General features: G+C 41.1%; 1 long non-coding RNA gene and 1 pseudogene across 1 annotated transcript; both read right to left on the bottom strand.

Moving 5' to 3' along the window:
- Window positions 1–48,780: 48,780 nt before the first annotated feature.
- Window positions 48,781–49,213, bottom strand: LOC122038304 (annotated as a pseudogene).
- Window positions 49,214–61,846: 12,633 nt separating this feature from the next.
- Window positions 61,847–62,712, bottom strand: LOC122056218. The gene is made up of 3 exons (XR_006133074.1): window positions 62,623–62,712; window positions 62,036–62,144; window positions 61,847–61,936 (listed from the first exon to the last, which is right to left on the bottom strand). It is a non-coding gene; the product is annotated as an uncharacterized LOC122056218 (long non-coding RNA).
- Window positions 62,713–72,089: the final 9,377 nt, after the last annotated feature.

The following is a 72,089-nucleotide window of genomic DNA, read 5'->3' as shown; positions in this document are numbered from 1 at the left end:
AAGTTTGACCAGTTTGACTAAGCTTGAGTTGAGTCAAGCTTGAGTCGGGATTTGAGTTTTGATGTTTGACAATATATGGAGATTGCTAGAGCAATCGTCCAGTTGTGGATATGGTCAAAAGGTTGACCAGGTTGAGAAGAAGTCCTAACTGGAGGTTAGATAGTGGTGAAGTCCTAACTGGAGATTAGTCAATGGTGAAGTCCTAATTAGAGGTTAGGTAGTGGAGAAGTCCTAACTGGAGGTTAGGCAATGAGAAAGTCCTAACTGGAGGTTAGGCAGGAGAGAAGTCAAGTAGGTCAAGGTTGAAAGGAGACTTGACTAGGAAAAGTCCTAATTGGAGATTAGGCAAAGGTAAGTCCAACAGGAAGGTTGGCAAGAGTGAAAATACAAGAAGGTCAGTGTTGACCAGACTTGGTGGTGAAAGTCCTGATAAGTGAGATCAGGCAATTGGAAAGTCCTAGTATAGCTAGGCAAAGGGAAAGTCCTGGTGAGGAGGCAGGCAATTGGAAAGTCCAAGTGTGATCTTGGCAAAGCAAGTCCTAAGGTGATTTGGCTAGGAGAACCCGACAACTAGGATGAGGCCGATGGAAGCTCTAGACGGCAAGGCGTGAAGGATGGGGAGAGGGACACAAGGCTGATGGAGGAGGCTAGAAGGCTAGTTCGAGGTTGGTCAGGAGTAGCCAAATGCTAGGCGTTCAAACCCAATAGGTCACGGTTGACCGAGAGTTGGGTTTGGGAAGCTGGACTTGAGTTTGAGTCAAGTCCAGGGTGTACAATCGATCGGGCGATCGATTGAACATGCTCCAATCGATCAGCCGATCGATTGGAGTGTGCTACGATTGTTGGGATGGCCTAATCGATCGATCGATCGATTGGGGTCAGGAAATCGCGAGCACAGAAGCTTTCCCAATCGATCGGGGGATCGATTGAGAGCTGCTAATCGATCATTCGATCGATTGGGAAGCAGAAGCTCTTGCGCGGACGCGAGAGCACAGAAAGGCTCTGAATCAATCGGCCGATCGATTCAGGCAGTCCCAATCGATCGATTGGAAGTGACCGTTGTGCAGGTTGCAGGCGATGGATGGCTTGGATTGTTAGGTGTTGACATGGCAATTGATTGGGGATGGATTGGATCGATTGGGAGCATTGTTTAAAGCCTTGGTGGAGCATTTTTTTCCGCAGATCTCTTGCGATCTTTTGCATCATTTTTCAGCGATTCTTCACGAGCTTTCTCCAATCTACTCACGCCAGTTCTTGAAGGCACTTGGGGAGTTTCTCCAAGGTTCAAGAGACGACGACAAGCACAAGTAAGCAAGAAGAAGGGTGTATTACATTGTATTTTTGTTTCTTCTTCTTGTGTTCGTGTTTGTGTTTGTGTTTGTGTTTGTGTGTGAGTACTGTACGAGGCTTCTCCGCCTCTAGCTGCGACCGAGAAGGAGGTTTTCATTAGTGGAGTGAGCGTGTCGTGTGGATCCTTGGATTAGTCACCTCTTCTTGAGGTGGATATCAAGTAAATCCGTAGTGTTAACGTTGTGTGTGTCTTGTGTTTATTTCCGCTGCACATTATCAAGACGAAGCAACCGACAAGCACGACGAAATGCTATTCACCCCCCTCTAGCGGATATCACGGTCCCTACAATTGGTATCAGAGATAGGTTGCTCTTCTACGGACTAACCGCTAAGAGAGCAAGAAGCTAGAGGAATAAAGAAGATGGAGAGTGAAGGACCTCTCGGATGGGACATCCGGATTCCACCTCCATACGACAAAGAGGACTTCAATTTTTGGAGGAACCGATTGGAGACTTGGTTCCAAATGGATTGGAACCAATGGGTGGTCTTGGAGGATCCATTTGAAGCTCTAATGGACAAGAAGGGGAAGCGCCTCCGACCTCGACATTGGACCGAGGAACAACGGGAACAAGCTGAGGCTGATAAGGAGGTAACTAAAATTTTGCTAAATTTATTACCTTCTAATATCATTGTGAGTGTAGGTGAATACACAAGTGCAAGTGATCTTTGGAAAAGATCATTGCTTATCATGAGACCCCTACACAATTCCAAGGAGTGGAGGAGCCCAAGCAGAAGGGCTCATTGGTCCAAGAAGAGAAGGACCAATCCGATGTTGACACAAGGTCAACATCCGAAGAAGAGGAGGAAGAAAAGATGCAATCCGATGTTGACGAGAGGTCAACATTCGAGGAGGAAAAGGAAGAGGAGGAAGAGAAAGAGAAGGAAGAGGTGGAAGAGGAGAGATCTTCCACATCCTCAAGAGATGAAGAAGTGGAAGAGTCCACATCCTCAAGTGAAGAGGAAGAAATAGAAGATGATGCCATCTCTATATTGCAAGAAAAATCAAATAGAGGATCAACCATCAACCCTACAAGCAAAGGTATAAAGATTTCAATTATTAAAGATAAAAATCATATCATTTGCTTTGAGTGTAGGGAACATGGGCACTACAAGAGCAAATGTCCCAAATTGGCCAAGAAAAAGGTGTTAGTTAAAGGCCTAGAGACAATCATTTGATGATTGTTGTATGGACTCATTGTATCATATTATTATGTATATATAAAGGTATTTGTTTATGGTTATTATGCTTACTTGTATTGGTGCCAAATAACTAAGTATAATAGCGTCCTTGAGTAGAAGGTTCTTACCTATATCAATCGATTGGTTGAATCGATAGTGAGATGATATAGGGAACACTACTCTTAATCATTTCTAGTCAAGTATTAACATTCAGGGACAATGTTAATGTGACGAGACTAGCATGTAGGTCAACTCGATGACTTGATCTCACAAGTCATGGATATAGAGATATCAAGTTGACACATGGGTATGCATTGGAGAATGTATACTGAATGACCCGCCATGAGAAAGTATCATGGATCGTTATATGAGTGTCATATAAGGATTACCTACATAAGGATTTACGTATATGAGTGTCATATGAGTATCATGGATCTCATGTGGCTATTAGTATGAATACTAGTCCTTGGACCTGAAGTCACCATGGTTACCTACATAAGGATTTACGTACCTTGGCTTCGTCAAACATCACCCGTAACTGGGTGGACTATAAAGGCGATTACTGGGTATGTAACAAATTATACGGAGGGATGTGAGTGATGTAGATGGGATCTATCCCTCCTATATGACGGGAGTGACACCATTATTCTTGATAGAGTGAGACCACTAAGTGCATGACCATGCCCAAATGAGTCAATATGAGATGTTGAGCTCATTTGATTGAGTGAGCCTACTTGGGATTCAAGATTTAGATTGATTAGAGGATGACACGGCCTATGCCTCATATTGATCAATCTAGATGTCAAGAATAGAAGGACACTTGTCATATATTGTGAGGGGTCACAATTAGTAGTCACAAGGTGATGTTGGATCTCAACATTCTTGTAATTTGGGTAGTAATGATGTGTTGCTAGATACCGCTCATTACTTATGCTTCTAAATGGGTTTAGGAGCATTGCCAACGTTACAAGAACCTATAGGGTCACACACAAAGGGCAATTAGATGGAGATTAGGTTCATTTGATGAACCAAGAGGATTAGGTTCATGTGATGAACCAAATTGGATTAAGAGTAATCCAAAGTAAACTAATTGAGTTGGACTCAATTTGGTTCATGTGTTAAATGAGTCTAATTTGGACTTAGACTCATTGAGCCAATTTAATTCAATGAATAGAGATTCATTAAATTAAAATTGACTTGAACCAATGGTTAGATTTGATCAACCATGGGAGAGAAGTGGTCAAGTTTGACTTGACTTGAGAGGAAGATGAAAGGTCAAGTTTGACTTGACCATTGCCACCTCATTTGTGAGTTGACATTAAGTGGACTTGAGAGGAAGATGAAAGGTCAAGTTTGACTTGACCATTGCTACCTCATTTGTGAGTTGGCATTAAGTGGACTAATGATGATGTGCCACATCATCAAGGCCACTTATGTGTGTGTGCCACCTCATGAGGGAGACCAAGAGTTGTGACCCTTGGTATCCCATGGAGGTTTAAAACCCATTTGATGTGGCCGGCCACATTATTGGAGCATTTGGTGCTTTGGTAACCTCCTTCTTCTTCCTCTCTACCTTTCTTCTCTCCCTCTCCTCCACCATTGCTGATCCTCTAAGGTTTCTAGCACATATTTAGAGGTTTTCTCCATCGATTTGTTCGTGTGGATACACATAGAGGGTTGTACACTTGACAACCTTGAGATCCGACGAACCTTGGACGAGCGGGATTTGCGAAGGGAATCGCATCAAGGGTAAACTCTTTTTCTTTGTAGATCTAGTGTAGATCTAGGTTATAGAAACTCGTACACATAGAAATTTTGTTTTATAACTTCACACAGATCCGGTGGCATGAGCTTCGGGATTTTCGCAACGCAAAAAGCGGTTTTTGCGGCCCGAAAAATCCAACAGTGGTATCAGAGCCACGTGCGAAGCGTGTACGAATTTCTTTTGTATTTTTATGAAAAATATCAGTTCTATAACTTTCTGTAAATTTATGAATTTTATGTATTTTATGGGTATTTTTCTCGTAGAAGCGAAAAAATAAGTGTTTGAACACTTGTAGGCTTTGACTACTGAGAAACACCTTCCGAATCGGCAAGGTCTCGCCTAAAATGATTTGGGTCAGCGGGCTAAGGTGCTGTAGGATCACTTAGGAACACTTGCGATGGTTATATCGCAAGTAGGGGTGCTGCCCCTAACCCCGCAAGGGGCTTCGTTCCGCGATTGCGCCCGAAAATCGCTAATCGGGATCGTCGGGAAGTAGCGACTCATAAAATCTTAAAAATATTAGAAAAATTACAGAAATTTATGAAAATCACATAATTTAGAATTATGTATCATTTTGTGATGGTCATGGCCCAAAGAACCCAATTTGATTGGAAATATGTGTTGTAATTCATAATATGACCTGCGCGCCATTTTGTGTGTTTGTGCGTGTTGTACTTGATTCGCGACTTGCGCGTTGTGCCCTTCTATTTATATTCCTGTTGTAAAATAGTTTTAGACTCGAATGTAACTCAAGTTTCACTTTTTGTAATGTACAAAATGAGGCGGTGGAAGGTCCACTCGAGGAGGAGTTACGAGGAGGGTGCGAGCAACACATGGCGGTCAAAGGGAGGAGCTTGGAGAAGCTATTGACCCTAGGTTGACCAACCGATCTTCTCATTGGCTTGAGAAGATCGTAGTAGGGCCATGACTAATCACAAAATTTAATTAATTGCTTGTGTGTGTGTATGTGATGCATGCTAGAATAGTAATTAATTAGTGTCTTAACGATTAGATTAGATCTAAATCGCGTACATGATGCACCTCCACGATTAGATTAGATCTAAATCGCGTATATGATACACATCTTCGATTAAATTAGATCTCAATCGCGTCAACTCGAAATGCCTACCATGTCGTGATACCCATCACTACCTCGATCACATGTTGTTGTTGAATCTGCTAAAGTAGAGCAACACATATTATCTTGGTAGGGTGCGGAGGGACAATCTTGGTCCCGCCTATCAATGCATGGGTGAGTACAACTCAATTAGATTGAGTAACTAGTTAACTCAATTGGATCAAGTTTAACTATAGGCATTTTCCAATGGTTGGTAGATAGGTCAAAATCACATTTATATTAACTCTTGGGCGATTTAGCCAAAGCTAACTCAAGTTTTAATATACATGCGGATCTTGATCCTATAAACAAGAGTTGCATAGAGATGTAATTGGTAATTAGTTACCTATCAATCATACTAACTCTTGGGCAATTTAACCAAAGCTAACTCAAGGCATAGTATGATGTGGATCTTGTCCCGTACGAATTATAGCTAGTTAGAATCTAGTAAGTGTGGTTTGACCACGTCCATGACTTGATTCTACAAAGATCTATAATTCAATGAGAGCATCATTTAATTAAAGGCCTAATTAAATGATTAATATAATACGATATTTTTTTTTGTATTTTTCTGTTGTAGATTACCTGTTGGTGCGGGTAGCACTAACGGTCTAACCCAGGTTTTGATGAATGACAAATAGGTTAAGTTAGTTGTGTTGTTGTCTGACACTTTGATCAAGTGTGCAGGAAAAGTCCAGCTAGGTCGACAGGCTGACCGGATAGCTGGCGAGAAGTCCAAGCGGGTCGACGGGCTGACCGGACGCTTGGCAAGAAGTCCAGCTAGGTCGACGGGCTGATCGGATAGCTGGCGAGAAGTCCAAGTGGGTCGACGGGCTGACCGGACGCTTGGCAAGAAGTCCAGCTAGGTCGACGGGCTGACCGGATAGCTGGCGAGAAGTCCAAGCGGGTCGACGGGCTGACCGGACGCTTGGCGAGAAGTCCAGACGGGTCGACGGGCTGACCGGACGTCTGACAGGTAAGTGAGGTAAGTCACTGGAGGGGAGTGACTGTGAGGACGCGTTCCCGGGAAGGGGACATTAGGCGTCGATCCGGCTTAGATCCATTTCGGATGTCTAAGTCGAGATCGTGACTAGATTCCGGTCTCGGAAAGATGGAATCTAAGTCATACTCTCTTTATCTATCTGCTGAACTTTAACTGTGCTAACCATTTGTTTAACAGGATATATATTTGCCTCTGACTAACCTTGTTTTGCAGGAAAAAGGAGTCTTTCTGGAACAACGTGGTTCGGGCGCCCGGAAGGGATCCGGGCGCCCGGAAGGCGAATTTTATCCAGACAACTCGTCGCTACGTGGAGCATCTTGATTTGAGCAGTTACGTCACACTCCAGGCGCCCGGAAGGGATCCAGGCGTCCGGAACAGCATATAAAAGAAGCCCCAGACAGGAGCTTCAGAATTAACTTTGACTGAGAACTCTTCTGCTGATCTTGCTGCTCGACGTTCAAGTGCGACGTCAACAACGCTCCGACAAAAGTGCTCTTCCGGCTTTTTGCTTAATTTTCTCTTTGTCGGTATTGCTTTATTATTACTAGCATCTCTTGTACTTTTTCTGTAATCATATTTCGACTTGCTAGTGATTGCCCAACGAAAGTGGTCAAGGACCACGGGCCTTCGAGTAGGAGTCGTCACAGGCTCCGAACGAAGTAAAAATATTTGTGACTATTTTATCTTTTTCCGCTGCGTTTATACTCGTCTTTTTCGAATCGATATTCACCCCCCCCTCTATCGAATCTAACGGTCCTACATTACCATGTCGTTAAACACGAACTCCTTCTCCCTACGTTCTGTCCTCGATAAGGACAAGCTCAATGGAGCTAACTTCTTGGACTGGTACAGGAACATGAGAATAGTTCTCACACAGGAACGAAAACTGTACGTCCTGGAGTAGCCCATTCCCGAGGCACCTCCTGCCACTGCCACACGAGCTGATCGAGATGCTTACAAGAAGCATCAAGATGACGCATTAGATGTGTCATGTCTTATGCTCACGACCATGAACTCTGAGCTTCAGAAGCAACACGAGTTGATGGGCACTTATGATATGGTTGAACATCTTCGTCAACTATATCAAGGACAAGCGAGGCACGAGAGATTCGAGATCTCTAAGGCACTGTTTCAGTGCAAGATGCAAGATGGGACTCCCGTAGGCCCATATGTACTCAAAATGATTGGGTACATAGAAAACCTACAGAGGTTGGGATTCCCCCTTGGGCAAGAGCTGGCCACTGATTTGGTCTTGCAATCTTTGTCAGAGAGCTACAGTCAATTCGTCATGAACTACAACATGAATGAAATTGACAAGCCACTGCCTGAGCTTTTGAGTATGTTGAGAACTACTGAGATCAACCTTAAAAAGGTTAAGCCCAACTCCATTTTGATGGTGCAAAAGGGCAAAGGCAAGGGCAAGCCTAAAGGTAAGGGAAAGTCCCAAGCCAAGGGCAAAGGCAAGGCACTGAAACCCAAAGGAGGGGTCGCCAAGGATGCTACTTGCTTCCACTGCGGTCAGACGGACACTGGAAGAGGAACTGCAAAATCTACCTGGAAGATCTTAATAAGAAGAGAAGTGAGACTTCCACTTCAGGTATATATGTTATAGAAGTCAATCTATCTATTTCTTCATCATGGGTATTAGATACCAGATGTGCTTCTCACATTTGTACTAATGTGCAGGCGCTGAGAAATAGCAGGGCATTGACGAAGGGCGAGGTGGACCTACGCGTAGGCAATGGAGCATGGGTTGCTGTTGTTGCTATAGGAACTTATTCTCTATCTCTGCCCTCTGGGCTTGTACTAGAATTGGATGATTGTTGTTATATGTCTGCTCTGACTAAGAACATTATATCAGTTTCTTGTTTAGACAAGAAAGACTTTTCATTTATAATAAAGAACAAATGTTGTTCAGTTTATTTAAATGATATGTTCTATTGTAGTGCACCTCTAATGAACGGACTCTATATTCTAGACCTTGAGAACCCTATCTATAACATAAGTACCAAGAGGTTTAAGTCAAATGACATGAACCAAACCTATATCTGATACTGTCGCTTAGGTCATATAAATGACAAACGCTTATCCCAGCTCCATAAAGATGGTTTGCTGGACTCATTTGATTTTGAATCATATGAGACATGCGAGTCATGCCTACTGGGCAAGATGACCAAGACTCCCTTTAGTGGACACAGCGAGAGAGCGACTGACTTGTTAGGACTTATACATAGTGATGTATGTGGAACTTTCAATGTCGCTGCTAGGGGTGGTTATAGGTACTTCATTACATTTACTGATAATTTCAGTAGATATGGTTATGTGTATATGATGACACATAAGTCAGAATCCTTTGAAAAGTTCAAAGAATTCAAGAATGAAGTACAAAACTAGCTTGACAAGAGTATTAAGATACTTCGATCAGATCGAGGTGGTGAATACCTTAGCCATGAGTTTCGTGACTATCTAGCTGAGTGTGGGATTCTATCTCAACTCACTCATCCTGGAACACCACAGTGGAATGGTGTATCTGAAAGGAGGAATCGTACCTTATTAGATATGGTACGGTCTATGATGAGTTATACAGATCTTCCCATGTATCTTTGGGGTTCTGATCTAGACACAGCAGCCTTCATTCTCAACCGAGTTCCATCTAAGGCTGTAATAAAGACACCATATAGGATATGGACTAGGAGAGATGCCCAAGTGTCTTTTATGAGGATTTGGGGTTGTGAGGCTTACGTTCGACGTCAAGTCTCAGACAAATTGGGACCCAAATCTGATAAGTGCTATTTTATTGGATATCCCAAGGAAACGAAGGGATATTACTTCTACATTCCCAGTCAACACAAGATAGTTGTGGCTAAGACTGGGGTATTTCTAGAAAGGGATTTTGTTTCTAGAAAGACTAGTGGGAGTACGTTCGATCTTGAAGAAGTTCAAGATGTGGACCATAGCACTGAAGCCTCGATGGAAGTTAAACTGGAACCACAAAGTGTTGTGGATGATGTTGTTCCACAAGGAGTTGAGGAACCACAACCAGTTCAAGTAGACCTACCTCTTCGCAGGTCTGATAGGGTACGTCGTCAGCCTAAGAGATACTCATTTCTCTTGTCTGACCATGATGATGTTGTGCTCATTGAGGATGAGCCTACATCCTATCAGGAAGTTGTGATGAGACCAGATTCCGAGAAATGGCTAGAGGCCATGAGATCCGAGATGGAATCCATGTACACTAACCAAGTATGGACTTTGGTTGATCCACCTAAAGGGGTCAAACCCATTGGGTGTAAGTGGGTCTTTAAGAGAAAGACTGACATGGATGGACTTATTTATAAGGGTCGCTTGGTAGCTAAGGGTTTCAAGAAAATTCATGGTATTGACTATGATGAAACCTTTTCTCCAGTAGCGATGTTTAAGTCCATTCGGATCATGCTTGTTATTGCAGCATACCACGATTATGAGATCTGGCAGATGGATGTCAAAACCACGTTTTTGAATGGAAACTTGCTCGAGGATGTATACATGATACAACTTGATGGTTTTGTAGATCCACACCATACTGGCAGAGTATGCAAGCTGCATAGGTCCATTTATGGACTAAAGCAAGCTTCTCGGAGATGGAATCTTCGATTCGATGATGCGATCAAATAGTTTGGTTTCATCAAGAATGAAGATGAACCTTGTGTCTACAAGAAGGTTGTAGGGAACACAGTTGTCTTCCTTATATTGTATGTGGATGACATACTACTCATTGGGAAAGACATCCCTTTGCTGCAGTCTATCAAGACTTGGCTAGGGACTTGTTTTTCAATGAAGGACTTAGGTGAAGCATCCCGCATTCTAGGCATACAGATCTATAGATATAGATCTAAGAGATTGCTTGACCTAAGTCAGAGTACATACATTGACAAGGTATTACTTCGGTTTGCCATGCAGAACTCCAAGAAGGGATTTCTACCGATGTCACATGGTGTGAGTCTTTTGAAGACTCAAGGTCCCTCTTCTAGAGAGCAGAGAGACCGCATGGATCAGATCCCTTATGCTTTAGCCATAGGATCTATCATGTACGTCATGCTATGTACTCGTCCTGATGTCTCGTATGCTTTGAGCATGACGAGCAGATACCAGTCAGATCCAGGTGAAAGTCACTGGATAGTGGTCAAGAATATTCTTAAGTACTTGAGACGGACTAAAGAATATTTCTTGATACATGGAGGTGATGGCGAGCTAGCTGTAAAGGGTTACAGTGATGCTAGCTTCCAAACTGACTAGGATAATTATCGATCACAGTATGGGTTCGTGTTTTGCATAAATGGTGGTGCTGTGAGTTGGAAGAGTTCGAAGCAGGACACAGTCGCTGATTCTACAACAGAGGCTGAGTATATTGCTACATCAGAAGCAGCAAAGGAGGCAGTTTGGATCCGCAAGTTCATTACTGAGCTTGGGGTGGTTCCTAGCGTAGCTGATCCCATAGAGCTCTATTGTGACAACAATGGAGTAATAGCACAGGCTAAGGAACCTCGCTCACACCAGCGGACCAAACACATACTACAACGCTTCCATCTCATTTGAGAGATCATCGATAGAGGAGATGTGAAGATTTACAGAGTACCCACTGAGGCTAACATCGCAGATCCCTTGACCAAGGCTTTGGCACAGAGAATGCATGATGGTCACACTAGGTCATCAGGCCTTAGAGCCTATACTGATTGGCACTAGTGCTAGTGGGAGATTGTTAGTTAGAGCCCTAGAGCCAATCATTTGATGATTGTTGTATGGACTCGTTGTATCATATTCTTATGTATATATAAAGGCATTTGTTTATGGTTATTATGCTTACTTGTTGATCCGGCGGTAAGAATGGGGGACCCACTTCCTGAAGGGTCCCAGCCTGAGGACGGATGAAGGGCTGACTAAGCGGGTAATGGTCGCGTCAAGCAGTTGAGCAGGTCCGAGCGGAGCCAGAGATAACCCAGTCATGGGCTTGGGTTTCCGACGCCAAGGCGGGAGGACTGAATGGCCGAGCGGGTGTCTGCCCGGCTGGGACCGAAGGGCCGAGCGGGTGGTCCATTCGGCCAGGATAAGGGCGAGGATACAAAGGTTAGACGAGCGGCCTATTCGTTCGATACAAAGGTTAGCCGAGCGGCCTATTCGTTCGGCTCGGGATATGGGATGTCAGCAAAGGCATGTCTGATGATTATGCCGTACATAAGATTGCACGATGGAGGATCTCGCCGTCACATCATGGAGAGGTTGATACAGTAGTGGTATGGCCTTATGGATGCCCTTCTGACAGACCCATACCTGGGCATGGTCGAAAGCAGGTGATTGCTTTGATTGGCGCGCCCAGGCTCCTTCGAGAGGTCTATATAAGGTCTCCATTTCTTCACCGGAGGTACGCTGGTCTGAATCTCTAAAGCCACCTCTTTGTTATTCCTCGCCTGACTTGAGCGTCGGAGGGCCGTCGCCGTGACACCCCTCCCGGCTCGGTTTTGTTGCAGGTTCGCTGGAGCACTCGAGGATCCAGCAGGGAGCGCCACGTCCCCAGCGTCCTTTGACTTCTGATTCGGACAGGATCACTTGTATTGGTGCCAAATAACTAAGTATAATAGCGTCCTTGAGTAGAAGGTTCTTACCTATGTCAATCAATTGGTTGAATCGATAGTGAGATGATATAGAGAACACTACTCTTAATCATTCCTAGTTAAGTATTAACATTCAGGGACAATGTTAATGCGACGAGACTAGCATGTAGGTCAACTCGATGACTTGATCTCATAAGTCATGGATATAGAGATATCAAGTTGACACATGGGTATGCATTGGAGAATGTATACTGAATGACCCACCATGAGAAAGTATCATGGATCGTTATATGAGTGTCATATACTTTCTCATGTGGCTATTAGTATGACTACTAGTCCTTGGACCTGAAGTCACCATGGTTCCCTACATAAGGAGTTACGTACTTTGACTTCGTCAAACATCACCCATAACTGGGTGGAATATAAAGGCGATTACTGGGTGTGTAACGAATTGTATGGAGGGATATGAGTGATGTAGATGAGATCTATCCCTCCTATATGACGGGAGTGACATCATTATTCTTGATAGAGTGAGACCACTAAGTGCATGACCATGCCCAAATGAGTCAATATGAGATGTTGAGCTCATTTGATTGAGTGAGTCTACTTGGGATTCAAGATTTAGATTGATTAGAGGATGACACGGTCTATGCCTCATATTGATCAATCTAGATGTCAAGGATAGAAGGACACTTGTCATATATTGTGAGGGGTCACAATTAGTAGTCACAAGGTGATGTTGGATCTCAACATTCTTGTAATTTGGGTAGTAATGATGTGTTGCTAGATACCGCTCATTACTTATGCTTCTAAATGGGTTTAGGAGCATTGCCAATGTTACAAGAACCTATAGGGTCACACACAAAGGGCAATTAGATGGAGATTAGGTTCATTTGATGAACCAAGAGGATTAGGTTCATGTGATGAACCAAATTGGATTAAGAGTAATCCAAAGTAAACTAATTGAGTTGGACTCAATTTGGTTCATGTGTTAAATGAGTCTAATTTGGACTTAGACTCATTGAGCCAATTTAATTCAATGAATAGAGATTCATTAAATTAAAATTGACTTGAACCAATGGTTAGATTTGATCAACTATGGGAGAGAAGTGGTCAAGTTTGACTTGACTTGAGAGGAAGATGAAAGGTCAAGTTTGACTTGACCATTGCTACCTCATTTGTGAGTTGGCATTAAGTGGACTAATGATGTTGTGCCACATCATCAAGGCCACTTATGTGTGTATGCCACCTCATGAGGGAGACCAAGAGTTGTGACCCTTGGTATCCCATGGAGGTTTAAAACCCATTTGATGTGGCTGGCCACATTATTGGAGCATTTGGTGCTTTGGTAACCTCCTTCTTCTTCCTCTCTACCTTTCTTCTCTCCCTCTCCTCCACCATTTCTGATCCTCTAAGGTTGCTAGCACATCTTTAAGGTTCTCTCCATCGATTTGTTCTTGTGGATACACATAGAGGGTTGTACACTTGACAACCTTGAGATCCGACGAACCTTGGACAAGCGGGATTTGCAAAGGGCATCGCATCAAGGGTAAACTCTTTTTCTTTGTAGATCTAGTGTAGATCTAGGTTAGAGAAACTCGTACACATAGACATTTTGTTTTATAACTTCGCAGGGATCCGGTGGCATGGGATTTGGGGTTTTCGCAACGCAAAAAGCGGTTTTTGCGGTCCGAAAAACCTAACAGAAGGGCCAAGTAGCAACAAAGGGCAAAAAAAAGCTCAAGGAGACCAACCCAACAATAAAGAGAAGCAAGGAGCACATTGTATTCTTCTCTTGCAATCAGAGAGGACATTACCGAAGTCAATGTCCTAAAGGGAAGAAGCCAACCAAGGTGATTAGAGGAAGCACAAATCTAGGGGGAGCTTGTAAGAGCCAACCCAAGGTGAATTTTATTAATGCAAATTCTCTTAGAAATGATAAAAGCATGCTAGTTCAAATTTAAATCGTTATAATGCTATCTATCATGAAAATAGAATGCATGATAAACCTAAGGATAAATATATACCTCCTCATGCTAGATCTACCATACCTAAGGTTAGGAAGGTAGATAACTACTTAGGCAACAATTCTAAGGACTTTAGATATAAGCCTAAGGCTACCAATGCTCATAGGAATCAACAAATATCCAAATCTATGGATTTAGTAAGGGAAACCCAAGTCTGACTTGATAACTTAGAGAGAACCTTAGCGAGAATGGAAAACTTGCTTAAGGGGCAAAGTGAGCACAACCTTGGAAAAACTAGACAAGAGTCATCCAATGACTATAGAGGTTTGGGATACAAACCCAAAGCCAAGAAGGATGTGACTTCCTTTCATAGGGTTCCATATAGCTATGGAACCAAACCTAGGACTAGTGGTCAAGCTAAAAGTACAAGGGAAGTTGTCCCTAAGAGTCCTTTTGTAAAGACCAATGTGACTAAGACTTCTAAGAAGTTTAATAATGTCACAAAGAAGGTCACAAGGGAGGTCATCCCTAGAGTTGACTTAGTAAAGGTGACTAAGGCCCCAAAAAGGGAAAATAAAGTCACAAAGAAGGTTACAAGGGAAATTATCCCTAGGAGTGACCTAGTAGAAGTGACCAAAGTTTCTAAGAAGCCAAGAAAGATCTTTAGGAAGGTATCTAGGGAAGTCATCCCTAGTGAGTACCTAGAGCATCCAAGGAGCGTCAATAGATTTTGGATTCCTAGGAGCATATTCTCTACACCCTAGATGGGTTTAAAGAGTGTCAACTCCAATTGAAAGGGTAGTTAACTCAACATTGTTAAAGTTGACACTTGAGAGCATTTTCAAGGTTATTGTTAACTTTTGAAAATGAAAAGAATTATAGGGTTACTCTTTGAAAGAGTAACATGTGCTAAATCTTAAGAAATTATGGTTGGATTAAATTGACACAATTGGGAAAACATAAGAAATACCGAATTGGGGTTTTGACATTTTCTTAGAAGGTTAAAGGTGAATCAAGCCTTAATTTGATTTCATTTACTCTTTGAAAGAGTAAAATGTGCCAAGTCTTGAGGAATTGAAATTAATCTAAAATTGGTACACCTAAGGAAACTATAAGAAATACCAAGTTGAGATTTTGGTATCTTTTTGGTGATTTAAGGAAAATCTAAGTGTTAACCTAAAGTGTTACTATTTGGAGGAGTAAAATGTGCCAAGTCTTGAGGAATTGGACTTAAATTTAAATTGGCACAAATGCAAAAGGAAATACCAAGTTGGAAATTTGATATTTTATTGAGGGGTTAAGGGAAAATTTAAACCTTAATCAAATGCATTTACTCCTTGGAAGAGTAAGTTGTGCCAAACTTTGAGGAATCACATTTAATGGAAGTTGGTACACTTGGTAAAAGGATAAGAAATGTCTAGTTGAGATATTAGTATGATCTTGAGGAATTAAGAGCAAACTTAAGTCTCAATCTAAACGTTTAATCCTTAAGAGGAGTAACATGTGCCAAACAAAATTTTGAGAATTTAATTCTTAATCTCAATTGGCACAAATAGGAAAGGATGAAAGACATGCCAAGTTGGGTTTTGGCATCTCTTCAAGATATAGGCAATCTAGGATTAGAATTTAAAGGTTTTAGCTAAGGTTTAAGGATACTTAGATAGATTATCTAAGTGTATTTTATTTATGCTAAAATGCCATGATTGATTGCCTATCATGTGTCATGACATCATGCGTTGCATTCATGATTATTATGAAAAATACAAAAATATCATGTCATGTCATACATACATCATGTAGTTATAGGAAATTTTCTTTTGAAAGATTGCTATATTGAAATTTTCAAGAGTTTTCAAGTTTGTGTCAATCTTTGAAAATAGGAAGTATTTTCATAGAAAACTATTTTTCCTTGATAGTATATACCATAAGAAGTGGCTACATGAATTTTCATGATTTTTCAAATTTTGTAGAATTTTTGAGGAGTTTCTGAATTTTGCTGAAATTAGATTTCAGAGAAATCAGAAACCTAATCGATCAGCCGATTGATTGGATTGGATTCAATCGATCAACCGATCGATTGGGAAGCCAATTCCTGCGTATAGAAGGGTATTGAATCGATCAGCTGATCGATTGACCCAGTTTGGATCGATCAATCGATCGATTCAGAGGGAATTTCTGCGAGCAGTAGCTTGCGGAATCGATCAATGGATCAATTGAAGTGATTTCAATCGATTGAGTCCCAACTTCAATCGATTGAGAAATCTGATTTTGACTGGAAAAGCCTGATTTCAGCACTTCAAGTCACTTCGAGTCCCGTTAACCATTTCAAACCTCTTGAAATACATTTGTATACATTTAGGGAGAGTTTTCTTGATGAAAACAGGTATGGATTGGTTAAGATAAATCAAAATGAAGTTTAGGATAGGGTTAGTTTTAATTTCGAATTTTGGAACCTCAAAACTTCAAGTTTTGGTTTTCAATGGTCATTAACCATTCCTAACCCTTTGGATTATACTTGTATACACCTAGGGGGAGTTTTCATGGTGAAAACAAGCATGGTTTGATTAATGTCGACTTAGGTGAAGTTTAGGTTGAGGTTAGTTTCATTATTGAATTTTGAACCTCAAAACTTCGAGTTTTTGTTTTCCTAATTATTTAGGAACCTCAAGTCATTGTTGGTGCAATGATAGAAGTTTGACCATATTTTTAGGGGGAGTTACTCTTTGAAAACATAAAAATATTTTCAAAAACCTTGGAAGGTGGGTTAAACCTTCGTGTTGGATAATACTCAGGGTCGAGTATTGGGGAGCAATGGAAGATTGATTATCTTCATTGCTAGGATGAAAAATGCTCTTGGATGAGCATTGAGAAGAAGATTACTGCTTAAGGGGGAGCATTGCATACAATGAATGAGAGTTTCATTGGAAGGTTGATGCATGCTCTAGGATGAGCATTCTGAAGTGAAGTAGAGCTCAAGGGGGAGCTTTGGAGACAATGGAGGCTATGAGATCTTCATTGTGGGGTTGTTAACAACATATGAGGTTGTAAACAACGTAGAGGTAACTCTTATGGAGAAGAGTGTGTTTTCAGTTTTTGATGTGTGACAAAGGGAGAGAATGGAAGGTTAAGTTAGGCCTTCATCCCAAGCAGGGGGAGTTTGCCCTCTAGGAAAGGGAGAGAATAAAAGAAACCTTCATTCATGCCTTGTCATGAAAGGGTTAAGGCTATGAGATTTAGCCTTGGTATAAAGAAGGGTTAAGGCTATGAGATTTAGCCTTGGTATAAAGAAGAGGTTAAGGCTATGGGATTTAGCCTTGGAGTAAAGAAGAGGTTAAGGCTATGAGATTTAGCCTTCATTCATGCCTTGTCATGAAAGGGTTAAGGCTATGGAATTTAGCCTTGGTATAAAGAAGGGTTAAGGCTATGAGATTTATCCTTGGTATAAAGAAGAGGTTAAGGCTATGAGATTTAGCCTTGGAGTAAAGAAGAGGTTAAGGCTATGGGATTTAGCATTGGTGTAAAGAAGATGTAAGGCTATGGGATTTAGCCTTGTGATAAAGAAAAGGCTATGGGATTTAGCCTTGTGATAAAGAAGAGGTTAAGACTATGAGATTTAGCTTAACTTAAAGGTATTGTCAAACATCAAAAATGGAGAGATTGTTGGAGCAATTTTTCCTAGGTCAAGTTTGACCAGTTTGACTAACCTTGAGTTGAGTCAAGCTTGAGTCAGGATTTGAGTTTTGATGTTTGACAATATATGGAGATTGTTAGAGCAATCGTCCGGTTGTGGAGATGGTCAAAAGGTTGACCAGGTTGAGAAGAAGTCCTAATTGGAGGTTAGACAGTGGTGAAGTCCTAACTGGAGATTAGGTAATGGTGAAGTCCTAACTGGAGGTTAGGACGTGGAGAAGTCCTAACTGGAGGTTAGGCAATGGGAAAGTCCTAACTGGAGTTTAGGCATCTGGGAAAGTCCTAACTGGAGGTTAGGCAGGAGAGAAGCAAGTAGATCAAGGTTGACAGGAGACTTGACTCGAAAAAGTCCTAATTGAAGATTAGGCAAAGGTAAGTCCAACAGGAAGGCTAGCAAGAGTGAAAATCCAAGTAGGTCAGTGTTGACCGGACTTGGTGGTGAAAGTCCTGATAAGTGAGATCAAGCAATTGGAAAGTCCTAGTATAGCTAGGCAAAGGGAAAGTCCTGGTGAGGAGCCAGACAATTGGAAAGTTCAAGTGTGATCTTGGCAAAGCAAGTCCTTGGGTGATTTGGCTAGGAGAACTCGACAACTAGGATGAGGCCAATGGAAACTCCAGAAGGCAAGGCGTGAAGGATGGGAAGATATCCGAGGGACGCAAGGCTGATGGAGGAGGCTAGAAGACTAGTTTGAGGCTGGTCGGGAGTAGCCAAATGCTAGGCGTGCAAACCCAACAGGTCACGGTTGACCGAGAGTTGGGTTTGGGAAGCTGGACTTGAGTTTGAGTCAAGTCCAGGGTGTTCAATCGATCAGGCGATCGATTGAATAGGCTCCAATCGATCAGCCGATCGATTTGAGTGTGCTATGATTGTTGGGATGGCCCAATCGATCGATCAATCGATTGGGATCAGGAAATCGCGAGCACAGAAGCTTTTCCAATCGATCGGGCGATCGATTGGGAGCTGCCAATCGATCGGTTGATTGATTGGGCAGCAGAAGCTCTCGCGCGGACGCGAGAGCACAGAAAGGCTCTGAATCGATCGACCGATCGATTCAGGCAGTCCCAATCGATCGGGCGATCGATTGGGAAGTGACCGTTGCACAGGTTGCAGGCAATGGATGGCTTGGATTGCTGGTGCTGACGTGGCAATCGATTGGGGATGGATTGGATCGATTGGGAGCATTGTTTAAAGCCTTGGTGGAGCATTTTTTTCGCAGATCTCTTGCGATCTTTTGTGCCGTTCTTCAGCGATTCTTCACGAGCTTTCTTTGATCTACTCACGCTAGTTCTTAAAGTCACTTGGGGAGTTTCTCCAAGGTTCAAGGGGCGACACAAGCACAAGTAAGTAAGAAGAAGGGTGTATTACATTGTATTTTTGTTTCTTCTTCTTGTGTTCGTGTTTGTGTTTGTGTGTGAGTACTGTACGAGGCTTCTCCGCCTCCGGCTGTGACCGAGAAGGAGGTTTTCATTAGTGGAGTGAGCGTGTCGTGTGGATCCTTGGATTAGTCACCTCTTCTTGAGGTGGATACCAAGTAAATCCATAGTGTTAGCGTTGTGTGTGTCTTGTGTTTATTTTCGCTGCACATTATCAAGACGAAGCAACCAACAAGCGCGACGAAACACTATTCACCTCCTCTAGCGGACATCACGGTCCCTACAATAAGCATCGTTTGCAATCCAAGTTTAATTTCAATAGAGCACATGGGCAGCTAGGTAAAGTTTTATGCTTGTACAAATTTTTGTACAGGGGAAATAGAACGGTGTTCCGAGTAGCAACCAACACCAAGTACTCTTTGTCTTAAGAATCTTGGTCGGACTCATCTTCAGGGTCAAGCTTGGTCTTTTGCTTTTCCTTGGAGGGACCCGCAAACAAAGCAATACCTTTCTCGGACCCGGCGTTAGTCTGCTCGTGTAATTCAAGTTCGCAGAATAGTTCGTCTAGTTTCAATTTAGATAAATTTTTAGAAATTTTGTAGGCATCCATGATAGATGCCCACAATGTATTACGCGGAAAAGCATTTAGAGTATAGCTTATTAAATCGCGATTTTCCATTTAGTAAGTAGCCTATCGCGTGGAGTCCGTTGAGGATGTCTTTGATCCTCGCATGAAGTTGACTAGCTATTTCTCCTTCCTACATTTTAATATTAAATAATTTGTTTAACAAAAGATCGCGCTTAGTTACCTTTGCGTCGCTTGTTCCTTCGTGTAGTTCAATCAACTTGTCCCATAACTCTTTAGCGTTTTGGTACGGTCCCACTCGGTTCAGCTCTTCCTTTGTCAGCCCACATTGCAGCGTGTTGAGAGATTTGTAGTTCGTCGAGGACTTCTTTCTCATGTCTGGAGTCCATTGTTCTGGGTCTAGTGGATTTCCGGAGTTGTCGACCGACACCTTGTATCCTCTGGTGATGCTGAACCACTGGTCGAAGTTGGTCTTCAGATAGACCTCCATTCGCTTCTTCCAGTAGGGGAAGTCGTCCCCGTTGACTACGGGGGACGTACTGTGCTGAAGCCTTCAACTTGAGACATTTTTATCCTGCACACAAATAAACAAAGAGACAAAAAATCTCAAAACTTGGTCTTGGATTAGCAATGCAGAATAAAATTAAAAAAAATGAATTGGTGTTGCACCAATTCAGCTTAATTACTACGATTTTTTTCTTCCAAAAATGGCAACGATACCAGTTTGGATTTATAGCGTAAAACTGAAAACTGAAAAAAATAAAAACAGATTTCATCCCCTGTCTGATTGGTGGTTGCACCAAATCAAAGCGGTACCTACTCTGATTCCACTTGTTGGATCATGAAATTTGATAGAGGGGGGGGGGGGGGGGGGGGGAATATCGATTTAAAAAAATATCATAAAGAAGATCGAGTACGCAACGGAAAAGATAAAATCAAAGTAACACTAACACAAGTAATTTTTTACTTGGTTCTGAGCCTTGGTCGACTCTTACTCCAAGGCCCGCACTTGTTGAGTGCTTTCGTTGGGTAATCCACTAACAATTCGAAATATTACAAGTTAAATTACAATTGTTTTAAAGGAAGAATACCGACAACAATAATGAATGAGAAAGAAGCGTGTTGTCGAAGGAGCTTCGCAGCGTCGCAGGAGGACAGCACGACAGAGCAAGTGTTGGAAGATCTTGTTGTTCGTTGTTCTTTGCTCCAGGGTGCATCCTCCTTATATAGGAGGCTCCGGGCGCTTGGAGTGTGACGCAGTTCGTGCAAACATGAAGCTCCACGTGGCGATGTGGCGAGGGGATAAAGTTTGCATACCGGGTGCCCGGATCCCTTCCGGGTGCCCGAACCTTTTTTTTTCAGCAACCTACAAAAAACATTAGTCCGAGGCAAAATGCAAAACTACCTTGCAAAACAAAGTGTTAGCACAGTTAAGTTATAAGAGTAATAAAAGCAGTAATTATATTCCATCTCCTCGAGACCGGAATCTAGTCACGATCTCAAGTTAGATTTCCGAAATGGATCTAAGTTGGATCGACGCCTAATGTTCCCTTCCCGGGAACGTGTCCTCACAGTCACTCCCCTCTAGTGACTTACCTTAACTTATCTGCCAGACGTCTGGTCAGCTCTTCGACCCGTCTATACTTCGTGCCAAACGTTCGGTCATCCCTTCGACTTGTCTGGACTTCGTGCCAGCTATCAGGTCAGCCCGTCGACCTAGCTGGACTTCGTGCCAGACGTCAGGTCAGTCTGTTGACCCGTTTGGACTTCGTGCCAGACATCCAGTCAGCCTATCGACCAGTCTGGGCTTCTTGCCAACTATCAGGTAGACCCATTAACCTAGCTGGACTTCTCCTACACACTTCGTCAAAGTATTTAGATCAATATGAAACTAACTTAACCTACTTTGTTATTCATCAAAATTTGAATTAGACCGTTAGTGCTAACCGCACCAACAGGAATGACATCCACCGAGTAATGCTGTCAAGCCTCACCTCTATCCATATCCACTCCAAGCTCTCGTCAATATAGTTTCCAAAGCCACGAGTTGCATCTCTATCTTCGGTACTAGCCGACGATTAGAAATAAGTTAATATGAGAGAGGATCCCTCTAATATTTTGGTATCTGACGGCGTAAGTAACCTAATACCAAATGTGGAGGTTACCACTCACTTCGATGCCCGATGGTGTTTTCAACCTGACGACATGAAGCAAGGTAAACGATACCCTTAATGCTACTGTTCTGGGTGGTTCCTAGTTGCAACCGACGGTGTGGCCAATAGTAGGAGCTCCGATGGTCAACACTTGACCACGCGACATAAGGCAGTTGGCGACAGAAGCCTCGACGCGTGCCTGGATGCATGGGCCACTCAGATGGCCAAGGACGACAGCATAAGGAGGACACTCCTCCTTCGTGTTTACTGTCCGGTGGTTATGGTCGAAGGTTAATCACCAGCAGGAAGCCATAGCAAGGGGCTTTGGCTCCTTGTAGGCTGGTTGTGCGCAGGAAAATCTCGTGGCTATCGGACAGATTTCGAAGCCACTGGTCGGCTGTGGATGACACCAGAGACCAGTTACTCGCCAGAGGAAGGAGGCTGGCCACAATCCAGTTGGCAGTTGCGATGCTGCTCTTAGCTGTCAATCGTGGAAGGGGTGGGGGGTGGGAATGAGTTCTCCAATTAAAAACCTAAAGCGTTAAGCCATTTAATCAAGATAATTAAAACCTAACTCTTAGGTTTAATCCAAGCCACTCATCTTCTCTCCAAGCTACCTCACATATAGCTTCTCTTATTGGGTTTGTATCCAATCCAAAATCATATCCATTAGCCCAAAATTCAAACACATTTGCCTTAAGTTTGGTTTACTATGTTGGTTCAAAATTAAACCATCTTTTAATTAAAAATCAAATCATTCTGATTTATAATTAAATCAAAGAGGATCCATTTCATTTTTAAAAGATGTGGCTCATCCGTACTTATGTTTTAATAAAATATTTTCTATATTTATCCTTCGTTTCGTCCAATTAGACTCAATCTATCTAATGTGTATTCGCAAGTACACAACTATGACGTCAAGTTATAAAATGATATCGATCCATATGGACTATTAATTAAGAACTAGTTGATTTCGCATGACAAATTATCTAGATAATCGAAAGCTGATTCATGAATGCTTGAGAGAGAGTGAGAGAAGAGAGAGAGAAGGAAAGTGAGAGTAAAGAGAGAGAGGGAGCATAAGTGATTGAAGGTGAAGGTTGTTTTGGAGGTGATTCTAGGGTTTCAGTTTTATTATGATACTACTTAATATCCTTATGAATTGTTTATCTACCTGACTTCATATGTTACACTCGTGTAGGGATTCTAGCTGAAATTTGGCACAACCCTGCACAGGTCGCACCAAGCTACCTTTTCAGTTTATCTCTATAGATCTTTATCCATAGGATATAAGTTACATCTCCCATATCTGTCATGGAGAATATTGTTGGCAACCAAACTTTAACTGACTGTAGAATTAGCACATCATTTCCTATAAGTAATATGTCATCAACAAATAATATTAAAAATACGACCATACTCTCACTAAGCTTTTGATACATACAAGGTTTGTCTAGATTTTATGAGAAATCAAACTCTTTGATTGCCTCATCAAAATGGATATTCCAACTCTTGGATATTTGTTTTAGTCTATAAATGCCCAACAACACATCTCCGCTCTGATCCACCTGTCCACTAACACTTGGCGCTCCCCCGAGGACAACACCCCTCGGGCACCCGAGCACATGATCCACATTGAAGGCCCCTTGGCTCAAACTAAGGCAGACGCTCAGCGTAGGGCATTGACAATCCCGCCCAAGGAGTTAGTTGATGATTTTACGTGAAAATACATCATGGTACATTTTCTAAATATAGTTATCTTCCTATATGAGGTGACTCTAACTTATACCCTATGCAGTACTAGGTGGAGAGCTTGGCATTGTGCCAAAGACTGGCATTCCTCAAGCATGACAACAAGTTGCTATGGTCTTTGACTGGCGAAGCAAGCGCATCTCGAGCTGTTGCTAAAGCACTCTCCATCGAAATCACTCGGCTAAAGGAGGATCTGGAGAAGACTTCCAAACAGCTGGTGGGATCCGAGTGGGCTTTGTCAACGTAGAAGAACAAGAGCTAGGTGCAAGCCTAGCAGCTCGAGCAGCTCCACAAGGAAGCCAAGGATTTTGACTCCAAGGTCCGATCAGCCAACACCTACAAACTTCGCGCAATAGAGGACCTGGAGAAGAAAAACTTGGAGGTTCGGGCCTTGGACAAGAAACTTAATGAGACAGAGACAACTTTGGCCCAAGAGCAATTAGGCTGATTGGCGGAGTAGTAGAAAATCACCGATCAGGAAGCTGAGCTAAAGTCTCTACAGGCTGAGCTAGAGGCGTCCAAGTCCCAACTGGCCAAATATAAGGAGGATGAGCCCGCCCGACTTGAAGACATACGGGTCAAATACCTTTGTCTGAGGGCTTCAACCAACTCTCCTTCGATCATATTTTATGGCTATTTGACTTGGGCATAGCGGGCATGATCCAATAGCTAAAGGACAACGACCACTTATCCACTGACATTTCCATTGAATCTATTCGAAAGGACAAGCTAGTGGTTTCGCTGCTAGATTTTGAGGGGTGTCCTAAGGCAATCATCTTAAGATTTTTACTAAATATAGATTGACTATTTGAGTGCATATTATATGTTTGATTGTCTTAAACTTATTTATTGAATGTCCATAATACAATTCATAGCATGAGAGAAATTATGATTGTATTAAAATTAGTGATTATCTCTACATGTGTAATTTTGAATGTATTAGAATTTTCTTAGTCGTCGAATTGATACATTCGGACATCATCAAGTTTGTAAGACTAGCACGAGTTATACTCCTTGGTTCAGCAAGTAATTGTTTTCTCACTAGATGGAGATATTGGGATATCGAGAGTTAAACGTGGATGCTAGTTATTGTAACTAATTTATTAGAGTGACTCGTTTTAAGACTTTATATAATTATCTATATATATGGATATGTATGTGAAGCTCTTATTGTATCTCGAGTGTAAGTTTCCTTCGACTTGAGGTATACAAGTCATCTTACTCATAGAGACTTATACTTTGACATCTTAAGCAAACACGTCATTGAGATGTGGACCCGTGATGATTGGGTATAAATCAAAATACCCGAAGATATTTGGATAGCCCACAGAGGATTCACCGCTCCTTGCATAGAGATGTATACCCTATGGCCACTCGTTAGGATTATTACTCAAATCCTTTGGCCAAAGTATCACATGTTAAGAGTACGAGATTCTTATACACATATACTAGTAATTTGAATATATTGAACAAGGAAGTATTACTTAGGTTAGGTGTGACATAGTCAGTCTAGTGGGGATAGACACATAGACCATGTCCTGAACCAAGTGGGTATAAGATGAATGAAAGTAACAAGGCACGACACGTTGTAGCTGCTGAAGAGTTTAGAATTAGTTATAAGCTCAACTATGATTTTTTGGCTAATTGAAGATCATGATGTACTACTAGGTGCCACTCATGATCATTCTATAATTAAGTAGTAATTATGGATGAAAAAGATAAATTGAGAACCTATTGGGTCACACGCACTAACGAGTCTCTAAAAGACGTAAAACAAGTTAAAGAATAGGATTCTTAGATTAAGAAATAAATATTTGGTTGGACCATATATAAGACAAATATGGAAATATTTGTCATGATGGAAGTGCGGATGTGCTACATCTCTTATGATAGAGTTGAACCATATTTGGTTTAATCATGAATTATTCATGAACTAACTTGGTTTAGTTGTGAACCAAATCAAGGGATTAATATGCTAATTTTTTGTGAAGGGATAATGAGTTGTATTTGGCTTTTCTAATCCAACTCATTAAAGAGGATTATATGTAATTAGGAGTGAATGAGACACAAGTTTCATTATTTGGTTGATTGACTTTTGAAAAATCCAATCCTTCTCTCCCTCTTGTTGTCATGACCACCACAAGGGAGAAAACCTCTCCCTATGTGTTTCTCTTCTTTTTCCTCTTGATCCTTTTTCTTCGCTCGTGGCTAGTAACTTTTAAAGGAGAGGCTTGTACTCAAGGAGTTGTCTTGAGGAGATTGATGTGGATACGAATAGATGTGAGGTTTGACAACGTCACTACAGTTGATACCCTTCTCGTTATAGGTCATCCGTAAGGTATAACTAGCGTAAATTTACTTCCCATAAAATTTTAATTATGCAATCATGTTTGACATGTTGTATCATTATATGCATGTGGTATGTGTGATATAATAATTAGAAATTATTATTATTTTATTTTTCACTGCGCATGTTTACAAAACATGTTCAAGCACGTACCCGCATCGGCCATATCCCAACAGTGGTATCAGAGCATGAACTTACTTCAACATGATCGTAAATTACTTTACAATTCATAATTAGTGTTGTAATTATTTTTTAAAATTTTCTAGAATTATTTAGACTTTTTTTTTAATTTTTAGAAGTTTCCTAAATTGTTAGGAAATTTCATTTTTAGAAAGTTTCTAATATAATTTTAGAAAATTAAATTTAAAAATATACTATTAATTTAGAAATTATCATTTTTAAATTTTTTTAAAATTTTAAGAAATATTCAATTTTTATAAAATTTTTTAATTTGTTAGGTAATACCAAATATGGAAAATTTTAAAATTTTACAAAATTTAGATCTGAGATATTCTAAATTAAATTATAGAATTAATCATTTTTTAGAATTTTTAAATTTATTAAAATATTCTATTTTTAGAAAGTTTCCTAAATTATTAGGAAATATAGAGGAAATCAAAACATCAGGCTAAAGGGAAGAGAAAAAAGGCCAAGATAGTAGAACCGACACAAAAGGGCTCATGCCATCATTATGGCAAGATGGGACACTGGTGAAGAAACTGCAAGATCTATCTTGAGTCCATGAAGAAAAATAAGGCATCGATGCCCCATCCTCTTTAGGTATTTTTGTTATTGATTGTCATGTTATTTCCTCAGACACTTGGATAATAGATACTGGGTGTGACTCGCATATATGTAATAACATACAGCGGCTAAGGAATAGCAAAAGACTCATCAAGGGAGAAATTTGTGAGTTGGGAATGGAGAAAAGGTTGCTGCAGTCGCCATGGAACATACTTGTTACAACTTCCTAATGGACTTATTTTAGAACTAGATAATTGTTATTTTGTTCCCGAATTAATAAATAACATTGTTTCTATTTCTTACTTAAATAGAAAAAGTTTCCATTTGACTTTTACTAATAATAATTATTATATAACGTTGAATGGCATTCTTTATGGCATTGGAACTTTATACAATGGAATATACGTGTTAGGTACATCTAGTGACACATTCAATATCAATACGAGCAATAAACGTGCCTGATTAGATAATCAATTAATCTCTTACTTGTGGCATTATCGCTTGGTCATATAAGCAAGAAATGCATGTTCGATTTGCAAAAGATTATAGTTCTTGAATCATTTGAAATAGATACATTTGATACATGTGATTCATGTTTAAAAGGCAAGATGACAAAGTTACATTTTTCTGGAAAGGGTGAACGAGTTGATGAATTACTTGGGGTCGTACATACCGATGTATGTAGACTAATGTCAACTCATGGACTAGGAGGTTATAGCTACTTCATTACTTTCATTGATGATCACTCTCATTATGAGTATGTGTATTTAATGAAACACAAGTCTGAACCCTTTAAAAAGTTTAGAGAATTTAGAAATGAAGTAGAGAAACAACTTGGTTAAAATATCAAGATAGTTTGATCTGAACGAGGTGGTGAGTATTTAAGCCAAGAGTTTCAATATTATTTAAGGGACAATGGTATATTATCTTAATAAACTCTGCCATATATGCCACAATATAATTGTGTATCAGAAAGTTATAACTAAACCTTGTTGGACATGGTTAGGTCAACGATTAATCATGCAAATCTTCCTAAAATCTTTTGGGGTTATGCACTCATGATAGCTGTTTACTTGCTAAACAGAGTCCCGATGAAGGCAATTTTAACTATTCCATATGAGATATGGACTAGTAAGAAACCTCTCATATCTTATTTGAAGATATGGGGATGTCCTACTTATGTGAAGAGGACTATATCAGACAAGTTAAACGCTAAGTTTAATAAGTGTTTATTTATTGGATACCCTATAGAAACTAAGGGTTACCAATTCTATCATTCTTTGGAACAAAAGGTGTTTGTTTCAAGGTATGCTATCTTCCTAGAGAAAGAATTTCTCTTATAGGAAGTAAGTGGGAGTATGGTTGATTTGATGAAGTTCAAGAGACTCCAATAAATACTAACGAGATGCCTAGTCAAGAATCACAACCAATTATGACACAACCTCTTCATAGATTAGGTAGGTCATGCAATATTCCTGAGAGATATGGATCTCTTGTAAGAGAATCGGATGACGTGTTACTCAGTGAGGATGAGGAATCTGCTAATTATAAAGAGGCTATGAATAATTCAGAAAAGGATAAGTGGCTTATAGCCATAAAGTCAGAAATGAATTCCATGTACAAAAATCATGCTTAGAATTTAGTGGGCCCACCTGAAGGCATAACACCTATAGGGTGCAAATGGATTTTCAAGAAGAAAACTGACATGGATGGTAATGTAATTACCTACAAGGCAAGGTTGGTAGAAAAGACTATCGTCAAAGGGAAGATATTGGCTATGATGAAACTTTCTTTCCTATAGCCATGCTTAAATCCATTCGGATACTCTTGGCCATATCAGCTCATCATGATTATGAGATATGATAAATAGATGTGAAAACAACTTTCCTTAATGAAAATTTGCTCGAGGACGTGTATATGATATAGCCCGAAGGTTTCATATCTGTTGATAAAAATAAAGTATGCAAGCTTCAACGGTCCATTTATAGACTAAAGCAAGCATCCAAGAGTCAGAATATCTATTTTGATGAGTCAATTTTAGAATTCTCACTAAATATGGACGATCCTTGTGTTAGCTAGAGCCTTAGAGCCAATCATTTGATGATTATATTATGCACTTGTTGTATCATATTCTATATAAATAAAGGCATTTGGTTTTTGGTTATTATACTTACTTGTATTGGTGCCAAATAAACTAAGTATAATAACGTCCTTGAGTATAAGGTTCTTACCTATATCAATCGGTTAGCTGAACCGATAGTGAGATGATATAGGGAACACTACTCTTAATCATTCCTAGTCGAGTATTAACATTCAGGGACAATGTTAATGCAATAAGACTAGCATGTAGGTCAACTCGATGACTTGATCTCACAAGTCATGGATATAGAGATATCAAGTTGACACATGGGTATATATTAGAGAATGTATACTGAATGACCCGCCATGAGAAAGTATCATGGATCGTTATATGAGTGTCATATACTTTCTCATGTGGCTATTAGTATGACTACTAGTCCTTAGACCTGAAGTCACCATGGTTCCCTACATAAGGAGTTATGTACTTTGGTTTCGTCAAACGTCACCCGTAACTGGGTGGACTATAAAGGCGATTACTAGGTATGTAACAAATTATGCGGAGGGATGCGAGTGATGTAGATGGGATCTATCCCTCCTATATGACGGGAGAGACATCGATATTCTTGATAGAGTGAGACCACGAAGTGCATGACCATGCCCAAATGAGTCAATATAAGATATTGAGCTCATTTGATTTAGTGTGTCTACTTGGAGTTCAAGATTTAGATTGATCAGAGGATGACACGGTCTATACCTCACATTGATCAATCTAGATGTCTAGAATAGAAGGACACTTGTCATATATTGTGAGGAGTCACAATTAGTAGTCACAAGGTGATGTTGGATCTCAACATTCTTGTAACTTGGGTAGTAATGATGTATTGCTAGATACCGCTCATTACTTATGCTTCTAAATGAGTTTAGGGGCATTGCCAACATTACAAGAACCTATTGGGTCACACACAAAGAACAAGTGGATGGAGATTAGGTTCATATGATGAACCAAGAGGATTAGATTCATGTGATGAATCAAATTGGATTAAGAGTAATCCAATTGGGCTAATTGAGTTGGACTCAAGTTGATTCATGTGTTCAATGAGTCTAATTTAGATTATGACTCATTGAATCAATTTAATTAAATGATTTAGATTCATTATATTAAATTGGCTTGAATTAAATGGTTGGATTAGATCAACCATGAGAGAGATTAAGTCAAGTTTGACTTGACTTGAGAGGAAGAGGAAGAGTCAAGTTTGACTTGACTTTATGCCATATCATTTGTGACTTGGCATTAGGAGAACTAATGATGATGTGCCACATCATCACATGTGCCACCTCATGGAGGTTACGACTATTCTCTTTAATGGCCTTCACATTAATTGTGATTAATGTGAAGGGGGTTACACCTCTTGTAGTGGCCGGCCAAATTGATGAAAAAGAAGGTTTTTTTTTTCATTTTGGTGAATAACTCTCATTCAAGTGATCTTCCTCCTCCCAAGTTCTCTTCTTGCTCCTTTCTCTACTGTTGCCGTGGGTTTCAAGCAAGGGAGAAGAAAGGAGAGTGAGTCTAATCAAGAAGAAAGGTTAGTGAAAGTCACAGAGATTTTAGAGGAGTGTGTTCTCTTCTTTTCTTTTCTTCTTCTTCCAATCCCATCCGAGAGCATCAATAAGTGCTAGCACACTTGTGGTGTTCTCTTCTCCATCCTTGTGTGTTACAGAACACATCTTTTTCGTGTGGATACATATAGAGAGTTGTCTACGTTGACAACTTCGAGATCCGACACCATTTGGACGAGCGGGAACGCGAAGGGATTCGCTTCAAAGGTATAACCTTTTTCCCTTGTAGATCTAAGTGTAGATCTAGGTAAACTCGTACTCGTAGTTTTTCGAAAAATTTCATTCTTCGCACGGATCCGTTGGCTAGGGAGATTCGGGGTTTCTGCGACGCGAAAAGCGGTTTTCGCGGCCCGAAAATCCCAACACCTTGTGTGTATCAAAAGGTTAGTGGGAGTGTGGTCATATTCCTGATATTATATGTTGATGACATATTACTTATAGGAAATGATGTACCAGTTTTACAGTCAATTAAAGTTTGGTTGTCCAAAACATTCTCCATGAAAGACATGGGAGAAGAAACTTACATCCTCGGGATGCAAATCTATAGAGATAGATCAAAAAGGTTGCTTAGTCTTTCATAGTTGATATATATAGATAAAGTGCTAAAAAGGTTTAGCATATTTGAATCCAAGAAAAGTTTCATACCTATGAGGCATGGAATTCACCTTTCGAAGTCTATGTGTCCAAGCACAGAAGACTAGAAGATTTGCATGGATAAGATACCTTATGCGTCCGCAATAGGATCTATCATATATGCTATGTTATGTATGAGGCCTGATGTTTCGTATGCTGTAAGTGTTACAAGAAGATACCAGTCTGATCCAGGAATTGATCATTGAGGGATGTCATAAGACAATCGCCTTACTATCTTTACTAAATGTAGATTCACTATTTGAGTGCATATTATATATTTGATTATCTTAAACTCATTTACTGAATGTTTGTAAGACAATTCATAGCATGAGAGAAATTGTGATTGGATCACAACTAGTGATTATCTCTACATGTGCAATTATGAACGTATTAAAATTTTCCTAGTCGTTGAATTCATACATTTAGACATCATCAATTATATACGACTAACACGGGTTATACTCCTTGGTTTGCCAAGCAGTTGTTTTCTCACTAGCTGGAGATATTGAGATGCCAAGAGTTAAATGTGGATGCTAGTTATGGTAAGTAGTTCATTGGAGTGACTCAATGTAAGACTTCATATGGTTATCTATATATATGGATATGTTTGTGAAGCTCTTACTATAGCTTGAGTGCAAGTTTCCTTTGACTTAAGGTATACAAGTCATCTTGGTCATGGAGACTTATACTTTAACATCTTAAGCAAGCACCTCATTGAGATATAGACCTGTGATGATTGGGTATAAGTCGAAATGTCCGAGGATTTTTAGATAGCTCACAGAGGATTCACTGCTCCTTGCGAGGAGACAAATACCCTATGGCCACTCGTTAGGATTATTACTCAAAGTCTTTTTCTAAAGCATCACATGTTAAGAGTACGAGACTCTTGTACACATGTACGAGACTCTTGTACACATGTATGAGTAATTTGAATCCGTAGAACGAGAAAATATTACTTGGGCTAGGTGTGACATAGCCAGTCTAGTGGAGACAAACACATAGACCATGTCCTGAATCAAGTGGGTATAAGACGAGTGAAAGGAAGAAGACACAACTCACTGTAGCTATTGAAGGGTTTAGAATTAGTTCTAAGATCAAATATAATTTTTTAGCTAATTAGAGATCAAGATGTTGTTGGTTAGTCCTAGGAAAACGTACCGGTTCCATTGTACAAAATTTTTTTGTACAAGTATCGAACCTTTCCTTAAATAACCTATTGTGTTCTTTAGAAGTTAAATTAGGAATCGCAGACGGAACTTAACATCATTGATTCCAAATTTAACTTATTTGTTCTTAATGGTTTAGATTTGAATCGTAAGCAGGAACTTAACACTATTGATTCAAATCTACCTAAGTTATCAATTCCATAAATATTAATTTCCAAAATCGGCTTCCAGGACTGCATGGCGAGGCACATGGCCTTCTTGGATATGGGAGCAACCACCACTGCCTAGGCAAAGCCTTTTAAGGAAAGCTAATATTTCTTTCCTTAAATAACTCTAGGTTAACCAAAAAGAACAATCGAATCACAAATTCGAAAAAGAAGAAAACACAAACTTGAAAAACTATTTCGAAAAACTAGATCTAATTGCCTCTTATATTTAGAATTCTTACAAAAAGAAATAACTAGCATGATGTGGAAAACAATTGCTAATTATACCTTCTCTTTGTAAACTAATGACCTCGAGATGTTCTTCCGTATTCCTTGCCTCGCCTTGGATGTCGTGTAGGCGACGATCCTCCAAGATGAACACCACCCAAAAGAGTCCTTCCTCTTCCTCAAAGATTCGGCCACCACCACCATCAAGGAGAAGAGAGAAAAGGGAAAGAGAGAAGGGAGAGGGCCGGCTACCAAGAGATCTCCAAGCAAAAGAATAAGAGCTGTATCTCATGAAGCCCCCTCACCCCTTTTTTATATTACTTGCCCGAGGTAAATAAGGAAAAACTTTTTACAAAAAATAAAATCATCTAAGAGTTTTTCCTTTTTCCTTTTTATTTTTCTTTTTCTTTCCTCTTGATTGAATCAATCACCAAATTTAATTTTGTGATGATTTTAAATAATTTAATATGGCCGGCCACTTGCTTGGGCACCAAGCAAGGTGGCCGGCCACCTCATCAAGGGGAAAAAAGAATTTTATTTTTATAAAATTTTACAAGAAAAACTCTTATAAAATTTTACAAGCTCTCTTTCCTAAAGTAGGAGTTAAAAAAGAAAAGTTCTAAAAATTAAAACCATGTTTTAAAATTTAAAACTTCTCTTACAAAAGTTCTTTTTTTAACATAATGATAGAAAATTGTAATTTTAAAACTTATCTCCCTTTTTCTTAAACCATGAGGATGGTTAAAAAAGGAAAGTTTTAAACTTTTAAAACTCTCTATTAAAACATGTGGCCTAATTCAAATAAGGAAAGTTTTAAAAATTAAAATCTCTCTTTTAAAACTTATAGTTTTCTACAAAGTGAAGATTTTAAAAATTCAAAACACCCCTCTTATTTGAATTAATCTTGGCCGACCCCTACATGCTTGGTCACCAAGCAATAGTGCCGACCCCTATAAAGAGGAAGTGGCCGGCCCTTGCTTGGTCACCAAGCATTGGACCGACCCACTTCTTGGACACCAAGAAGAGCCTTATATTTGGATTGACTTGAGGCTATAATGAGGCTACGACAGGGACCTAGAGGAGAAATTGGTTTTGACCTTCCGATGAGCTTGAGTATCCCGTGTTTGCCCCGAACACACAACTCAAGTTCATCGATAATAACTCATTCCACTAGAGAGTTATTACCGCACTACCGCACCAATCCCAAATTACATTACGGGCTCCTTCTTATCATGAGTGTGTTAGTCTCCCTGTGTTTAAGATTACGAATATCCACTAATTAAGTAAGTTACTGACAAGCCACTTAATTAATATCTAGCTCCAAGAGTAGTACCACTCAACTTTATTGTCATGTCGGACTAGGTCCACCTGCAGAGTTTAACATGGCAATCCTTATGAGCTCCTCTTGGGGACATTCTCAACCTAGATAACTAGGACACAGATTCCTTCTATAATCAACAACACACACTATAAGTAATATCATTTCCCAACCTATCGGGCATATTGATTTATCGAGCTAAACCTCACCCTTTGATAAGTCAAAGAAATAAATATTAAATATATGTGCTTGTTATTATATTAGGATTAAGAGCACACACTTCCATAATAACTAAGGTCTAGTTCTTTTACTAAGTCAGTACAAAAAAAACTTACCTAAATGATCCTACTCAATACAGTTAAAGTGTATCAGTGTAATTTATTAGTCAAGATAAACTAATACTTAATTACACTACGACTATTCTGATGGTTTGTTCCTTTCCATCTTAGTCATGAAGAACTTGTTTATAATTTATAGAGAACCGACAACATGATTTTCTGAGTGTGACACCACACTCCATGTTATCTACTATATAAATTAATTGAACAATTATATTTAACAAATAAATGCAGATATTGACCAATGTGATTCTTTTATTTCAAAAAATAAATATTTACAAAAGCTAGGCTTTTAGTATACACTCTAACAATCTCCCACTTATACTAAAAGACTAAGCTGCCATATCTGTTGCCTTACATCTAATTCTCATCCCCTCCACATGCCGATCAAAAGCTTTCGCCAGAAGGGCCTTTGTGAAAGGGTCTACTAGGTTATCTTCTGATGCAATCTTGACGACGACAACTTCTCCTCGCTTGACGATGTCTCGTATCAGGTGGTACTTGCGCTCTATATGTTTACTTGCCTTATGAGCTCCTGGTTCCTTCGAGTTTGTAACTGCACCGCTATTATCACAATAAATTGTGATGATCTTGGGCAAACCAGGAATCACATCTAAGTCCATTAGAAAGTTCCTGAGCCATACAACTTCTTTGGCTACCTCAGAGGCTGCCACATACTCAGCTTCCATGGTTGAGTCCGAGACATATTTCTGCTTAACACTCCTCCATGAAATGGCTCCACCTCCTAGAGTAAACACATAGCCTGATGTAGACTTACTATTGTCTCTATCTGATTGGAAATTCGAATCCGTGTAACCCACAGGGAGAAAATCGTCTGCTTGGTAGACTAGCATATAATCTCTAGTCATTCTCAGGTACTTTAAAATATGCTTGACAGCAGTCCAATGTCCTTGTCCAGGGTTACTTTGATATCTGCTAACCATGCCCATGACAAAACAGATATCAGGTCTCGTACACAACATTGCATACATAAGGCTTTCTACAGCCGAAGCATAAGGAACTGCCTTCATGCCCTCAATCTCCTTTGATGTCTTCGGGGACATCTCTTTAGATAAGGCTACTCCATGCCTAAAAGGTAAGAAACATTTCTTGGAGTTTTGCATGCTAAAACGAGCAAGGATTGTATCTATATATAAGGCTTGGGATAGACACAACATTCTTTTCTTGCGATCCCTTATAACTTTGATCCCAAGAATGTGTGCACATTCTCCTAAGTCCTTCATATCAAATTGTTTGGACAGCCATACCCTTACGTCCGATAATACCTTGACATTGTTGCCAATTAACAAAATATCATCTACGTATAGTACAAGAAATACCACCACGTTTCCGTTAAACTTCTTGTATACACAAGACTCATTCGGACACTGAATAAATCCATATGACTGTATTACTTCATTAAACCGGATGTTCCAAGATCTTGATGCTTGCTTCAGTCCATAAATGGACCGATTGAGCTTACACACTAGATGCTCTTTGCCCTTTTCAATGAACCCTTCTGGTTGCTTCATATGGATGTTTTCTTCAAGACTTCTGTTAAGGAAAGCTGTCTTGACATCCATTTGCCAAATCTCATAATCCATATGAGCGGCAATGGATAAGAGTATCCGAATAAACTTAAGCATATCTACCGGCGAAAAGGTCTCCTCATAATCGATTCCCTCTTTCTGAGTGTACCCTTTTGCAACAAGCCTTGCTTTGAAGGTTTCTACCTTCCCATCTGTCCCTCTTTTCCTTTTATAGATCCACTTGCATCCAATGGCTTTTACACCATCAGGTGGTTCTACAAGCTCCCAGACCTTATTAGAATAAATAGATTCTATTTCGGAATTCATTGCCTTTTGCCAAGATACTGCATCTATATCTTGGAGTGCTTCGTCATATGTCCGGGGATCAGGTTCATGTTTACCCGGGATCAAGTCCGAAGTACTCTCCCAAAAACATGAATTTCTCAGGCTGTCTTACAACCCTCCCACTACGACGAGGCACCGTCTGTGGTTGTGTATCATGTGTGACACGTGTTGTAGTTTCTTGTGGTACTTCATCTTGTACTGTTGGTACTGAAGTAGACATGTCCTCTCTAAGTTCTTCTAGAACAATTTTGCTACTGGGCTTGTGATCCATTATATAGTCTTCTTCTAAAAACTGGGCATTGGTGCTAACAATGACCTTCTGGTCTTTAGGACTATAAAATAAACCACCTTTCATTCCTTTGGGATAGCCTACAAACACACGAACTTCTGTACGAGATTCTAACTTATCAACATCTGGTTTCAGCACATGTGCTGGACTACCCCAAATCCGAATATGTCTTAGACTAGACTTTCGCCCATTCCACAATTCTGTGGGAGTAGAAGATACTGATTTAGAAGGTACTAAGTTCAGAATGTGCGCTGCCATTTCCAGAGCGTATCCCCAAAACAAATTTGGTAATTCTGAATAACTCATCATCGATCTAACCATCTCCATAAGAGTCCTATTCCTTCGTTCTGCCACACCATTCTGTTGGGGTGTACCAGGTGCGGACAATTGGGATTGAATCCCGGCCTCTGATAAGTAATTCCTAAATTCTCCTAAGAGGTATTCGCCACCACGATCAAACCGTAGTGTCTTGATACTTTTACCTAGACGTTTCTCCACATCAGCCTTGTATTCTTTGAACTTATCAAAGCACTCAGACTTGCGGCGCATTAGGTAAATGTATCCATATCTTGAATAATCATCTATAAAAGAGACAAAATATTCAAAACCACCTCTAGCTTGGATAGACATAGGACCACACAAATCAGAATGAACCAATTCTAACGCTTCTTTGGCTCTATACCCCTTGGCCTTAAAAGGTCTCTTGGTCATTTTACCTTCTAAGCAGGATTCACATGTTGGAAAGTTTTCCAACTCTAATGGACCTAAGAGTCCATCGGTTACAAGCCTTTGAATCCTACTTAAGTTAATATGACCAAGCCATAGATGCCAAAGATGCGTTTGGTTCATTTCTGAAGGTTCTTTTCTCTTATTAGAGTTAGAAGATGTGTTATTAATTTTCATATTTTGCTTTGTGGGAGAAATTGGATTTAAAGTATATAAATTGCCAACCAATGCACCAGAACAGATAATCACCTTATTTCTCTTTATAACCACATTGTTACTAAAAGAAACTGAATATCCATCCAAATACAGTTTAGAAACTGAAATTAAATTCTTTCTAAAACTGGGTACATAAAGACAATTTCTTAAAACCAAATTTCTATTCCTATTAAAAGATAAGTAGATGTCTCCCACTGCAACAGCCACCACCTTAGTAGCATTGCCCATGTAGACGGTAATCTCTCCTTCAGTTAGTCGTCAGGTTTCTTGGAACCCCTGCAAGGAATTGCAGACATGATCAGTGGCACCCATATCTACACACCAGGTGCTGGTAGATAACACCGCTAAACATGTTTCAACAACTAGAGTATGAGATATATCTTTATTGTTCTGATTCCTACGAGGACAATCCGCCTTCCAATGCCCTGTCTGCTTGCAAATGAAGCACTTGCCTTTCGGCTTCTTCATTCCAGCTTTTTGTCCCTGAGGTTTATTCACTCTCTTCGCTGAAAAGACCTGTTTCTTCTTCTTCTTGCCTTTCGGCTTAGAAGTAGAACCATTTTCAGCATAGTGAATCTGAGAACTTTGACGAAATATACCTTCTGTTGCTTGTAGTTCTGTCAGAAGTTCCGCCAATGTATACTCTCTTTTTTTCATGTTATAGTTTAGGCGGAACTGCTCAAAACTTCTGGGTAGCGTTTGGAGAATTACATCGACCTGGGTTTCCCCATCGATTTCTCCTCCAAGGACTTGTATTTTATTCAGATAAGCCATCATTTTTAGGATATGATCCCTTACAAGTGTCCCCTCAGACATGGTGGCTGTCATTAGCTTTCTCATTGCCTCTTGCCTAGCAGTCCGACTCTGGTGCCCAAAGAGTTCTTTGAGATTGTTCATTATATCATAAGCTGTTGGTAAATCTTGATGCTGATGTTGCAATACATTTGACATAGATGCCAAAATGTAACACCGCGCCATCTCATCAGCTTTTACCCATTTCTTATGATACTCATTCTCCTCTGGGGTAGAGTCACCGTTAGGTGCATCAGGGTAAGCCTCAGTCAGTACAAACTTATAGCTTTCTGCAGTAAGGGTAATGCCAAGGTTTCTTTTCTAATCAATATAATTGGGTCCAGTAAGTTTGTTCTCTTTCAGTATAATGGACAGTGGGTTGAAAGTCATCCTAAGAATCATAAAAATAACTTTGGTCAGGACTCTAAATTTAGAATAATATTGATTCCTCAAACAATACTATTTTAAATTAACCAACACCTCAAAACATCATGAATTTTGTATGCCACGATAGTGTGGACGTATACAAATTCAACATTTGTAAAAGGAGGGTGTAACCCATTAATTTTATTATCTTGTCAACCTAACTTTTTGACAAATAAAATTAATAGTTGGTTTCCTTCGGTCACAAAAATAATAGCAGTGACTCCGATGGGGAGGATACTATTAGACGTGCCTAAGTGTATACCATTACTTGACACTAAGTCCATTAATAAGATTGTGCCCCTTCCGATGGGGAAGATCACACGCTCTTAATTAATTTCCTATAGTCATCCAAAATGGAAGTTTGATCTAGTGATCCGCAAACAAACTCATCTGATATGGAGGAAGGCACTCAGAGCAAACGCGCAAGTTTGCTTGCATCACTTATAAACCAGTAATGGAGACCATGGAATTTATTAAAATAAATCCCTCTCCCACTTAGTTATTTAAAATGAGGAATTTTAAACTATCCTAGCATACATCACATGCATATAAACATCACAGTAAATAAAAGCAATAAATTTGGAAATTAATTTTCCAACTATTATGGTCTTTTCCATCACTGTCTTCAGTATGCTCCAACCCTAGCTACTTCCATATTTAGCCACCGCCATCGGGTCTAGTTGTCGCATCCATCTTGCTTCTTATTCCGCTACGCCTATGTTGCTCCAAAAGTACCATGCCTCGCAAGAATCCGATCCGCAACAAAAATAGAATTTTACATATATCGATCCTATATTCCACGAGGGAATGTACATGTATTCTAGATCGAAAAAAATAAAATTCTAAAAATAATGCAGCTCCTACTGTATTTTATACATACAATCATGCACACAAATAATGCCCTTGACATGTCCAAAGGTCCAATCACACACAATATCAATAAGCCATAATAGTTGGAGCTTGCAACCAAAGAGTTAGCAAATCCTACTATTTTCCTGCCTAAATTATGTATGACATGTGCATAACCTATTTGAATTCTAAACACACAGAGGCAAACCCTAGCTCTGATACCAATTGTTGGTTAGTCCTAGGAAAACATATCGGTTCCACTGTACAAAATTTTTTTGTACAAGTGTCGAACCTTTCCTTAAAGAACCTATTGTGTTCTTTAGAAGTTAAATTAGGAATCGCAGACGAAACTTAACATCATTGATTCCAAATTTAACTTATCTGTTCTTAATGGTTTAGATTTGAATCGCAAACAGGAACTTAACACTATTGATTCAAATCTACCTAAGTTATCAATTCCATAAATATTAATTTCCAAAATTGGCTTCCAGGACTGCATGGAGAGGCACATGACCTTCTTGGATATGAGAGCAACCACCACCGCCTAGGCAAAGCCTTTTAAGGAAAGCTAATATTTATTTCCTTAAATAACTCTAGGTTAACCAAAAAGAACAATCGAATCACAAATTCGAAAAAGAAGAAAACACAAACTTGAAACACTATTTCGAAAAACTAGATCTAATTGTCTCTTGTATTTAGAATTCTTACAAAAATAAATAACTAGCATGATGCGGAAAATAATTGCTAATTATACCTTCTCTTTGTAAACTAATGACCTCGAGATCTTCTGCCATATTCCTTGCCTCGCCTTGGACGTCGTGTGGGCGACGATCCTCCAAGATGAACACCACCCAAAAGAGTCCTTCCTCTTCCTCAAAGATTCGGCCACCACCACCACCAGGGAGAAGAGAGCAAAGGGAAAGAGAGAAGGGAGAGGGCCGGCCACCAAGAGATCTCCAAGCAAAAGAATAAGAGCTATATCTCATGAAGTCCCCTCACCCCTTCTTTTATATTACTTGCCCAAGGCAAATAAGGAAAAACTTAGAAAATAACTAAGATGCATTCCCTTAGCAATTCTCAATCATACATAGAAAATAGTGAAAAGAGAGTTACCTAGGATTATCCAATTCAAATGACCAAGGCAATCATGAATTCAATTCATACATTAATTAACAAACATGATAACTTCAATCCATAATAGATAAACTAAAAATGATAATAAAATAACCTCACAAGGAAAGTAATGGTGGCTCTCCTCTCATATACATGCAATAGTGGAGCTCACTCAAGCTACTCATGATAAATGCACTACCATATGCTTGCTTTGCTTCTAATCTCCACCACTATATACACAAGAGTGCACAATAAAATAATGAAGGCATTATTGAAATGTAAGGGAAATATAATCAAAGCAAATGATAGTGGTAAGAAAAGAAATGAAGAAGATAAATCAAGATAATGGTGGAAGACATGGATATATTGGAGTGTTACATAGATGAGTACAAGAAAACAATGCCCAAAAAGATATCTAATCCAAACTTCCAAGCTAGTTTTCCACAACTCAATAAAAATATGAACAATCTCTATGATAGCTTTTCAATAAACATCTACTCATGATTTACAATAAAATTCAAATTTTGCTACCGTAAAGATTGTTACTCACAAAAAATTCTATCACCTTTCACCAATATAATAAAAATGTGAACAACTCCTACTCTAGCATTTCAATAAAAATCCACTCATGATATATAATAGAATCCAAATGTTGCTAAAGTAAAAATTGTCACTCACAAAAATTCTACCACAAATGAATAAAAATGACATAATATGTCAAAATATTTTCCATAAATCCAATAAGCATGTAGACAACCTCTACTATAGCTTTTCAATAAAAATATCACTCATGATAGACATAAAATCTATATGTCGCTATAATAAAGATTGTCTCTCTAAAAAGCTCTACCACACACAAATACAAAAGGGCACAACATGTTAAAGTTTTTTTTTTCAATTTTATTTTTCTTTTCACTTTTTTTTTCATTTTTTTTTTTCACTTATGTTTTTTTTTTTTTTTTCTTTTTTTTCACTTTTTTTTTTCAACATGTTGTGCAACATTATACAACATCATTAATAGCTCAATAAAAAGATACAAAGCATGGTTTACCTATGGTGATCAAACATGGTTCACCTATGCTTCTCCTAAATTCCACTAAGCTATTTCTCTCTCCCCCCCCACTTAAATTTTTGTCCGTCTCGGGCAAAATACTCATTATGTACATCCAAAAATATCCACATCCATGAGAAGAGAGAAAGAAAAAGGTATATAAATAGAAGGAAGAAAAGAATGAAATAACAAATTATATGAATTTATTCAAGAAGCCTGTGATAACAAAAGAAATGAATAGAAACAAGTAAGACAGATAACCTTCATAAAAATCATGCAAACCTATGATAATGTGGTCTCGAAAGAATTAAGCAAGTTCTAGAGTAGCGTTAACCACAAGTGCATCACACATCAATAGGAATAATAGGCTAAAAAATATCCTCACTAGGTATATCAAAATTTATCATCTCAATCTACCAACATGAAATTCATTATCAAGTTGTAATCACATGCAATCCAAGAATCCAATCATGACAATAAATCATCAAACTTGACAATTAAATTTAACTAACTTTCACAATTTCTAAAATGATAAAAAGAATGCATAGGAAAATTATTATGAAAACTTGACTAGACAAACTAAATATAAACTGTCAAGCATAAGCAAATAAAGCAAAGCAATATGTACAAGCAAAAAGACAAAGAAAAAGTGAGATGGAACCAACTCCCCTGAAATTCTGGCGGTCGGAGTCGATTCAGGTCCAGAAGCCATTCTGGAAGTGGAATGAATGTAGGTGAAGTGAAGACCGCTCCCTCCACCTTCGTCTCCTTAAAAATTTTCTCTGGTGGACGAAGACGGTTCAGTTGGAGTGTCCACTCCAGGAGCTTCATTATTGCAAAAAATGTTAGGGCTTTCTTCAAGTAATAGAATGCATCCTTGCGTGAATGATTGCCAATGAAATATCTGTAGAAATCCTGCACACAAAAAAGAAAAGGATGCATTCCCTGCACGCATGTTGAGTAAGATGTACCAGAAATAATATCCAAAGCAACAGAGCATGAATCAAAAGATGTGTCATATTCATTACAATTAAAATGAGCTACCTCCATGGTATTTTCTAAAGATTCAGAAGAAATATCAACCTTACCATCCTGAAAGGTACCTGGAGGCTCTAAAATAGTAAATGTGACATCCTCTAAATCAGGTAAAGGTACTGGCTCTGGATCAAGTTCAATCAATGAAAGTGATTCTTGAGACGTCCCTACACTTCCATCATCAATAGATATATCTATGGACTCAATTGGTGGTAGAATAATCGAAGGAAGCGATTCTTGGGTTTCCCCTACACTTCCATCATCATCTCCTATACCTGCAACATCAAGACTATCTGGAACAACAATATCATCAACAACAAAATTATCATGATCAACTACAACATCACAATGTAAAAAGCTAGAAGAGTCATGTAGAGAAGCAGAATAAAAGTCAGGAATATTACAAACTCTACAATCCATCTTCTCAGGAATTGATGCGGTAGGTTGATCTGAATGCAAATGTAACTGTGTCGATGAATGTGTTCTTGGCTTGAACTGTGCTTCTTGTTGTTGCAAATATTGTTGTGACTGCTCCCTAAAATGCTGCTCAGGCTGATGCTGAAAATATGACTGGTAATGCTTGGACCACTCAGAATTCCCTTGTTGAGTGTTCCCATACCTGAATCCTTCAATTAAATTATACCTGTCCTGCTGATGAGTCTGATAAAACTGAGGATCAAGCTGGTAATACTGGATTCTAGTAGGGAGTACACTGGCAAAGGAATGAACATCTTTAGCAATCACTGGTCTAGTCCCATACTGCTGATAATTTGAAGTCATAATCTCGATAAGTTCTCTGGCCTGAGTAGATGTCTTGTTAACTAGAGCCCCTCCACTAGCTGCATCAACCATACTCCTGTCCATGGGACACAATCCCTCATAGAAGTACATAATCAGTAGTTGATCGCTTATCTGGTGCTGAGGGCAACTAGCAACAAGTCTTTTAAATCTATCCCAATAATCTTGAAACGGTTCTCCTGTGCATTGTTGAATTCCACAAATACTCCTTCGAATAGCTGCAATCCTAGAAGCAGGAAAGAACCTCGCCAAAAATAGTTTCTTCATCTCGGTCCAACTAGAAATTGAATTGGGTGGGAGACAGTACAGCCAATCTTTTGCTGAATCTGCTACTAAAAATGGAAATGCTCTAAGTCTAACATCTTCTTCTGATATACCATGTGGGTTCCATGAAGAAAAAATCATCTCCAAATCATGCAGATGTCTATTGGGATCTTCATCAGAAAGTCCATGAAACTTCGGTAAAAGATGTACTATTTGCCATAACTCAAAGTCTAGTCCCAAATCAGAATATCTAATGCAAAATGAATCAACTGACAAATCTGGTGTCCAAAGCTCTCTGAAAATCTTTTTAGTGTTCTCCATTTTACTCATCAAGTCTGAAGGTCTGATCATACTGAATCTCTAAAGTTGCTGATAACACACAGATTTCCTGGTCTTTCCTGAAACACTCATGCAAATACCATCAAAAGACATAGGAAATAGACAAGATAGCACACATGCATACAAGAGATGAAACAATTAAGCCCCTAACAATATTTTCGAATTTTTGCAACCACAAAAAATAGAAACAAGAAAAGAGAGAAAATAGAGAAACAATCCTAAGATTACCAAACACCGCTACTGTTCCCCGGCAACGGCGCCAATTTGATAAAGGCCCAATTTTGTCGCGAATTGGGCATCAAATGATGAAGTACCAAACCCCTCCTACGCTAATGTAGCATAGGAATGACTCGGGTCGTCCGCCAACGAAAGCAACGATAGGATGGTAAACTTAGGATCGAATGTTATTTCTATTTTTGGGGTTTTCAATATGGAAATGGGGTTTTGGATTTTAATTCTAAATCTAAGAAATGAAAAGCAGAACAAGTATAGAAAACTAATCTAATGCTGGAATAAAATCTAACTAGGTGTGAATAATTAATCCACAACGCATTGTCACTCTACGCTATGGGTTAACTATCAACACAATTAAACTAAGGATCAAAATAGCAAAGCATCAAATGAAATCTAATCTAAATACTGAAAGACAATGCAAGTAATAAAGCTATGTCTACTCTAACTAACCATTGAAGATTTTCCTACATCGCATTGTCACACTACAATACAAGAATATCTATCAATGGAAATAACATGAAATAAAGCATTAATGAAATTAAGAATGTAATGAAACCTAAAGCATGTAACAAAACCTAAACTAATCTATCCTAATTGCATTCAATCGAAACTAGAACTGAACTAAATTGCAAGAATAAGACAAAGCAAGAATTAACTGAACTAAAATGCATCAAAATTGAACCTAACTACTGGTTGAAGCATTTCATCAAACATGTTATATGCGCAGATCAAATTAGGTAAAGTGTGTGCAATCTAAACATGGAAGATCAAGTTTGCTACAACCATTCACTAAGAATTAACAAACATCAACAGTAAACATGAAATAAACTAAAAATTCCAACTACAATCCACACAACTTCTTCCGATACCAACGACTATCTCCGCCGTCACATGGAGACCCGGCTCCAGAACCCCCAAAAACCAGTGGACAGAAGCAATCTGCCGGTTGCTGCTAGCTTCAACGACGACATAGATGAATGCAATCTTTACCGAGGAACCCCCTCGCTGGAAGTTGCTGGAAAATCTGGACTGCCGGACCTCCCTATGCTCTGTCGCCTTCTTCTTCCTCTGCCCGTCCGAACCCCAGAAAGCCAGAGAAGTCGGAAGGTGAAGGATCTCATCGGAGAACCCCTCCGGTGAGGTGGATGACCGGAATCGTCGCCGAAGTTCGCTGCTGTCGCCACTATGCTCACTGCCGTCACCTCTGGAAACTTCCAAGGAGAAGGGTGTTTGCCGGAGAAGAACGCCTCGCCGTCAAGAAAACCCTAGACCCAAAGCCGCTGTCCGCTCAAAGAAACCGTCGGAGCTTGCTGCCGTCGCCGAGTTGAGCAGATTGGAGAAGAGAAATGGATGTGGAGGACCGGCCGGCCGGCGGCAAAGGAAGAGAAGAGTAGCCGCCGGCCGGTGGTGAGGAGAAGAAAGGAGACGCGGGGAAGATTGCGTGCCCTAGCCCTGCAGAGAAGAAAACGCGAGAGAAGAGGAGAGCTTCTCGGCACTGTGCCGTGCGGGTGAGAAAGAGGAGTTTCTTAACGGGTTTGGATTTTCGATTTTGAGTTGAGAGTTTGAGTGAGATCCGGTTCCGGATCCATTAAGAGGATGAAATTGGGCTTTTATAATCGGGCTTTAAGAGTGGCTTGAGAATTGGGTTGGGTTGTTTTGAAATTGGGTTCCTCTCTTATCCAAATTGAATTGAAGCTTTGAATGAACCCTTGGATGCCTTGATCTTTATGAACGGCCCAGATTACTTTAAATCTTGATGGAGGACTGGATGATTAGATCTGAGTGAAGGAGCAGGATCTCACTGGACCAGGATCGACGACTCATATTAATTCAGCTTGATCTCCTTCGTTTAACCTCCAAATCAAGTCAGATTTGATCCGGCTCAACCCTAATCCATGGCTCTTTGAATTTCCTACAAAACCAAAATAAAAACATGCGATTAAATTCCATAATTGTAGGAAATTTACATTTAAGTCCAAAATAAATCCTACTCACAAAATATAATATAAGCACAAAAATAAGCATATGAGAAGGTAAAAACGCTAAGTATAAGAGCCAAAATAATACACAAAAATACCCATTATCAACGATCCTCCAAGATGAACACCACCCAAAAGAGTCCTTCCTCTTCCTCAAAGATTCGTCCACCACCACCACCAAGGAGAAGAGAGCAAAGGGAAAGAGAGAAGGGAGAGGGCCGGCCACCAAGAGATCTCCAAGCAAAAGAATAAGAGCTATATCTCATGAAGCCCCCTCACCCCTTCTTTTATATTACTTGCCCAAGGCAAATAAGGAAAAACTTTTTACAAAAAATAAAATCATCCAAGAGTTTTTCCTTTTTCCTTTTTATTTTTCCTTTTCTTTCCTCTTGATTGAATCAATCACCAAATTTAATTTTGTGATGATTTTAAATAATTTAATATGGCCGGCCACTTGCTTGGGCACCAAGCAAGGTGGTCGGCCACCTCATCAGGGGGGAAAAGGAATTTTATTTTTATAAAATTTTACAAGAAAAACACTTATAAAATTTTACAAGCTCTCTTTCCTAAAGTAGGAGTTAAAAAAGGAAAGTTCTAAAAATTAAAATCATGTTTTAAAATTTAAAACTTCTCTTACAAAATTTCCTTTTTTAACATAATGATAGAAAATTTTAATTTTAAAACTTATCTCCCTTTTTCTTAAACCATGAGGATGGTTAAAAAATGAAAGTTTTAAAACTTTTAAAACTCTCTATTAAAACATGTGGCCTAATTCAAATAAGGAAAGTTTTAAAAATTAAAATCTCTCTTTTAAAACTTATAGTTTTCTACAAAGTGAAGATTTTAAAAATTCAAAACTCCCCTCCTATTTGAATTAATCTTGGCCGACCCCTACATGCTTGGTCACCAAGCAATAGGGCCAGCCCCTATAAAGAGGATGTGGCCGACCCTTGCTTGGTCACCAAGCATTGGACCGGCCCACTTCTTGGACACCAAGAAGAGCCTTACATTTGGATGGACTTGAGGCTATAATGAGGCTACGACAGGGACCTAGAGGAGAAATTGGTTTTGGCCTTCCGATGAGCTTGAGTATCCCGTGTTTGCCCCGAACACACAGCTCAAGTTCATCTATAATAACTCATTCCACTAGAGAGTTATTACCGCACTACCGCACCAATCCCAAATTACATTATGGGCTCCTTCTTATCATGAGTGTGTTAGTCTCCTTGTGTTTAAGATTACGAATGTCCACTAATTAAGTAGGTTACTGACAACTCACTTAATTAATATCTAGCTCCAAGAGTAGTACCACTCAACTTTATTGTTATGTCGGACTAGGTCCACCTGCAGAGTTTAACATGATAATCCTTATGAGCTCCTCTTGGGGACATTCTCAACATAGATAATTAGGACACAGATTCCTTCTATAATCAACAACACACACTATAAGTAATATTATTTCCCAACCTATCGGACATATTGATTTATCGAGCTAAACCTCACCCTTTGATAAGTCAAAGAAATAAATATTAAATATATGTGCTTGTTATTATATTAGGATTAAGAGCACACACTTCCATAATAACTAAGGTCTAGTTCTTTTACTAAGTCAGTACAAAAAAAACTTACCTAAATGATCCTACTCAATACAGTTAAAGTGTATCAGTGTAATTTATTAGTCAAGATAAACTAATACTTAATTACACTACGACTATTCTGATGGTTTGTTCCTTTCCATCTTAGTCATGAGAAACTTGTTTATAATTTATAGAGAACCGACAACATGATCTTCTGAGTGTGACACCACACTCCATGTTATCTACTATATATATTAATTGAACAATTACATTTAACAAATAAATGCAGATATTGACCAATGTACACTACAACAAAAACCCTCATAGACATCGGTTTTCCACCGATGTCTATTACATTTTCGACTGATGTCTATGAAGGCGATGTAAAAGATCTGCCATTTTAGACATTGGGTTAAAACCAGTGTAGTATCACTTAACGACATCGGGTGTAAAACTGATGTAATATTATATGTTAATAACACCAGTTTTAGTAGTGGTATACGATTGATGTAATATTAGTTAATGACACCGGTTTTACAGTGGTGGAAAACCGATGTAATATCTGTATTGTTTAACGACACAAATTCGATTTTCGAAATAGTGAAAAACTAATATTATCACCAAGCAAATCATAAAATTAAGTTAATATTATTAATTCACTAAGAAAATCACAAATAAAAATGCACCGATGTATCTAAACACACCAAGTCAATATCTATATAACCAACACATAAATATTCTTCTTACAACATAAAAAGATAATAGATATTGTGCACATCAAGTCAGTATCCACAAATTACAGATAACTATTCTTCCTGAGGGTGACAACTGATTGGTGATTCTTTGTAAAGGAGGCTTCCATCTTAAAGGAGCCACTGGAGGCTTTGGGAACTTTGCAACATCCTTCTTGGTTGTCCGATCCTCTCACCATTTAATTGATTCTCCAGTTCTCTTACCTGAATAAAATAAAACAAAATAATATGTTATAAGGCATCTTAAAGGGTACCATGCCATTTGGTTAAACTCGCACCTTTGGTTCATCAGGAGGATCATATTGGCCAATCCAGTCCTATGACCAATCAACAAGATGTGGCATTAAGATTAGACAATGCATGAATATAAAAACAAATTTTAACTTACCACAGCAGGAATATCAAGTCCACGAGCAGCAACATTAGTGCAGAGCAGTATATACCCTTTTCGGCTTTGCAGAACTCAAAGAATGTACTAGTTCGTTTCTGCTGCTTCTGCTTTCCATGGATATCGAGACAATCTACATGAATGTATCTGAGAAGCTCAGAATGGTACTTGACCGAATTGCATGAGGAGAAGAAGACCGCTATCTTCTTCGAATGGTTCCTCTTAAGAAAAGCATACAAGACCAGAAACCTTTTATTACTAGGCACGACACAATAGCCCTGCTGTAACCCTTCAACGGTCACCTGAGAAAGATGAATTCGTGTCAACCTTGCTATTGATGAAACAACCTAGTAAAAACAATGATAAAATAAATTTGGAGATTACCTTCGACCTTCCATCATCAACACCTACATATACAGGCTTTTCCTTAAATGACAAGTTCGCAAAATCCTCAACCTACAATTTTTTTTTATAAGTTAAAGAAAATGAAAACCCAAATGATTATGAATAGTAGTTAGAAAGAAATAGAAACCTGCTTAGTTTGGGTAGCTGTAAATAGAGCAGTTTGCCTTGTCTGTGTATTAGGGAGTGATCCTGTCCGAATCGTTGAACCAAAGGACGCTGGGCACGTGGCACGCTCCTAGTCGATGAAGTGAATCTCCGGCTGGTCGAACGAAGCTCCGGCGATCCTGCACAAAAGTTTAGCCGGGAAGGGGTTCCCGGCGACGACCCTCCGACGCTCAAGTCAGGTAAGTGGTGGAAAAAGTGGCTGCCAAGCTTGTATCATGCGTACCTTTGGCGAAGCAATAGCCTCTTTATATAGGACGGAGAAGGAACTAATGCACGCCCACCGAGGTGCATATGTGCCAGCAACCCATACCCCGGTATGCACTTGTCAGAGAGCTTACCTGACACCATACTGCTACAGTCCGAGCGTGTTCTTCGATGGGACAACAGGACCCCCCGTTGTCAGACTAGAAGTATGGCATAGCCATACGACTTGACGGCTGTCAGAAGATGTCCCCGTCTTTTACCCACCGTCTGACCGGGACGCCCGACCTGCCGGGCGGGCGAAGAACGTCGTCCGGATGGCCTTAATTCTTTGCGAAGGCCGAGCGGCACATCCTTCTGCTCGGTCATTATGCACTGCTTCATTTGAGCGTCGGAACCCTGGTCCCTACCAGGGTGCCTTTTACTATCAGATTTCCCTTTCTTCCGAGTCTGGTCGGCTCGTCCTTTTCCGGCGAGCCACTGGACCCTTTGACCTCCCCTCAGCGTTGACTCCTTTTTATGGGGTTCCAGATTTTTACCGCCGGATCACTTGCCTTCCTCTCGAGTCTAGTCGAAGGAGGCAAAGTCCGACTGACTGGACTGCCGATCTGCCCGAACAATGATCATTGCATTAGGCCGCTCAGCCAGGCATAAGGATGCTTATCCGTGCGGCGATATCTGTCCGTTCGGCGATACTTTGTCCATGCCTTGTATTTTCTTGGAATCGACGTCCGTTGTTCTCCCACACTACCCGTCACGTGCTCTGCGCACGGTAAGGGGAGCTCATTAAATGTGGCTAGTAACCGGCTGACACGTGGCGATCGTGTATTTGTCAGAGTATGGAGGTTGCGTCACTTCCGATGGGACAATCGCCGTTTGAAATGGACGATCAGATGACAACCTCGATAGCGACGACCTGGATCGGACGGTGGAGATCGCTCCCGGGAGGCGATATAAGGCCCTTGACTCTGTTTCCGCCGCATTTCATCTTCTTCGTTTCCAGACTCCTGTCGTTCCTCCTTTCGCCGGCGACCTTGTGCTCAGGCTTTCCGGCGATCACACGGCTTCTTCCGATCATCTCCCTCGCTTGTAAGACCCTTTTTCTCGCTCCAGACACATTCTTCTTTCTGTTAATCATCCTTTTCAGTCGGGTTTCCTCCCTTGCTTGAACCCTCCTCTTCTATCCCGCATTCTGGCCTTTCGATCATGACCAGTACCTCACAGTCAACTGGCGATACTCCGGGTCTTTGGTACTCGAACATGGAAATTCGGTTCGACGAGGAAGACGCCTTGCGCCTCACTCGAGCATATGACCTACCGATCGACCATCAAATAGTGTTAGCCACACCTTCCGATCGGCCTCACGACCCTCCGCCCGGCACTGTTGTTTTCTTCCGGGACTAATTCCTGGCCGGACTACGTTTTCCACCTCACAAGTTTTTCTTAGAAGTTTGCAACTATTTCCGCATTCCGCTCGGCCAGGTAGTTCCCAACTCTATTAGGTTGCTGAGCGGAGTGGTAGTTTTGTTCAAACTGAACGGCATTCCCTTAACCCCAAAAATCTTCCACTACTTCTACTATCCCAAGCAAGCCGAGTGGGGAACCTTTGTTTTCCAATATAGGATAGGCTTCATCCTTTTCGATAATATGCTGAGCTCCAACAAACATTGGAAGGAGCATTTTTTCTATATACGCTTTCCCGAGCGGCCCACTTTCCGCACCAAGTGGCAGACGGCTATGCCCGCGCAACCGGAGCTCGGCAAGTTTAGAGGCGACGCGGACTATCTCCATGCAGCCGAACAGCTAGTCGGTCAGCGCTATCATATTGACAAGATGCTCCTCCCGGGAGTAATGCATATATTCGGCTTGTCTTCTACTCCAGCCGATCTGCCTTGTAGCATGAGTAAGCTCCCGCATCTTCCCCTTTATTTTGTTCTAACTGATTTATTTTCTGCTTATGCAGCTAAGGTCATGTGGCGTGCCAGAGCTACCGAGAAAGTCAAATTGAAGGCCGCTCGGATTGAGGCGGTGACGAGTAAGGAGGCAGCCGAACGGGGCCTTGCTTCGGCTGATCCGGCCGGCAAAGAAGGTGAGGGGATGCCAACGGTCCCTGAAGCCTCGGACGCCCCTGCCCCTCATGATGAGGCCGCTGGCAATATAGAACCTACGACCGAAGCTGAAGTGGAGGGCCGTTCGGCCGAGGATGTGCCGCTACGCACTCGGAAACGGAGGCGACCGGAATCCGCACCTGCCTCTACACTTGAGGAGCCACAACCTGAGTGGGGTGCAGATGCGCCGGTGCTGTCCGGAACAGTTTCCCTCGAGAGCACCCCGACCCCTCAGGATTCTCCGAGGGCCAGCTTGGAGGTGCCGCCGTCCAGCCCTTCAAGGACTCGACGACGTATCAGGCGTTTAGGCGAGCTACCCTCCTCTTCTGCTGGTGGGCCGTCTCAGAGCGGGCCTAGCGGCCAGAATTTACTTAAAACCGTTTTGCGCCCCCCTTCGGAGCCGGTGTTTCCTGAGCAGATGATCACCCTGACGGGCCCTCTCGCACAAGCTTGGATAGATGCTCGGAGTCGGATAGCCAAGTTGACTCCCGGGCAGCTCGGCGACAGCAACCTTCAATCAGCCACCGGGGTATACCTCCTCCCCCCTCTTCTCTCTTCTATTTGAAGTTTTTTAACCTGTCTACGTTTGCTAGCAGAACTGGGTGGAGCAGATCGCCATCAGCGATCGGTTGGCCGAACTGGAGGAGGAACTGAAGCAACAAAAAGCAGCGGGGGACACCAGGCAGTCAACGGCCGCTCTAGAGAAAGCCAAAAAATCGTTGGAAGCCGAACGGAAACGAGCTACTGATTTGGCGAGCAAGGTCGTTCGGCTTGAAACGATGATTAAACAACGAGACAAGGAGATCAAGACGGCGACCACTCGGAAGCAACAAGCCATCAACGATATGGACCACATGAAGGTGGAGATCCGGGGGCTGGAGCAACGCATCAAGGACCTGGATGCTCTGCTGGCCACCGAGAAGGAGAGCCGCTCGGCTGATCTCCAAAGATTCGATGGAGACTTGAAGGATCTCCAAGCTGCTAGCGACGCTACCCATGCCGCGCTCAAAGAATATCAAGAGGGGGAGTCAGCCCGCTCGGATGAAGTGAGGAAGGCGTTCCTCCGCTCGGAAGACTTCAGAGAGAAGTTTACCGACAAGATATCCTTCACGTTCGAGGAGGCAATCAAGGCGGCGGTGGGCTATCTGAAGACCAAAGGTCACCTGCCTGCCGATCTGTCCATCCCCCCCGAGGATCTAGCGGGTGTGATGGACACCATCCCCGACGCTCTTTTTGATTTTGACGTGTGAGGAGAGCTTTTATAAACTTCTTTGTATTCCCGCCGTTCGGCCCTACTTATCGCTGTAGTGACCTTTTTTGGTTTGCATAATAGATAATTTTCTGTTCCTCTCATCTTTTATGTTGGCCAGGCATTTTTTCCCCCATCGCGACTAAGTGTTCTTTAAAACTCTCCCGCTCGGTACCTTGCTATACCAGGCAAGCGAATTGTCTTCAATGTATTTCATAATGCAACTGAGTAGCCGTTCGGCGCACGGACATCGCTCGTTCAGTTGCTCGCATTTTTAATTCCGATTAACCATCTTTTGCTTCGCGCCTCACCTCAGGGGTTTTTGCTGGATTTTCACAAGGTCTTCCGCTCAGGCATTTAGAGACGCCGGCTCGATATTTAACGTCGGAGCTCGACGACGCGGATATTTATAGCCGGCCGGCTCTCGATCTTTAACGACGGGCTCGTCAATTATTTATAGACGCCGGCTCGTCTCGATATTTAACGTCGAGCTCGACGGAGCGGATATTTATAGCCGGTCGGCTCTCGATCTTTAACGACGGGCTCGTCGACCTCCGCTCGGATATTTATAGACGCCGGCTCGTCTCGATATTTAACGCCGGAGCTCGACGGCGGATATTATAGCCGGTCGGGTCTCGATTTTAACGACGGGCTCGCCGACCGTCCGCCGGATTATTTATGACGCCTCCTCGATATTTAACGCCGGAGCTCGACGCGGATATTTATAGCCGGTCGCGCGGCTTTAACGACGGGGCTCGTCGACTCGTCCGCTCGGATTATTTATAGACGCTGCGTCTCGATATTTAACGTCGGAGCTCGACGGCCGTTATAGGCTACCTGGCTCTCGATCTTTAACGACGGGCTCGTCGACTGTCCCGCTCGGATTATTTATAGACGCCGCTCGTCTCGATATTTAACGCCGGAGCTCGACGCGGATATTTATAGCCGGTCGGCGCTGTTTAACGTCTGGGCTAGACGGGCTTCCAGCCTAACTCCTTACCAGGTCGAGCGACCTTGGCCTTCACAACTTATCTCGTGCTTGAACAGGTTTTATGCCCGGCTGAACGGCACGGGTCATTTTGCTTGCGCATCTAAATGCATGCCCCTCCCGGCCGATCGGTTCAAGGGGCCTTCGCTATTCGGGCGCACGGCTCGGATAATCCATATGCCCCTTTCACCCAGCGTGGAGAACGTACTCCTGGCCGAACGGCTCAGGGTCTGCTTCGTCGAGCATTTTGGCTCGGATAATTTACCTCCGTCCGAACGGGACGGGGCCTTCGATTCTTGTTGACAATGCCTTATATCTGTTCTCTTGATTCTTCATTTCCGCATTTCCAGTATTCAGTCGAAAAAAAGTACACAGGGTGATTTACAGTGATACACCTTTCACCCCGCCCGGTAAGGCTGGAGATGGTTCGCGCTCCACGGTCTATCTAGCTGCCGACCGTCCTCGTCTTCCAAATAATACGCGCCCGAGCGGAGCTTTTCGATGATTTTGAAGGGACCTGCCCACGGAGCTTCAAGCTTGCCGACGTCGCCGACCGGCTTGACTTTCTTCCAGACAAGATCGCCGACCTGGAATGATCTGGGAATGACGCGCCGGTTGTAGTTTTGCTTCATCCGCTGACGGTATGCCATCAGCCGAACGGACGCCTTTGCCCTCTCCTCTTCTACCAAATCCAGCTCCATGTTCCTCCTTTCGGCGTTGTCATCATTGTAGCTCTGGATCCGGGCGGACTCGACGCCGACTTCAACCGGAATGACGGCCTCACCTCCGTATACCAAATGGAACGGTGTGACTCCTGTCCCTTCTTTTGGCGTCGTTCGGATGGCCCACAAGACGCTCGGCACTTCATCCGGCCAACTCCCTCCCAAATGGTCGAGCTGAGCGCGCAGAATACGAAGAATTTCCCGGTTGGCGACTTCAGCTTGACCGTTGCTCTGAGGATAGGCCACGGACGTGAAATGTTGCTCAATGCTGTAGCTTTTGCACCAATCCTCTAACATCTTCCCTGTGAACTGCCGTCCGTTGTCGGACACTAGTCGGCGAGGGATGCCGAACCGACAAATGATGTGTTGCCAGATGAATTTTTTGACCATTTGTTCAGTGATCTCTGCTAGCGGCTCGGCCTCCACCCACTTGGAGAAATAGTCTACCGCCACTAGTAAGAATTTCCTCTGTCCGGTCGCCATCGGAAATGGACCCACAATATCCATTCCCCATTGATCGAACGGACATGAGACGATTGATGCCTTCATCTCCTCTGCCGGTCGATGAGAGAAGTTGTGATACTTCTGGCACGAAAGGCAGGTAGCTACTGTCCGAGCGGCATCTGTTTGTAAAGTTGGCCAAAAGTATCCGGCCAAGAGGATCTTCTTGGCCAACGAGCGCCCGCCCGGATGACCCCCGCATGATCCTTGATGTACTTCCTGGAGGATGTAAGCTGAGTCCTCCGAGCATACACATTTCAGCAAAGGGCGCGAGAAAGCTTTCTTGTAAAGCTGATCTCCGATGAGTGTAAACCGACCGGCTCTTCTTCTGAGGAGCCGGGCTGCATATTCATCGGATGGTGTGGTGCCCGAACGGAGGAATTCTATAATAGGCGTCCTCCAGTCACTTGGAAACGTGAGGCCTTGCATCCGGTCGACATGCGCCACCAGCAGTATTTTTTCAATTGGTTGCTGAATGGCGACCGGCGTTATTGAGCTTGCGAGTTTGGCTAACTCATCGGCCGCCTGGTTCTCCGCTCGGGAATCTGAATAAGCATCTCTCGGAAAGTAGCTTTGAGTTTTTCAAAGGCCTCAGCGTAGAGTTTAAGCCGAACGCAGTTGATTTCAAAGGTGCCGGAAAGTTGCTGAGCGGCCAACTGTGAATCCGAATAAAGTGTCACCCGACCGGCTCCCACATGCCGTGCTGCCTGCAATCCGGCTATAAGGGCCTCATACTCTGCTTCATTGTTAGTAGCTTTGTAATCTAGCCGGACGGATAGGTGCATCTTTTCTCCCTGAGGTGAGAGTAGTAATACTCCGATCCCACTTCCGAGCCGAGTGGAGGATCCATCCACATATATTCTCCACATAGCTTTCGGCTCTGGCCTTTACACTTCGGTCACAAAATCAGCCAAGGATTGGGCTTTGATCACCGAGCGGGGCTGATATTGGATGTCAAATTCACTTAACTCTGTCGTCCACTTGATAAGCCGTCCGGCGCTTCTGGATTCAACAGTACTCTTCCGAGTGGACTGTTCGTCCGGACAATGATCGTGTGAGCCAAGAAATACGGTCGAAGGCGCCGAGCGGCTAGAACCAAAGCAAAGGCCAACTTCTCGAGCCCGGTGTAACGAGATTCAGCATCTTTTAAAATGTGGCTTAGAAAATACACCGGCTGCTCTTCACTGCTTGCCCTCACAAGTGCTGAGCCTACAGCATGCTCAGTTGACGACAAATAAATATAAAGAGACTCACCCCCGATCGGCTTGGCTAGCACTGGCAGAGAATTAAGATATGTCTTCAATTCTCCGAACGCTCGATCACATTCTTCGTCCCACTGGAACTTAGTAGCCTTGCGCAGGATCTAGAAGAATGGAAGGCTCCGGTCGGCGATTTTGGAGATGAATCTGGACAAAGCAGTTATCCGACCGGTCAACCTCTGCACTTCTCTTGTATTTCTTGGGGGCGGCATGTCTTGCAGAGCTTTCACCTTGCTAGGATTTGCTTCGATTCCCCGTTCGGTCACTATGTACCCCAAGAAATGCCCTCCTTTTGCTCCGAACAGGCACTTCTGGGGATTTAGCTTGACTCCATATTTGCGCAGCGTTCGGAAGGTTTCTTCCATGTCCTTGAAAAGATCGGCCGCTCGGACGGATTTGATAAGAATGTCGTCCACATAGACTTCCAGATTACGCCCAATCTGCTCCTTGAATACTTTGTTCATCAAGCGTTGATAGGTGACGGCATCACATTATAGCAATATGTGCCGTCGGCCGTTACGAAGCTTACTTTTTCTTGATCTTCCCGGGCGAGCGGCACTTGATGATATCCTTGATAGGCGTCAAGCATGCAAATTAATTCGCAGCCGGCCGTAGAGTCCACCAACTGATCTATCCTGGGCAGGGGATAAAAATCTTTGGGGCATGCTTTGTTTAAGTCCCGAAAGTCGATGCAGACTCTCCACTTGCCGCCCGGCTTGGAGACCAATACTACGTTGGCCAGCCAGCTTGGGAACTGCACCTCGCGTATGTGGCCGGCCTCCTTTTTCTCTGCTTCACTGGCCGAGCATCCGGCCGGACATGCAACTCATGCTGCGCTAGGTTCGGCGAAATTCCGGGCAACTCATGTGTCGACCAGACGAAGACATCATGATTTCGTTGGAGGCATTGGATCAGTTCCTCCTTCTGCTCCTCCTCCAGATCAGAGGTGATAAAAGTCGTGGCCTCCGATCGGGTCGGATGGATCTGAACCTCCTCCTTTTCATCATAAATTAAAGCAGGAGGTTTCTCAGTTATGGCATGCACCTCGATTCGGGGCGCCTTCCGAGCGGAATTAGCTTCTGCTCTGACCATTTCGATGTAACATCGCCGAGCTACTAGCTGGTCTCCTCGTACTTCTCCCACTTTGTCCTCCACGGGGAACTTGATCTTCTGATGGAAGGTTGAGACGACCGCTCGGAATTCACTGAGCGCCGGTCGTCCCAAAATGACGTTGTAGGATGAGGGGGAGTCGACCACCACGAAATTTATGGTCCTGGTCCTCCTGAGCGGCTCCTCTCCCAGCGAAGTAGCCAGCCGGATCTGTCCAACCGGCTGGACCTCGTTGCCCGTAAACCCATAGAGCAGGGTTGTCATGGGCAGCAGCTCGGCTTGATCAATTTGCAGCTGATCGAACGGCTTCTTGAATATGATGTTGACCGAGCTCCCTGTGTCAACGAATATGCAGTGAATAGTGTAATTTGCTATTACTGCTTTAATGAGCAGAGCGTCGTCGTGGGGCACGTCAACTCCTTCTAAGTCCCCGGGTCCAAAAGTGATTTCCGGTCCACTCACCCGCTCCTGGCTGCAACCGACTGCGTGGATCTGGAGCTGCCGGACGCCCGCCTTTCTGGCTCGGTTGGAGTCTCCTCCGGTCGATTCTATTTTCCTCCTCCCGAGTGGACGGTCGGGACCTTTCTCTAGACGCCCGGCGATTCTCCTGTCTTGGGGATCGGTGCCGATCGGGCGTCTGGTGATGTTGCCTCTCGGTGCGGGTTCGGTCAGCTTCATGGGTCCTTTGTCTCCTGTCGATGGGAGGAGACCGTCGTTCGGCTTTCCTGGGAACAGGATTAGCCACGAAGGGAAGACTTCGATAATCCCTCGTGTTGTGCGTATCCGTCTGGTGGAAGGAGCAGAACATAGGGGTCCACCTCTTCTTTGGTTTGGGCCGAGCGGCAGCCACTTCTTGTACGTGCGATCTGGCGTGGAGGGATCGAATTGCTTCGGCCCTCGGTCCTTTGGGTGGCTGCTGAGCGGCGTGCTGTTTCCGCTCGGCATGAATAAGTGCCCGCTCGGTAGGAGTTTCCTTTTTCCGGGCGGCTTGCGCTTCTTCCACGTTTATGTATTCGTTGGCCTGATGTAACATATGATCATAATCTCGGGGCGGCTTTCGGATCAGCAACCGGAAGAAGTCCCCATCCACAAGGCCCTGAGTGAAGGCATTCATCATCGTCTCTGATGTGGCCGTTGGGATATCCATCGCCACTTGGTTGAATCGCTGGATGTAAGCTCGAAGCGATTCTCTCGACTCTTGCTTGATGGCAAATAAGCTGACACTTGTCTTCTGATAACGCCGACTGCTAGCAAAGTGGTGGAGGAAGGCCGTTCGGAAGTCCTTAAAGCTAGCGATGGATCCGTCCGGCAGCCTCCGAAACCACCGTTGAGCCGATCCCGAGAGAGTTGTAAGGAAGAAGTGACACTTTACTCCATCTGTATATTGATGGAGTGTAGCTGTGTTATCAAACTTACCCAGATGATCATCCGGGTCCGTTGTACTCGCCGATCGTCGGGGGCACATAGTGCTTGGGTAGAGGGTCTCGTAGAATAGCCTCCGAGAATTGGCGATTGATCCGCTCGGGAGATGAGTCCGCCCGGGGAGCTTTCCCTTTTCTGTCATCCCGCCTTGGCATTTCGAGCTGGTGCGGCTTCAGGGGTGCGAAATAAGGCCCGGTGGAATGCAACGGTGGCTGGAGGTGCTTCCGCTCGGCCGCCCGACGCAGATGTTGCTTGTTGCTCCGGCCGTTCGGCCGCTGCTTTCTGTTTTTGTTCTACAAGTTTGGCGGCCCTTATCTCGACTAGAGCTTCGAGTTCTTCCGTCGAAAGCGCCACCGTGTGTTATCGTCCAGCCTCGTCCATCGTTCTTGTTCAGATGCAGGTGCGTTCCCACAGACGGCGCCAATTTGATCCTGTCCGAATCGTTGAACCAAAGGACGCTGGGCACGTGGCACGCTCCTAGTCGATGAAGTGAATCTCCGGCTGGTCGAACGAAGCTCCGGCGATCCTGCACAAAAGTCTAGCCGGGAAGGGGTTCCCGGCGACGACCCTCCGACGCTCAAGTCAGGTAAGTGGTGGAAAAAGTGGCTGCCAAGCTTGTATCATGCGTACCTTTGGCGAAGCAATAGCCTCTTTATATAGGACGGAGAAGGAACTAATGCACGCCCACCGAGGTGCATATGTGTCAGCAACCCATACCCCGGTATGCACTTGTCAGAGAGCTTACCTGACACCATACTGCTACAGTCCGAGCGTGTTCTTCGATGGGACAGCAGGACCCCCCGTTGTCAGACTAGAAGTATGGCATAGCCATACGACTTGACGGCTGTCAGAAGATGTCCCCGTCTTTTACCCACCGTATGACCGGGACGCCCGACCTGCCGGGCGGGCGAAGAACGTCGTCCGGACGGCCTTAATTCTTTGCGACGGCCGGGCGGCACATCCTTCTGCTCGGTCATTATGCACTGCTTCATTTGAGCGTCGGAACCCTGGTCCCTACCAGGGTGCCTTTTACTATCAGATTTTCCTTTCTTCCGAGTCCGGTCGGCTCGTCCTTTTCCGGCGAGCCACTGGACCCTTTGACCTCCCCTCAGCGTTGACTCCTTTTTATGGGGTTCCGGATTTTTACCGCCGGATCAGGGAGTGAATGTGATAATTATAAAACATGATGCCGACTTTGCAACACTCCTGTAATAACTATAAACCGAAGGGAACTAAATAGCATACCTTTGGCAGCTGCTTAAATATTTGCTCCATGTCTTCCTCAAAGTTAGCCTCCAATATTCGGTCGGCTTCATCGATTATAAGAAACTACATTTGGTGCACCAACACCCAAAATTAGTATCTCAATGTTAAACAAAGGAACATATGAAAATAATTATTGATCTCGTGGTTAGGATTAAACATGCTAGCAAATAATCATTAGCATGGATATGCGATAAGATGAAACACGCAACTAGTTGGAGAACATAAGTAGAGCTCATTAAAGCAAAAAAGAAAAGAAACAACAGATCTTTTAGTAAAAGGAACTCAATGAGTACTGAGGGCATTCAATGGAAAGATATATAATTTCAGTATGCAACCACTTCAAACTACATCCAGTCACCTCCACTTTGCCATTCTAGTATCTTTCTCAATATGGCTAGCATGCTGTGCTGTGCTTAGTTACATTCAATTTCCAAAAACAAATTTCAATAGAACAATGATAAATGAGATTTTCAAAAAACTCTGCTGCCTAAAAATACAATACCAGAGTTCTGTGTGCTAAAAGAAAGAACAATTCCTCAATCCAATAGTCAACGGTTAAGGTATTGTTTAAATCAGTTCCTCACTACTTTTTCTGCTATCATTCCATATAATTGCATAATTTATCAAAACATAAATGACCAGGAACCAAAACACTGAAAACAAGAATAAGCCAATAATTTAGATACATGGGATCAAATGCTTTACAAAAATAAACCATTTACCATAATTTTACTTATTTGCTCAGCTTTTTTGATCTACAAATTTGAAATAATCTGTTATACGGCAACTGATTTGAAAGAAGCTAAATATAGTGATGCATGGTGTATAGTAGATTATTATGATTTTTCTTGGAATATATAAAATAATTTATTCACACTATCTTCAAAAAGATTCTACTTATATTAACATAATAAATTTTCAAAAGAATAAAATGAAAGATTCTTCCTTCATTCTTAAACCTCGTAAATCTAAGCAACATGGAGGAGGCATGATTATAATTAAACTTCCACATAATCAATAGATGTGAATTCACATTCTGTGATCCGAATACATTAACACTAATTTATTGAAAGGTTCATTAAACATGAGATTGAAAAGGAACATGAATTCTTCCAAAAAAAAAAAACAATGCTCCAGCTCAAAGGAGGTGCAAAATGTGGGCTAGAGAGCACCTAGAACCTTGGCCTGCATATTCCTTGACCTCTTAGATATAACTACAATCTTGGTAAAAATTAAACAAAATCAAAGCAAAAGGAATAATATTTATCCAACTCCAAGGCATCAAAAGAAAATCAGAATATCAATGGAAGAAGTAACACATGAACAATAGAACAATGTCATAACCAATTCCAAGGAAGCCCGCATATTACTATAATGGCCTCAAGTAACTAACATGAATGACTGACGATATACCGACATCAATTAAACAAAAGATATGGCAAAAAATATCTGGACGTGTACAAGAATAATCTTGCAAATTTTAAAAAATTGAAAAGTGTCAGAAAGATCAGCATGTACCTGTTAAAGCAAATGTGCCACCAAGCACGACACATAGCCGAGTTAGGAAATGAAGAAAACTACGTCGTTCTTCTCTTATTGTCACCGTAATAGGTGACAGATCATACAAGAAGAAAACAGCTGTTCAAAGGAAAAGGGAAAAATGGGGTTAAAATTCTACCCAAAAAAAAAAACAAATCATTTTGTATGTTAAATCAGTATGACGCTTGAGACATTGACCTGGCCATGACCTATCAAAGTCACGCATTGGCACAAAGTATTCTGTGACAGAAAACTGGTTTGTAGGCAACACTTCTTTAGAGAGGTATCTGTATTCCGTTGGAACAATCTGCATTGAATTACCAATTAACCTCTTTCTTGTCTTGTAGAAGGAAAAGGTAGTACTACAAGATTGAATCTAAAGACAATCGAAAACTAGTGTTCTGCAGATTATATTAATTAAAAGAGCAAAATAAAAAAGGTTATAGATCACTACACAAACTGTGTAGAAAATAAGATGTGGCTAGAGTTTGACAAAATCATAACAGACTAAGTAGTAATGTAAACGCCAGGACGTGAGGTTTAACAGTATATATTTATCTCACTACAGGGAGAGTAAATTTCTTAGTTGAAATCACAGAAAAATACAAGTAAATGAGTGCTACTTTTGCTAATGCAGGTTAATCCAATAAATGAAACCAAAAACGGTAGGTTGAAAAACCAAAAGATAAAATTTTTGTTTAATGAGATATAAGAAAAGCCTCAGATGTCAAGAAAAAAAAACATCGTAGTACAATCCTGCAATTAGATGAAAGGGCAGAAACAACCTTTATATAATACTTGAACGTTCCACTTGTATCATCTAGTATCCTGGCAGTTCCATCAAGAGGATTATGGATCCTTGGATACTTTGGTCCAAAAGACAAATCGTGAATCACATGACTTACATTCACCTTTTTTGCTCCTCTAAAAATCTGTGCAGGAAGAATATAAAATGATGAGGTAATTGTACAAACCAGTATACCATTGTAACTTCAGACAAGTAATAAATTTAGCCATGTAAGTTGCCATATTCATTAAGTGCTTTGGGATACCAGAGAAACAAAATTTACGTTAAGAACATGTAAAATAATTAAAATAGGAACAATAATTAAAATTGAATTGTTAATCACATCAAAAGGTCCAAACCAATTCAAGTTTATCCAGTACTGCATATAATACAAATAATCATTTAAGTAATCTTAATCGTGAAATCTTTGTAAACATGAATTGCTAAAATTCAATAACCACCTAAATAAAACGGAGGAGCTTTAAAAAAAAGGCAAATCTACCAAAAAAAGGAAAATATCTTTGTTTATGTAAAGTAGATACTTTTAATTCCACATTTCTTGCATGCTTGGTTGCTTTCATCTACTGGAAATTGACAAAGCAGAATCAATCAAATGAGAAGGTAAGCAGAAAATATTTTGTAGCAAATAGTTGCTTACATGATCAAGAAGTGGAGATATTGCACAAGCATTCACTGGATGTTCTATCACATACGTCTGCAGAGACAATGAAGACAAGAGGGTGATTTTCAGTCCAGGGAGGTGAGAGTATTTATGTAATTAGCATAGCACACTACAAACAGACAAGACGCTATGGTGTAATTTCTTATTTCACTTTTTCTTATGAAGTTATAGTCGAAACACATGAACTTATGTTCAATATCCTTAAAAGCATAGCAAAAAATCTACTCCTGGACAAAAAACCCTAATTGTCCCTCCAAAAAAAATGAAGCAGAAGCAAAACCAATCAAAGATTTGTACCTCTGACCTGAGAAGCGAAGTCAAAACCAAGAATAAAAGTAAATACTAAAAAATATTAATAGATCTACACCATCACCTTAATTTAACAAGCTTTAAACCCCTCAAAAGAAAGTCTAGCCATCAAAACAACCAGCGCGAAGAAATTCCAACAAGGAACTCAAAAATCCCAACAGATCTAGCCCAGAGCCGACCGATTTCCTCCAAGAAAACACTAAGAAACAAGCTAAGCATACAAGGATCAACGAGGGATCACCTCCACGTTTGACGAGAGCCGCCATGAGTGCAGACGACGAAGGAGCAGCCCCGAGGAGCCAAATCCGAGCACCAGCAGCGAAAACAACAATGGAATCAAGACGATTTCTGGGGAAAAGGCCGCCGAGGAATCAACGGAGAAACCAGAAAGCATGAGGAGAAGAAACCCTAAGAGATGGAGCAACTCACGAGAGGGCAAAGACGGAAGGGAGAGGAGAAGAGAAGGGTAAAGAGGATATGGATGTGGTCGTTTTGGAAAGCGGGGCATTCCGCAGACCTCACAAGGGAGTCGTGTGTTGATCCTGATCAGGAGAGGAAGGGGCGTCGATCTAGGAAGGGGAAGGACGGCGCGATCTAGGAAGAGGAAGGTTTAGGTTTGGAGGGAAGAGGGAAGTGTTGTAAATTTTGGTTAAGTATTGGTGGAAAAATTAAAATATTTTATTTATCATAGACACCGAGTTTTAAAAACCGCTGTTAAAATCGGTGTCTATTAACGAAAAAAAGGCGCTCATAGACATCGGCTAAAAAACCGATGTCTATGAGCGAAAATCTGCGCTCATAGACATCGGTTTTTGGAAAAACTGGTGTAAAATATTCAAAGACATCAATTTTTGCTTAAAACCGCTGTTGTTCCACCGATGTCTATGAGGGTTTTTCTTGTAGTGGTGATTCTTTTATTTCAACAAATAAATATTTACAAAAGCTAGACTTTTAGTATACACTCTAACAGATGTACTACTAGGTGCCACTCATGTTCGTTCTATAATTAAGTAGTTAATTATGGGTGACCAAAATAAAATAGGAACCTATTGGGTCACACACACACTAACGAGTCTCTAAAAGGCGTAAAATAAGTTAAAGAATAGGATTCTTAAATCAAGAGATAAATGTTTGGTTAGGCCATACATAAGACAAATATGAAAATATTTGTCATGATGGAAGCATGGAAGGGCTACATATATTATGGTAGAGTTGAACAATATTTGGTTTAATCATGAATTAGTCATGAACCAACTTGGTTTAGTTGTGAACGAAACCAAGGGGTTAATGGGCTAATTTTTGATTAAAAGATAATGAGTTAGATTTGAGTTTTCTAATCCAACTCATTAAAGAGGATTATATATAGATGTAATTAGGAGAGAATTAGACACAAGTTTCATTATTTAGTTGATTGGCCTTTGGAAAACCCAATCCTCCTCTCCCTCTCCTCTCTCTCCCTCTTGTTGCAGTGACCACCGCAAGGGAGAAAAACTCTCCCTTGTGTGCTTCTCTTCTTCTTCCTCTTGGTCCCTCTTCTTCGCTTATGGCTAGTAACTTCCAAAGGAAAGAATTATACTTAAGGAATTATCTTGCGGAGCTCAGGGTGGATATGAATAGAGGCGAGGTTCGACAACGTCGCTACAGTTGATGTCCTTCTCATTATAGGTCATCCGTAAGGTATACATAGCGTAAATTTACTTCCCATAAAATTTTAATTATGTGATCATAGTTGGCATGTTGTATCCTTATATGCATGTGTTGTGTGTGTGATATAATAATAAAGAATTATTATTATTTTATTTTTCACTGCGCATGCTTATGAAACATGTTATAGCACACACCTGTATCGGCATATCCCAACATTCGCTCCTTGAAGAGATGTTGGCAATCTGGAGTAGCTTTTTTCCTACTTCCTTGTTATCCTTTGGCCCTCCTTTTGAGTTCTTGTAAAAATTTCATAGTATGAATAAATGTTTTCTCATTCAGTTAGTATTGTGTCTTGCCTTAATTGCTTAAGTGTGTCCGAGTCATTTTCCTCCCACTCGGCTATGTATAGAATTTCCTTCCTGAGGTTTTTTGAGTACGATTCATTCCATCTTTGCTCTGTTGATTTATCACACTCTATTTAACGTTGTTAACTTGTGCTATATTTTAAAACTCCCAAGTAGCAGTCGAGTGGTGCATCGCTATAGGAGACAAGCATTGGCAATCGATTCATTTGGATTGAGCATCTTCCCCTTTATACACTTTCATGCGGAGCTCTTTCACCCTTATATGTTACCCCCGGTCAGATCATTAGTATCCAACACTTTGTGTTTTTATGATGTTCAATAGGTTTTATGGATACCGCTCGATTGTTAAATTTATACACAAGGATTTATAGTTGTTGCTCAACTATTATATTTGTAGACAAGGGTTTATAGTCACCGCTCGACTGTCGAATTCATACACAAAGGTTATAGTCACCTCTTGACTATTGATATTCTTTGACTCAATGGTTTATAGTCACCGCTTGACTATTGATATTCTTTGACTTAAGGGTTTATAGTCACCGCTCGACTGTTGATTTTTCCTTCACAAGGGTTTATGGTCGTCACTCGATTATTGATGGCACAGACTCAAGGGTTAATAGCTACCGCTCGGCTATTGATTTCTCCTTCACAAGGGGTTTATTATTGATTACTCGACTGTTGATGGTGTAGACAAGGATTTATAGTCACCACTCAACTTTTAATGACATAGACTCAAGGGTTTATAGCTGTCACTCGGCTGTTGATGGTGTAGACAAGGGTTTATAGCCGTCGCTCAACTGTTGATGGTGTAGACAAGGGTTTATAGCCACCGTTCGACTGTTGATGGCATAGACAAGGGTTTATAGTTGCCGCTCAACTTTTGATGACGTAGACTCAAGGGTTTGTAGCCATCACTTGGCTATTGATTTTTTCTTCCCAAGGGTTTATAGTCGCTGCTCTACTATTGATGGCTTAGACAAGGGTTTATAGTCGTTACTCGACTTTTAACTTGGCCGAATGACACAAGAGTCTGAGACACTTGTGATTTTCATTTATCATTCCCCTGCAATTACAGGATATATGTTTATACAAGTGTATCTAAATTTCACCACACACCTCTCATCCGACCCTATAGGGTTGGAGGTGGTTTTCACTCCAGGGTCGCATGAGCTTTCTTCCATCTTCATCTTACAGATAGTAAGCTCCCGAGTAGAGCTTCTGGATAACTTTGTAGGGTCCTCCCCACGGGGCTTCTAATTTGGTGACATCGTCGACTGACTTTACTTTTTTCCATACCAAGTCGTCGACTTGGAATGACCTATGGATTACCCTCCGGTTGTAGCTCTGCTTTATGCGCTGCTTGTACACCATGAGCCGAATGACGATCTTATCCCATACTTTAACTACCAAGTCGAGTTCCATGAGTCTTCGTTCTACGTTTCCATTGTCATAGAGTTGCACACTATTAAACTCTACTCTAACTTCCACTGAAACCACAGATTCACCCCCGTACACCAGATGGAACAGGGTTATGTCGGTCATCTCTCTGGGTGTGGTGTGTTGGGCCCACAATACGCTAGGGAGTCCATCAGCCCAATTACCTCCGGTGTGGTCGAGCCGAGCCCGTAACTCTATGAGGATTTCCCTATTGGTGATTTTCACCTGGCTATTACTCTAGGGGTAGGCCACTGAGGTGAAAGCCTGTACAATGCCATAGCCTTTGCAGCACTCCTTGAGCCTTCATCCTACAAATTGTCTTCCATTGTCAGAGATAAGCAGGCAAGGGATGCCAAATCGACACAAGATATTTTACCATATACATTTGATAACCATATGATCGATTATCTTGGCTAGCTGCTTGACCTCCACCCACTTTAAAAAATAATCTACTACGATGAGTAGAAATCTTCGCTGACCAATTGTCATGGGAAATGGTCCAACGATGTCCATGCCCCACTGGTCAAATGGACAAGACACCATGGATGCTTTCATCTCCTCGGTGGGACGGTGTGAGATGTTATGATACCTCTTGTTGGATCGAGTTTACTTGGTTCAGCTTCGGATGAGTCCTACTTGGTTCAGACCGTGAGACGACCGATCTCACATATAACTCGGATGGGCCCCACTGGTCAAACCCTTATCTTTTCTTTTTTAAAACTATGATCAAAGTACGCAAACACAGTCAATTTACTTGGTTCAGAGCATGAGACGACTCCTACTCCAAGACCTAGGTCCCATGGATCTTTCAATGGGTAATCCACTAAACATCTCTTTTAGTATCCCCAGAAGAAGTTATCGAATACAAGATGAAAGTAGGACAGTGTAACAACCTACACTTCCTTTTTGCAAGTATGATAGGTAAACAGTAAATAAAAATTATTACTAACACCTTAGAAGATAAGAATCTGAGCAGGCTAGTGTGTTGGTGTTGATCTGCCGACAGCGGTCAGATATTGCAGGGTAGTAGTGCGGCTACAACAGATCATAGTTGATGCAACAGAAGAATCATAGAAACTCAGTCTCAAGTTCTTTTTTTTTTATGTCTTTGAAGTGATGGTTGAGGCCCTTTATATAGTCGAGCTAGACTTGATCCAGATCCACTAATCTTAGGATTAGGGTTTGACTCAATGCTGATCGATCAACCAATCCAGCTATTTGGTAGACAGTTCCTACCTGATTCGGTCCATCTTGCCATCCAGATTCAGCTTCGGATGAGTCTTCGTTCGATCAATCGATCCCTCTATTCAGTCGACCGATCTCGCTATCTTCGCTAGCTTATCTAGTCTGATATGATCAATCTGGATTGATCTTTGTCACCGCATATCCACTGTTCAGTCGACCGATCCTGAGGTTCGGTTGATTGTTCCCTTGGTCGAGCCTTAGCCACATGCTGATCTCCAAGGTTCGGTCGATTGATCCAAACGTTCGATCGACCAATTTCGATAAAATTCTAACCTGTACAAATATTAGTCTTCCTGCAAAACAGAGTTAGAATAAAAAATAATAAAATATGTAAAGATAAGTTTTGACAACCTTCAGACTGTCCGGTCCTGACTTTGAGTTTCGCTAAAACTTTAGGTCAGACCGATGTTTACTAGTTCCTCTTAAGGGAACATATCCTCACCTAGTCACTCTTCTCCAGTGACCTACCTTTACTTACCAATTTATTGTTGGTTGACTAGCCTCTTGACTCTCCAGGTGTTCATGCCAGTTGTCTGGTCCCACGGACCTAACTGGATTTTTTCCGATTGTTTGGACCCGCAGACTCAACCGGACTTCCTACCAGATAACCGGTTGGTTCGTTCACATATCTAGTCTTCGCACCAGCTATCCGGTCTCACAGACCTAGCTGAATTTCAGCATGGTGTCCGATCCTTCAGACTCGTCAAATCCTACACATTTGGTAAAGTAGTTAGATCGTAAAACACCTAACTTAACTCACTTGTCATTCATCAAAATCTGAGTTAAACCATTAGTGCAAACTGCACCAATAATCTTCCCCTTTTTGATGCAATGACAACATAGTTTAAGTTAGGAAAAATATATGATAAATACACGCAAAATGATTCTAAGAGAAGCAAAAAATGAGATAGTTAGTTTTGTTCTTTTTAATTTTTAGAGTTAAGTTATTCTGATTCTCATTTGTTTTCTAACTTCAACCCTAACCCTCCCCCTCCCCCTCCCCCTCCCCCTTTGATATTCATTAAAAAATGAGAAGAAAAATGAATCAACAGATGAAAAAGTGTACTAAGTAAAGTAATTATGGAAATAGTCAAGGGGTTTTCCTAAAAAACTTTCAAGATTATCGGGGGAAGAAGTCAAAGGTTTTTCGTAAACAAAAAAAAATGCTAAGTAAAATAATTTTTTATAAATATGAAAAGATGATTTTGAACAAAATTTTTAAAAGGTTTGTGAAAGTAAAAGGTGGTTTAAAACACTTTTGCAAGAGTTGTACAAAACTTGCTAAAACATTTTTAAAGTGTGTGCTTAAAACATCTTTTCAAACTATGGTTTAAAATAGTTTTCAAAATACTTGTAGGTAATTTGTAAAACATATATTTTGAAAAAGTAGTAGAATTTTTTGTAAGAAAAAATAACTTGTCAAATAACTTTAAAATAACTTTAACGTTTAAAGTAATTTTGAAAGTGATTTTGCAATAGCTTATTAAAATCTTTACAAAGTAATTTGGAAACAAAATAAATTTCAAAGTATGGTTAAGAATGATTTTCAAAGTACAAAAATTTTCCACAATGGATATTTGTAAGAGTGTTAGAAAATGATTTTCAAAATGTTTAAACAAAAATAGTCTTGGAAATATTTTAAGAATAGAGTTTGAGAAGGTTTTTTAGGTATTTAATTTTTCCTCCCCCTGGACCTGGTATGTATTTGAAAATATTCATCGAGAAAAATTATCCTTAATTGTCTAACCAGTAGTTACTAACTAATTATCAAAAGATAATAATGTTCACTTGGTTAGTCAAGTTATATATATGAGTCCAGTTTGTATATAACTAAGATGGATTATTTAACTTGATCACTATAATTTGGTATTTCTCACCTAGACTTGTGTTGATGCACAAATATAAACATCTTAAGTCCAGGAAAAGGGCCTATGCATCTCACGCCATTCTATATTTGTGAATACACAATCAAGGTAAACTTAGTGTTTGTGAGATGCTCAAGTCCTAGATCTATAGGAACATGCTTTCTATAGATTTGACCTAGACAAAGGCTGAAATGAATTTTGAAAGTCTAAGGAAATGGAAATTTTAAGAAGATAAAAGTAAAGTTTTCCTTAGAATTTTCAAACTATTTTAAGAAATTATTTGAATAGAAGTCCTATTCTATTAAACGCATTTCTAGTTGTTGTCGCAAGTTGCTAAATTTATTCTCAAGGAGTAGTTTGGTAAATATATAAGCAAAGTTAGATTTGGACTCAATATACTTGAGTTCAATATCTCACTTAGTGACATGATCTCTGATAAAATGGTGTTTTATTTCAATGTGTTTAGTTCTTGAATGATGCATTGGATTTTTTTTATTAAGTTAATTGAGCTAATGTTATCAATGAACACTTTTGTGTTTTCAAAGTTTAAATTGAAGTCTGGGTGTGCATCATCCATAAGAGTTGTGCAACGCCCTGCCTTATGATGCGATAGCTGCCACATCCGCAGTCCGCAACGATCCGCAGGAGTTGTTTCACAGCAGAACAACCTTGTATATATATATATATATATATATATATATATATATATATATATATATATATATATATATATATATATATATATATATATATTAGATACCAAAAATGTAGATAAAAGTGTAAATAATTAAAATTTAACATAATTAGAATATTTTAAGGGAAATGAATATTTTTAGTGGATAATATATCAAAAAATAAGTTTATATGCATTTATGAAATTTATTGAAATTTTTATAGATTTTAAATGAACCCTTTTAGGTTTTAAGTGATATAAATGGGTGAGAAGAAGTCTGTTTAGAAATACCCATTTCAATGAGGAGTTGATGGTTATATAAGACATTTATCTAAACCCTAAGTTTAAGTTCTTATTAATGGCCCAATTCCCCTTATCTCATCGTCGCTGACTCCCTCTCCCGATCTTCTTCTTCCATCGCCTGTTGTTGTTGGCGCCAACAATTTCTAGCCCCGATCGCCACAGCTAGCCGCAACAAGTGGCATGGCTAGCTCCTTTCCCGGCCTCCTTGGGCCAAGCAGCACCGGTGTTGTGCCCTAGCTTTTCAGTCGCCGTCGCCCTATTGCCTATCGCCGCAAGTAACCGCAAGCCAATCACTGTGCCGCTCGATCCCTCGATCATCTCATTCCTTTTCCTCACTGCTCGACGTCGGTTGCTATTTGCGAGCTCCTATAGATCGCGCCAGCACCCGTTGATGGCTGCTGCTTATCTACTCATCATCGACAGTCGCCAAAGCCTTGCTCTGGCAATCGACCTCCTTTCTAGCCTCCCACCCTTGGCCATGAACACCAAAGGGCTCCCAGCAACCAAGCTTTTGGCCGTGCCCTAGAGTCTTCATCGAGCCACCTCCTTCTAATCACGCATCACCGCTTCCTCTTGTTGCTATACTCTCTCCAAATCTAGAAAGGGACGACCAGTGGTTTAGGGGAGCTTCAATTCCAGCATAGCACCATTCAATTTTCTGTCAGAGGAAGCTATGGATCAAGATTGAGCCATCTTCACACGTAGTCGCAAGCCTCTACCGCAAGTCACTATCTCAAGATCGCCATTGCACCGCCACCCCATCCACCTCTTCCACTGGTCTTGAGAGCAGAAGAAAGGATGTCTCTCTGGACCGAATCCCTGAATAGAGGTCAGGAAGAAGAATCCCGGCGGGAATACGATCCAACGGAAAGAGAGGAGAAGGTTTCGACAGAGTTGTCTTTGAGGCATGTTCTTCACATTCTTGATGCTTTAATTCTT

This window comes from Zingiber officinale, chromosome 1B (genome assembly GCF_018446385.1).
Source record: "Zingiber officinale cultivar Zhangliang chromosome 1B, Zo_v1.1, whole genome shotgun sequence".
Classification (NCBI taxonomy): domain Eukaryota; kingdom Viridiplantae; phylum Streptophyta; class Magnoliopsida; order Zingiberales; family Zingiberaceae; genus Zingiber; species Zingiber officinale.
This window is presented reverse-complemented; position numbering and strand designations above follow the sequence as displayed.